Raw genomic sequence first — 72,089 nt, forward strand, 5'->3', positions numbered from 1 at the left:
TAGGTATAAATTACACCATATTTATGAATGAGAGGTTATGAGGTGTTTAAGAAACATCACTTTTTTCATCACTCTTAAGTCGTGCGATAGAGTTGAACTATAGATGATTTTCTTTCTAACTCATGTTCTTCATGTATGCCTCTACAAAGAGGTTACATGAAAACGAATTTGAATGAGAATAAAGATAAGAAGCACCAAACACCTCAAGCTTCAGTTGATCTATTGCCCAAGCTAGTCTCTCACACTAAATTTAGGGGCATTTTTCAAGTTCTTTCCAACCACTAGAGTATGACTTCACAAGAATGAACCATGCGTAATTTCATGGATCCATGTTAGATGAGGATCCACAAGAGTTCATTTAAATAATCCAGAAGATCATTGACATTAGAGGTATGACTCCGGTGGAGAAGGCATATTTGGTTGCTTATAAATTAAAGGGAGTTTCTCAAGTTTTGTTCAATCAGTGAAAGGAAGAAGGAGCTAGGGATACGGGTCTCTTGAATTTGGAAGAGTTCAAGTATTTTTTTTCTTGACCATTTTTTTCCCTAGAGTTGAAGGAGGCTAAGATCCAAGAGTTCATCAATTTGAAGCAAGGTAAATTGAGTGTAAGAGAATATACGTTGAATTTCACATAATTGTCCAAGTATGCTCAATTCATGGTTACCGACTCTTAAGCTCGCATAAGCAAGCTTGTTTCAAGTATTTTGGATTTGGTTGTGAAGGAATGTAAAACCACAATATTGATCAATGAGATACATATCTCGAGGTTGATGACTCATGCTGAATAAATCGAGGAGGAAATTCTTAAGGAGATGGCTAGATAGTAAAAGAGGGGGAGAACAAATAGTAATGACTTTTCACGTTTGAGGTCTGGTAATGGTGGTCGCATATAATTTCACCAAAAGTTCTTCAATCATAATTCTTCTAGTATTCTGCCTCTAAAAGTCAACTAGGATAGGGTATCGAGGGAGTGCTTTGAGTGGTTAGACTATCCCTGTATGTAGAAAGTGTGGGAAAAATCATCGAGGAGATTGTTTGGTGGGTTCTAATGTTTGTTATGGTTGTGATAAGATGGGTCATAAGATGAGATATTGTCCTTAAGGTACGAGTAGAAGTAGAGGTGGTCGACCTTAAACTACTACTTTAGGTCGTCTAGATCAGCAAGGTACATTATCAGGTTCTGGTGGTAGTCAGTAGAAAAACATATTCTATGTTCTTTAGACTCGACATGATTTGGAGGATTCTCCCAATATGGTCACTGGTATGTTACGATTCCTTTAGTTTGATGTTTATGTATTGTTAGATCTGTGAGAAAATCTTTATTTTATAACTCTTTATCTTGCTATGAAGTTTGATGTCAGTCTTGAAATCCCATTAGCACCCTTCTCAATCTATACTCATGCCGATGATTCAGTTTTGGATAAGCGGGTCTATAGAAATTATCCGATCTTAGTATTTCATAAAGTCAACTGAGTTGATCTTGTGGAGTTAGATATGACTGACTTCGATGTTATTCTTGGTATAGATTGGTTCATGCTTGTTATGCCTCTATTAATTATAGGACCTGAGTGATTAAGTTTCAATTTCTGAATAAACCAGTCTTAGAGTGGAAAGGTAGCAATTTCATGATTAAGGGTCAGTTTTTCTCTTGCCTTATTGAAAAATAATTTCCAAAGGTTGCATCTATCATCAAGTCCGTGTTAGAGATTAGAAATCTGAAACCCCTACTCTTGAATTAATTTATGTGGTGAAGGAGTTTTTAAAAGTATTTCTTGATGATCTTCCTCAAATTCCTCCTAAAGGAAAATAGACTTTGGTATTGATATCCCTCCCGATATGCAACCTATTTCTATCCCTCATTATTGAATGGCTCCAGCAGAACTTAAGGAGTTAAAGGATCAATTAAAGGATTTGTTGGAGAAGGGCTTCATTAGACCGAGTATCTCTCCACGGGGTGCTCCAGTTCTCTTTGTTTGAAAGAAGGATAGTTATCTTCATATGTGCATTAATTATCTTTGTTTGAAAGAAGGATAGTTATCTTCATATGTGCATTGATTATCTACAGTTGAACATGGTCATAATCAAGAATAAGTACCACATCCCAAGGATTGATGACTTGTTTGATCAGCTTCAAGGTGCAAGTTACTTCTCAAAGATTGATCTTTGATTGGGTTATCATCGACTTAGAGTGAGAGAATGTGATATTCTGAAGATGTCTTTCAAAACTCGGTATGGTCATTTTGAATTTTTGGTTATGTCTTTTTAGCTAACATATGCTCCTACAGCTTTTATCTATTTGATGAACAAGGTGTGCAAGAAATATTTAGATATGTTCGTCATTCCATTCATTGATGATATTTTGATATAATTTCGTGCAAGTTCTCAAATATTATCAGTTATTGCTAAGTTTAGCAAGTGTCAATTTTGGTTGAGATTGGTGGCGTACCTTGACCATATTGTATTCGGTGATAAGTTGATCCTAAAAAGACTGAGTTGGTTAAGAATTGTCCTAGACCTCTTTCTCCTTCAAATATTTGTAGTTTCTTGGGTCTAGCCAGTTATTATAGATGGTTTTTGGAAAGATTTGCCTCTATTGCTTCACCTTTAACTAGGTTGACCCAAAAAAGGTAAAATTCCAATTGTCTGAAGCATGTGAGAAGAGTTTCCAAGAGTTGAAATTTCAACTTACTTCACCCCAATTTTGACTTTATTGAAAGGATTCGATGGATTTGTTATGTATTGTGATGTCTCGAGAATTAGTATTGGTTATGTGTTAATGCAATAGTAAGGTGATAGCCTATGATTCTAGGCAGCATAATGTTCATGAAAAGAATTATCCAACTAATGACTTGAAGTTAGCAGTGGTGTTTTCTTCCTATTCATAGATGTGGCGCACTTCACATTGATGCACCAGACTCTACTTGATGTGATATGTTAGACTCCCTAGGACACTCTACACCTTGTACTCTGATACCAAGTTTGACACGACCCAAGCTAGGTCCTAGGCGTGATATGGTATTTGAAATCCTAAGAGTCCTCAACCAAGCCTCTTAGCATACATCAATTACATAAGGTAACTTAAAACATCAATGAAAATCATAAGAGGAAGGTAAGTCTTAATAAGAATATCTCAATAAAGAAGAAACAACATCAAATGATGCAACAACATAGACTCCTTGAACATTTAACATGCCTCTACTAGTCTAGATGGTTACATAAGATAAGATCCTAGCTCACCCATAACAACATATAAAGACATAACAACGATGAAAAGATCAAAGTCCTATCCTCAAAGCATGAGGACTCACCAAGTATAAGAAAGTAAAGTTCAACTCTAGCCAATAGTGGGAGATACACGATGATCGTCCTACCCTACATTATGATATACTATAGTCAAAAGTATGCGTTAGTACATGGAATGCACTATGTATGTGACAAATATGTATGAACAATAATAATATGATATAACTAATATGAACATGGGATGCATGACCAATATCCTTAATAGCATGAGTAAACTTGATGTACTCCCACATCGAGAAAGGAGTATGGGATAGGACCTTAATCGACACTTAAGACTATGCGAGCTATAATATAGAATTTGATGTACTCCCACATCGAGAAGGGAGAGGTTACTTGCCAAGGTAGACTCTGTGTTGGGACCTTTCTTTAACATTGGGCTATTTGTGGATAGATAAGCCATAAAAGCAAGCTACGGTGGCAATAAAAGCAACCTATAGGTTGCTACTAGGATTTTCTTGGGTAGCTACTTTGGCTACCGGATTGAACCCTACCTAAAAGTCCACTCGGTGCTTTGTCATTATCCCAACGAAATTCATATAAATAAAATTATCAACATTATTAAGAAAGGCTATTATAGATACCAATCCGACATTTATAAAATAATCATAAGAGTAGCTCATTCATCATTTTTAAAGTGAGTGTGTAAGGAAAATCCACCACAACCTGTATACTTAGCTTGAAACATCATTGAAACCATAGTTCAGGTCATGACTTGACCTAAGGCTTAGTCGTAATAAAGTAATTAGAATCCCAAAGGACCCCCAAATAGGACTCTTAGCATAACATACATAAGAATATATAAGGTAAATAAGTAATAAAGCTAAATCAAGATATGGAAGCAAAATTCAAATAGAACATAAGTCTCAAAACGAAAAATTGACAACATAGACTCTTACTATTGAACATGCCTCTACCAACTCGATGGGGGCATAAGACATGCTCCTAGCTCACCCAAATAGACAAAATAAGAGTAATGAAGTAAAAATTGTCAAATATGAAATAAGTGTCATGTCCTCGAACTGTGAGGACTCACCAATAGTAATCTAATGGCAAGCACTATCCACGAGCAGGAGGAGGATGAGCTTGATCGTCGGACCCTACATTATGATACAATATAGGAAAAAATATACGTTAGTACATAAAATGTACTAAGTATGTGAGAAGATGCATGAATAATAAACATAGAACATAATCAATATGAATCATGGGATGCTTTGAATTGGTTGAGGGAGAAGAAGACTCTTGTGAGGAAAGTTGGGAGAGAAAATTTTGGATTTTGAGGAATTATGTGAGAATAAGAGGGTTAGGGTACTTAGGTTAGCTAATAGGTAAAAATATAGTTCCAAAGATCATCCACATTCATTAATAAAATAAAGGGAAAAGACCATAAAACCATCTGCAAGCGCAGCACCACAATCACCACACACTACTCGACTTCGATTTACCGCTAGCGACTTCAATTTAGTTTGTTTCTAACGTCAAGCATATTTATGAAATTTTTCCACTTCCAGCCTCATTTAATACATTTAATATACCCCATAAAAACATCATAAACTTCAACTTGAAAGGTAAAGCCTTACCTTGTCCGAAACTCGCCAAAACTCACCTCGGAAGCTCTTCTAGCGCGACTGAAACTTCGTGGTTGTTTGTTGTCTGTTCAGGGCTGCTCAAAATCATAAATTCACATTAATAATACCTTATTACCTTCTTGGTATACCCCATATAATTAATTGACATAACGGAATCGGAGAACATACCATTTTTTCTTTCCAAAACCGTAGCTCTTACTTCTCTCTAGCTTAAGTTTCTCTTCTCTTCTTTTCTCTAGAATTTTTTTGACTTTTGGAGATAAGAATGAAACTTATAGGATAAAGATGACCGTAAAAGTCATAAATTATATATATATATATATATATATAAGCCACTTTAGGAGGTGACACATGTCAAGCCCCAAGTGGTGACATGTGTCAAGCCCTCATAGGGCCAACACACCCCTTTCCTCTATTCACAGGCTGCCATGTGGCATGTGGGGGGTCCACCACCCTTGCTCCAGCTACATCCACATGGAACTCTCTCATTCTGCCATGTGGCAAGATTTTTTCCCCCTCGTGGGTTCGTAATCTCGTCTTACTTTATGAACCTATATAATTCTTGCTACATAAGCTTGGTATGTACTCCAGTAGCTTAAGTATGTAAGATTTCCAAGTTGGTAGCTTATGTAAATAAGTCATGTCCTATGACTCATCATTCGTTCTCCAACTTCTTTCGGATTCTTATAACTGTATTTCCAATCTTCTTTACTATGGATTATCGCACTCTCCCTTCCTTAGAGTTGTTTTGTAGAGGTATAGATTATCCAGATCACATGGTAACTTTGAAGAAGCTCAAGAGCTTTAAGAAGCTCCAAGAAACTTAATAAGCTTATGTAACTTAGGAACCTTCCAAGGTACAAAAGTACGGGGTATAACATCCTTCCCCCTTTAGAACATTCGTCCTCGAATGTTAAATAAAACCTTCTTCAAAATCTTACACAGACTATAGGGAAAATTCCTCTCTATTGCAATAACACATAATTCCATCAACTTAAGAGTTTCAGAAGTTGGAATTACCTGTAGACATAGGGAATAGGTACGGATATTTGTGTTTCCTCTTCATCTTCCCAGGTCATTTCTTCGCGATTCTCATTTTGCCATAACACCTTGATGGAAGCTACATCCTTAATCCACAATCTTCTAATCTGCCGATCCAGGATCATCTACGGGATATACTTGGGATGGATCACCAATGTACTTGCAAAGCATTGATGCATGGAAGAATAGATATACTGCTTCCATATCTGTTGGTAAGTCTAGCTCATAGGCAACCTTGCCTATTCGGCGAAGGATCTAGTAAGGGCTAATATATCTCGGACCAAGCTTCCCTTTCTTACAAAACCTCATTACTCATTTCATGGGCGACACCTTCAAGAACACCCATCACTCACTTGAAATTCCAAAGGTCGACGTCAATTGTCTGCATATAGCTTCTATCAACTTTGGGCAGCTAATAATCTCTCCTGAATAAGCTTTACCTTCTCCAATTCCTATTGGACCATGTCTGGGCCTATTAGTCGTGTTTTGCTAACATCAGACTAATCAATGGCGACCTACACTTTCTGTCATACAAAGTCTTACACGAGGCCATCCGAAGACTAGAATAATACTTAATATCGTAAGTAATCTTGACAGGTTGTAGGCAATTATTTGAGCTACCTTTGGAGTCAACTATATAGGCCCGCAACATATCTTCTAGTGTTTAGCTAGTAATCTTAGTCTGTCCATCGGTCTGAGGTCACAATAGTGTACGAAGACCTGTTTGTGTTCCTAATCTCTTTATGGGCTGATCGTTATTAGTTGTATCTCAGGCTCCTTCATCTGATACAATAGTTATGGGAACTCCGTAGAGTCCCACTATTTTCTTGATCTAGAATTTCACACACTCTTGGCTGAATAGGTAGTCCTTGATCGAAGGAACATGGGCTGATATTGTTAATCTACGGATGACATTCCATATACCATCATCCGTCCATGGAGTGCAAACTGAGTCTTATAGCCAAGGTCGTGTTATGGAATCTTCAAATTCGTGTATTACTTCTTGCCTTCTTTAGATGATATCAACTGGTACCCTTACCTTTTGGGTTTTAATTTTTGTCCATCAGAGTTGGCTCTTGAGTGGTGCTAAAGTTCCCTGACACGATAACTTTCATAGCCGTTCTGTGCTTTGTCTATCATTACTGGTATAGTGTTGCAAAACTTTGGCATAATAGTCCGCCATTTGTTAGTAACCAGCTACTCCTGCTCATTTTGCTTAAGCCCTTTTACAACTTCCTCAACCCTACTTATAACACTTTAGGTAAATAATCTTGTGTCGTTGCTTCATCGTTAGTTCAGATTCTTCCATGGTCCTTTTTCTCAGATTTGGCTCTATTTTTTCTGTAACACGATACATTGCAATTCTTGCAATAATGTACGAAGGAACTCAACTTAGCCCAAGATTTACCTTAGCGTTGTCTTGCTAGTCTTCATATTCCGCCTTGCCCTTTCCTCTTTTATCTTATAACCGGTATCAGGGTAGATCTTTAGTTCAACCATGACCATGTCCTTTTTGGTCATTTGATTTAACTTCTCTTTGCATTTCTCTTTAACGTATCCAAAATATCATAACCTCTTTTTCCTCATGTACACCTCCACTTGGTCTTATGTTGTATATATATATATATTCATAGGTTGCACAACTATTTTTATACAACTGGTATGAGGTAGACGCAGTCTTTTTGTTTCCTGATCTATCTTGCTTTACATATCACCTTCACACTAGAACTTGCTCGCTCTAATGATATTTTGTCCTACCCCTTTCTTTTGTTCCTTTACATACTCCTTGGTCTCCTCATTTCCTATCGTAGGAGATTTTGTATTCTCCTTGCTACTTGTACGTCCCAATATCAGTGACCAATGACACTATTGCCATATCTTAATCTTTACTCAAACACAGCCCTACTACCCTTTTCGCAACCCTTAGTTTGCTCAGTCGTACTCTCTTATCTTATTCACCCTTTTTTGTAGGCACCTATGATTCTTCGCACGGTCTCATATACCGCAGCTTCTATCTATTTATTATTGGACTTGAGCTCTTACTAACTCGTGCCAGTATGGGATCTCACTTGAAATTTAAGCGGTCCTGTCAATATATGACAGTGTTAGTTGATTTCCTCTCACACTTGTATTTATCTTATCCCCTTCCTCCCTTTAGGGTATACCCATGTCATCCTCTGTTTATTTTCACTTGTTCATACGCATATGATTCTGTTCTAACCCATTTGACATACGACACTATATCTACACCTTCTATTAGATCACCTATACTTTAGGTTGCCTCTGTAAGAAACCTTAAAACAAACATGGGGTGCTTAGAATTCTCGATAACTAGTACCCAATCTAGTCCAAGTACTAGTACTTGATTCACATTCCTTTCTTACTTACCAGTGATTAGCTAGCGCCTCTAATTATTTCAACTTCTCCATTCAGAAGTACTTGTACTCCAGTGACCCGTGTTTCTAGCTCCATTATAACATTATCTTCATCCCAGTGGATACCACTTGTTTCTCTTAATGGACTTGCAACGCATCAATGGTTTTGCAGAGCTACCTCCCTTATCCTTGAGGGGTCTTTATATTTTCCACAGTGGAATCACATATCCACAATACTTCTTTATATCTCATAAGCTTTTATCCTTTTCAGGTACCTGAGGTTAACTTCCAATTCTTCTCAGTGTCATGTCAATTTTACTCTAATAATGGTCTTATCTTCTTACATTTTCATACTATACCTTTAGTTTGTAGCTATCTATTCTCTTTTTCATCCGATACTCGTACTTATTGATCATGTCTATCTTGAGTGCTCCCTGCAGTAGTCCTTCTATTCTTTCAGTCCATGGCCATTCTTGTGCCTGAGAAGTTTTATGTTACCCCCATATCCCTTGGGAAAATCATTCCTTGGTATCATCGACCCTTCTGAATCCTTCTAATATGTTATCCAATATATGAAGCACATGATTTTGGATAGCCCATAAGTTCATGTCTTCCAACCACAAGTTATTTTAGTCGCTTCATAACCAATAAAAGGTTACCATAATGCATCCTCTAACCACTACCAGAAGGAAATTAAGATCCAATAAGCACCACAACACTGTTTAGTGCCTAATTTGTATGGTTTCCCTCTAGGTTCATTCTTGAGTCGTGAACAACTTATCTAGTTCACCACTAATGGTTGAGGATTTTGTACTTTCCCACCAAAGTGGAACAAGATTGTTGCACACCTTGCCCTCTAATAGGAGTTTTCCTCCAACCTAAAACTTCCTAAGTAAATATGAGGGCCCCTTATCAACAACATGGAGGGTACCCCAACAACTTTAATTCATCATAATAGGGGTACTCGGTATCAACTTCCAATCCATATGATAAACTTATAGTTTATTCCCTTTTTTTTCTATAAAAGTTTGGCAGAGTTTCCTCTAAATTCCTTACTATCCCAAACCTGCACTCAAAAAATACCAATAATGCCATGCAAGTTCGACGTATATGTACATCCATATCATATCATATCATATCATATCATATCATAGCAACAATGCCTCATAAGGCCACTATATATATATTCATATCATCGTCACACAGGGTGCCTAATATCAACAACAGTATAAAATAATGGACTTAACTCGTATGTCCAATTCGAACTGCACCCGTTACACTTTTCTGTCTACTTTTCCCTTCAATTTTTGACTTCACATTTCAATCATATTTCAATCTTCTTACCTTATCCAGCATGCCTCCTTCACCTCTTTACTTACCTGTATACTAGGTAGCTTCCAATATCATCCATCATTAACTTCAATCGATGTCGTTCTTCAGCTGAAACTAGAGGTTAGAAAAAGGAATTTCATATCCTATGGATAGGCTCTATCGCACCATCTAAGACAAGAAAGGAAGATAATATCCTAAATATCTTATAGCCTCCTATTTGTAGATGTGATGCACAATACACCGATAAATAAAACTCTAATAGACACGCTCTATAGACATTCTGAGGACCAAATAGCTCTGATATAACTTTTGTCACAACCCAACCCCGTAGGCCATGATGGGTGCCCGAACTGGGCACTCGCGTATATCCCTCCTATCTGTAAGTAAATTTGTCCCCTGTTTAAGTTATAGCATATCAACAGGCAGGATAATATATAAGCCGGCGAGGCTTGTCATAGGAACCATGGTACATACATGCATATACAACCCATACACAACCCACATACATGTCCACAGACCTCTACGAGTAAGAATAGTAACATAAGGTAGGACAAGGCTCCCGCCGTACCCGTGAACAAATAAATATATACATCGAGGGTTAATACCAAAACTAGGCTCCAGCACAATGGAGTGCTTCTAAACTACTGAGTGTAACTCCTACGCTGATGGATCTCTAAAGTATGTATCTGTACCTATAGGCATGAATGCAGCCCCCCCCCCCCTCCCGAGAAAAGCGAGGTCAGTACGACATAGGTACTGAGTATGTAAAAAATAGACATCATAAGGAAATTACAATTGGCATAGGGATGCAGGGGGCACGTATAACATTTAACCATTTATTGTACTCGCATCGTATAAAAGAAAGTCATACATATTACCATCATGTATTGTGCCTGGCCTGTTAGGGGACTCGGTGTACCATCTACATCATTCTATCATCATAGGCATATAAATTATTAGTGTTGTAGAACATATAGCCCGATCCATGTATATAGTAAGTACATGTCGAGGAACGTATGGTCCGATCCGCATATCATATAATAATGCCGAGGAATAATGGCCTGATCCATATATCATATAGTAATGCCGAGGAACGTTTGATCCAATCCATGTATCATATAGTAATACCGAGGAATGTTCGGTCTAATCCACATATCATATGGTAATGTTGAGAAATGTTCGGTCCAATCCACATCATCATATTATATCATTGCATATATATACCATACCCGGCTCTTTATGGGACTCGGTGTCATCACATTATCATATACTGTACCCTGCCCTTTATGGGACTCGGTGTCATCATATCATCATATACCGTACCCGACCCTTTATGGGAGTCGATGTCATAATCATTATATACCGTACCCGGCCCTTTATGTTACTCGGTGTCATAATCATCATATACCATAACCATCCCTTTATGGGACTCGGTGAAAGTTGTATTACAGTATACACAAATAAAGTAGTGAGTAACCATATACAATCTAAATCATCATCAGAGACTCGACAATGTAAGAAGATTAAGCTATCGTCCGAGGTCCAGAATAGTAGTGTAGCCATCTCGAGTGCCTTCAAAATGCCATTGAGGCCTATATAACTTAGGACCTTGGGGAACCTAGACATGTACTAAAGTAATACTAATAGTTCATAGAATCAGAGATACCCATCATCACATAGTCCTTAGGACTAGGAGCTTGTGCATTCAGTACTTCTCAACCTATGGAGTTCAAGGAAAGTAGTTCACCTTACTATAAGAGTTTGACATTCAGAAGTGAATAAGAGATACGGATTACATTTAGGACTTAAAAGTGGAGTTACCCCAAAGCTCATATCACATTTTACTTACAATTAGGACATTCCAAAGGAAGAGAAAGAATAAGCTTTACCTAGTCTCTACTTTTCCTCAAGGAGTCATCATTACATATATCATACCTGGCCCATTATGGGCTCGGTATCATAACCTTATTATTAAATTACCTTACCATCATAGAACCACACTTATGTCAAAGACATATCAAGAGAAAAGAAGGGTAGCTCTATGTACTAATGCCAAAACATACCAAGAGAAAAGAGATAACTTCACATACGTACTACTCCTCATCATATAGAAGACTTGAGAGGCAATAACTCAACTAGTATAGGAATTCTACCATCGAGAAGTGAATAAGACTTATGAGTCATACTTGGGGTTACATGAATGGAATTATCCCCACATTTCGTATATCAATCACTTAAGGCTAAGACATGTCAAGAGAAAGCTTCACATACCTTTTTTGGGATTAATTGTAACCCAGATCGTCTCATTATCTCCTTGACCTATTTAATATGAAATTAATGATAAGATTAATAACCTTTCATTTTCCAATTTCCAACTCTACACCAAAGTAGTCATAGGAACCATTTCCTTATCCATTTCCCTCGACAAGCTTATTACTAGTTCTGAAGTTGCCAAAAATCGGGCAGCATCTACCCTATAACTTGCCCTATCCAACTGCTAATCTTAGAATCCATATTACCAAAAACAACCAGCAGTTATATATATAATCAAATCACCTCAACATTACTCAATACAATTCCAAACAACTAGCTCAAAACTACGATACCAAAATAGAGTTTTTAGCCTTTATTTCATAAAACCTTTAACAATATGAAACAGAGGGTCGTGTGGTTTCAACCAGAAGTAATCACACCCATTTTATAACACCTTCCATCACTGCAACACTCCATATAACCAGCTGCAACCGCAGCACCACAATCACCACACACTACTCGACTTCGATTTAACGCTAGCGACTTCAATTTAGTTTATTTCTAACTTCAAGCATCCTTATGAAATTTCTCCACTTCAAGACTCATTTAAGACATGTAATATACTCCATAAAAACATCATAAACTTCAACTTGAAAGGGAAAGACTTACCTTGTCCAAAACTCGCCAAAACTCGCCTCGGAAGCTCTTCTAGCGCGACTAAAACTTCGTGGCTGTTTGTTGTCCATTTGGGGCTGATAAAAACCATAAATTTACATTGATAACACCTTATTACCTTCTTGGTATACCCCATATAATTAATTCACAGAACAGAATCGGAGAACTTACTTTTTTCTCCTCCCAAAACCGAAGCTCTTTCTTCTCTCTAGCTTAAAATTCTCTTCTCTTCTTTTCCCTAGAATTTTCTTGACTTTTGGAGATAAGAATGAAACTTATAGGATAAAAATTACCATAAAATTCATAAATTATATATATATAGGTCACTTTAGAGGGTGACACATGTCAAGCCCTCATAGGGCCAACACACACCTTTTCTCTAATCACAGGCTGCCACGTGGCATGGGGGGGTCCACCACCCTTGCTCTAGATGCTTCCACGTGGCAATATTTCATGATTCTACGTGGCACTCTCTCATGCTGCCATGTGGCACTCTCATTTCCCCTCGTTGGTTCATAATCTCGTCTTACTTTACGAACCTATGTAATCCTTGATACGTAAGCTTGGTATGTACTCCAGTAGCTTAAGTATGTAAGATTTCTATATTGGTAACTTACGTAAATAAGTCGTGTCCTACTACTCATCATTTGGTCTCCAACTTCTTCTGGATTCTTATAACTGTATTTCCAATCTTCTCTACTATGGGGTATCGCATTCTCTTTTCCTTAGAGTTGTTTGGTAGCGTTATAGATTATCCGACTCATATGGTAACTTTTAAGAAGCTCAAGAGCTTTAAGAAGCTCCTAGAAACTTAAGAAGCTTAAGTAACTTAGGAACCTTCCAAGGTACAAAAGTACGGGATATAATATCCTTCCCCCTTTTAGAACATTCGTCCTCGAATGTTAAACAAAACCTTCTTCAAAATCTTACAGAGACTATAGGGAAAATTCCTCTCTATTGCAATAGCACATACTTCAATCAACTTAAGAGTTTCAAAAGTTGGAATTACCTGTAGACATAGGGAATAGGTACGAATATTTGTGTTTCACTTCCTCTTCAGCTTCCCAGGTCATTTTTTCATGATTTTCATTTCGCCATAACACCTTGACGGAAGCTACATCCTTAGTCCGCAATCTTCTAATCTGCCGATCCAAGATGGCGATAGGTTTCTTTTCATAGGATAACTCCTCTGTGACCTGGATATCATTTATGGGATATACTCGGAATGGATCACCAACGCACTTACGAAGCATTGGTATATGGAAGACTGGATGTACTGCTTCCAGATCCATTGGTAAGTCTAGCTAGTAGGCAACCTTGCCTATTCAGCGAAGGATCTGGTAAGGGCCAATATATCTCGGACCCAGCTTCCCTTTCTTGCAAAACCTCATTACTCCTTTCATGGAAGACACCTTCAGGTTCTGCCTTGATACCAGTTGTAAGATAAAAGAGGAAAGGGCAAGGTAGAACCTGAAGACTAGCAAGACAACGCTAAGGTAAATCTTGGGCTAAGTTGTGTTCCTTTACGTACTCCTTCGTCTCCTCATTTCCTATCGTAGGAGATTTTGTATTCTCCTTGCTACTTGTACGTCCTGATATCAGTGACCAATGACGTTATTGCCATATCTTAATCTTTACTCAAACACTACCCTACTACTCTTTTGCGGCCCTTAGTTTGCTCAGTCCTACTCTCTTATCGTATTCACCCCTTTATATAGGCACCTATGATTCTTCGCACGGTCTCATATACCGTGGCTTCTATATATTTATTATTGGACTTAAGCTCTTACTAACTTGTGCCAGTATTGGATCTCGCTTGTAATTTAAGCGGTCCTGTCAATAGATGACAGTGTTAGTTGATTTCCTCTCACAGTTGTATTTATCTTATCCCCTTCCCTCTTTTAGGGTGAACCTATATTATCCTCTATTTATTTTCAACTATTCATATGTAAATGATTTTGTTCCAACATATTTGACATACGACACCATATCTATACCTTCTGTTAGATCACCTATACTTTAGGTTGCCTCTGTAAGAAACCTTAATACAAATATGGGATGCTTAGAATTCTCAATAACTAGTACCAATCTAGTCCAAGTACTGGTACTCAAGTCATACAATTAATATAGTAGTTTATCCAGAGCCACATTTCTTTCTTCCCTACCAGCGATTAGCTAGCGCCCCTAATTGTTTCAACTTCTCCATTCGAAAGTACTTGTACTCCAGTGACCCATGTTTTTAGATCTTCTATAACACTATCTTCATCCTAGTGGATACCACTTGTTCCTCTTAATGGACTCTCAATGCATCAATGGTTTTGCATAGCTACCTCCCTCATCCTTGAAGGGTTTTATATTTTCCACGGCGGAATCACATATCCATAATACTTCTTTATATCTCATAAGCTTTTATCCTTGTCAGGTACCTGAGGTTAAATTCCAATTCTTCTTAGTCTCATGTCAATTTTACTCTAATAAGGGTCTTATCTTCTTGCCTTTTCGTACTATACCTTCAGTTCATAGCTATCTATTCCCTTTTTTGTCTGATACTCGTACTTATTGATCACGTCTATCTTAAGTGATCCCTGTAGTAGTCCTTCTATTCTTTCAGTCCATGGCCATTCTTATGCCCGAGGAGTTTCATGTTACCTCCATATCCCTTGGGAAAATCATTCCTTGGTATCACTGACCCATCTGAATCCTGTAGTATGTTATCCAATATATGAAGCACATGATTCTGGACAGCCCACAAGTTCATATATTCCGTCCACAAGTTATTTTAGTCGCTTCATAACCAATAAAAGGTTACCATAATGCATCCTCTCACCACTACCAGAAGGAAATTAAGATCTAATAAGCATCACAATACTGTTTAGTGCCTAATTTATATGGTTTCCCTCTAGGTTCATTCTTGAGTCATGAACTACTTATCTAGTTCACCACTAATGGTTGAGGCTTCTATACTTTTCTACCAAGTAGAACCCAATTGATGGACACCTTGCCCTCTAACAGGAGTTTTCCTCCGACCTAAAACTTCCTAATTAACCATAGGGACCCTTATCAACAACACGGAGGGTACCCCAATAGCCGTATGATAAACTTATAGTTTATTACTTTTTTTTCTAGAAAATTTTGATAGAGTTTCCTCTATATTCCTTACTATCCCAAACCTGCACTCAGGAAATACCAACAATGCCATGTAAGGTCGACGTATATATACATCCGCATCATATCATAGCAACAATGCCTCACAAGGCCACTATATATATATTCATATCACTGCCACATAGGGCGCCCAATATCAACAACAATATAAAATAATGGACTTACCTCATATGTCCAATTCGAACTGCACTCGTTACACTTTTCTGACTACTTTTCCCTTCAACTTTTGACTTCATATTTCAATCATATTCCAGTCTTCTTACCTTATCCAAAATGCCTCCTTCATACCCTTACTTACCTGTATACTTGATAGCTTCCAATATCATTCGTCATTTTCTTCTGTCGATGTCGTTCTTCAACTAAAACCAAAGGTTAGAGAAAGGAATTTCATATCATATGGATAGGCTCTATCACACGATCTAAGACAAGAAAGGAAGATAATATCCTAAATGTCTAGTAACCTCCTATTTATAGATGTGGTGCACAACACATTGATAAATAAGACTCTATTAGACACGGTCTGTAGACATTATGAAGACCAAATAGCTCTGATATAACTTTTATCACAACCCAACCCCGTAGGCCATGACGGGTGCCCGAACTGGGAACTCGCGTATATCTCTGTTATCTGTAAGTAAATGTGTCCCCTGTTTAAGTTATAGCACATCAACAGGCAGGATAACATATAAGCCAGCGACGCTTGTCATAGGTACCACGGTACATACATGTATATACAACCCATACACAATCCATATACATGTCCACAGATCTCTAAGAGTAAGTACAGTAACATAAGGCGGGACAGGGTCCCCGCCGTACCCGTGAACAAATAAATATATATACATTGAGGGTTAATACCAAAACTAAGCTCCGACACAATAGAGTACTTCTGAACTGCTAAGTGGAACTCCTACACTGATGGATCCCCAAAATGTGTATCTGTATCTACTGGCATAAATGTAGCCCCCCCCCCCCTCCGAGAAAGGGAGGTCAATTCAACATATGTACTGAGTATGTAAAGCATAGACATCATAAGGAAATTACAGTTAGAGTAGGGATGCGGGGGCAAGTATAACATTTAACCATTTATCGTACTTGTATCGTATATAAGAAAGTCATACATATTACCATCACGTACTATGACCGGCCTATTAGGGGACTTGGTTTACCATCTACATCATTCTTCCATCATAGGCACATATATATTATTAGCATTGTGGAACGTATAGCCCCATCTATGTATATAGTAAGTACATGACGAGGAACGTACGGCCTAATCCGCACATCATATAATAATGTCGATGAATGACATCCTGATCCATATATCATATAGTAATGCCGAGGAACATTCGGTAAGATCCATGTATCATATAGTAATGCCGAGGAACGTTCGGTCCGATCCACATATCATATAGTAATTTCGAGGAACGTTCGGTCTAATCCACATCATCATATATATCATTGCATAAATATACCATACCCGACCCTTTATGGGACTCGGTGTCATCACATTATCATATACCACAACCGGCCCTTAATGGGACTCGGTATCATCATATCATCATATACCGTACCTGCCTTTTATGGAAGTCGGTGTCATAATCTTCATATACCATACTCGGCCCTTTATGGGACTTGGTGTCATAATCATAATATACCATACTCGGCCCTTTATGGGACTCGGTGTCATAATCATCATATACTGTACTCGGCCCTTTATGGGACTCGGTGAAAGATGTATTATAGTATACATGAATAAAGTAGTAAGTAACTATATATAATCTAAATCATTATCAGAGACTCGACAATGTAAGAATATTAAGCTATCATCTGAGGACCAGAATAGTAGTGTAGCCATCTCGAGTGCCTTCTAAATGCCATTGAAGCTTATATAACTTTGGAACTCGGGGAAACTAGACATGTTCTAAAGTAATACTAATAATTCATAGAATCAGGGATACCCATCGTCACATAGTCCTTAGGACTAGGAGCTTGTGCATTCAGTACTTCTCAACCTATAGAGTTCAAGGAAAGTAGTTCAACTTACTACAAGAGTTTGACATTCAGAAGTGAATAAGAGATACAGATTATATTTAGGACTTAAAAGTGGAGTTATCCCATAGATCGTATCACATTTTACTTACAACTAGGACATGCCAAAGAAAGAGAAAGAATAAGCTCTACCTAGTGTCTACTTTTCCTCAAGGAGTCATCATTACATATATCATACCCGTCCCATCATGGGCTCTGTATCATAACCTTATTATTGTATTACCTTACCATCATAGCACCACACTTATGTGAAATACATATCAAGAGGAAATAAAGGTAGCTCTAGGTACTTATGCCAAAACATGCCAAGAGAAAGGAGATAACTTTGAACATTTACTACTCTCCATCATATAAAAGCCTTGAGAGGCAATAACTCAACTAGTATAGGAATTCTACCATCGAGAAGTGAATAAGATTTATGAGTAATACTTGGGGTTATATGAATGGATTTATACCCAAATTTCGTATATCAATCACTTAAGGTTAAGACATGCCAAGAGAAAGCTTCACATACCTTTTTTGGGATAAATTGTAACCCAGCTCACCTCGTTATCTCCTTGACCTATTTAACATGAAAGTAATGCTAAGTAATGTAATTTTTCCACTTCCAGCCTCATTTAATACATGTAATATACCGCATAACAACATCATAAACTTCAACTTGAAAGGGAAAGCCTTACCTTGTCCGAAACTCGCCAAAACTCACCTCAGAAGCTCTTCTAGCGCGACTGAAACTTCGTGGATGTTTGTTGCCCATTTGGGGCTACTACAAACCATACATTTACATTACCAACACCTTCATACCTTCATGGTATACCCCATATAATTAATTCATGAAATAGAATCGGAGAACTTACCTTTTTTTCCTCTCAAAACCGTAGCTCTTTCTTCTCTCTAGCTTAAGTTTCTCTTCTCTTCTTTTCTCTAGAATTTTCTTAACTTTTGGAGATAAGAATGAAACTTATAGGATAAATATGACCATAAAAGTCATAAATTATATATATAGAGGCTACTTTAGGAGGTGAAATATGTCAAGCCCTAAGTGGTGACACATGTCAAGCCCTCATAGGGCCAATACACCCTTTTCCTCTAATCACACGCTGCCACATGGCATGTGGGGGAGGGGGTCCACCACCCTTTCTCCAGCTATATCCACATGGAACTCTCTCATTCTGCCACGTGGCAAGCTTTTTTTTCCCCTCGTGGGTTCGTAATCTCGTCTTACTTTATGAACCTATGTAATCCTTGCTACGTAAGCTTGGTATGTACTCCAGTAGCTTAAGTATGTAAGATTTCCAAGTTGGTAGCTTACCTAAATAAGTCGTGTCCTACGACTCATCATTTGGTCTCCAACTTCTTCCGGATTCTTATAACTCTATTTTTAATCTTCTCTACTATGGGGTATCGCATTCTCCCTTCTTTAGAGTTATTGTTTAGCGTTATAGATTATCCGGCTCACATGTTAACTTTTAAGAAGCTCAAGAGCTTTAAGAATCTCCAAGAAACTTAAGAAGCTTAAGTAACTTAGGAACCTTCCAAGGTACAAAATTATGGGGTATAACAACCAAGTTCAACACTCCCAAAATAAACATGCTCATTTGGGCATGAGGATCGTCTACAAAGAAGGAGAGTACTTGGAAAACGTTGTAAACTTCAGGGAATACTCCCTCACACTCATGTTTCATTGCTTCAGGTTGATTAATTCCAACACCTTCATTTCCCTTAACTCAAATGGGAAGAAGTAGTCGAGAAATGCAACTTTGAAATTTTTCCAACCTATGGGACCCTCTTTAACCCTTTCGGCTTTCCATTGGTTGTACCATACTTGAGCGACATCTTTGAGTTGGTAGGCCTCCAAATCCGCCTTCTTCTTTGAAGACACTCCCATAATTTCAACAATTTTGTACAATTCATCAACAAAGCTTGGGGCTCCTCATCAATCTTAGATCCATGAAAATCGGGAGGAATCATCCTCATGAAGTCTCTAAGCCTTAAAGATGGAGTGGATACATTGGGAGGAACAACTACTCGTTGGTTCACTTGAGTAGTCATACTTGGGCTAGCATCTAAAAAGCGGCTCGGAACTCTGCATTAGTCACTTGTTCATTCAAATAGACAATATAAAAGTAATGAAGTAATTACTATCAAATATGAAATAAGTGTCATGTCCTCGAACTGTGAGGAATCACTAATAATAAGTTAATAGCAATCACTATCCATGAGCAAAATGAGGATGAGCATGATCATCAGACCTTACATTATGATACAATGTAGGAAAAAGTATGCATTAGTACATGAAATGCTCTAAGTATGTGAAAAATGCATGAATAATAAACATAGGACATAATCAATATGAATCATGGAATGGAAGACCAATATCTTTAAAACATGAATAAAGTCATAAAAATATTAAAATATTTAACTCATTAGTCAATGCATCAAAACCTCAGAATGATAAGAACTCATAACCTAACTAAAACTGGTACGGGATAGGACCATTAACAGACATATAAGATCAAGCAAGTTATTACATGGAATCTAATGACTCCTACATCAAGATAGGGGAATCTACCTTGCCAGGTCATACTCCATTAGTAACTCATCTAACTATGCTATGTGGATCCACTAGTTTTGCCATATTGTTACCTACAAGCCTACACGGACAATATAGTTTCAGAATAAAAGGCTTCTACTAGGATTCCTTTGGGTAGCTTCAACAGCATACCAGACCGAACCCAACCTAAAAGTCCTCTCGGTGCTTAGAAAATATCCTAACGGAACTCTCATAAAACATGATCATAAACATCATAGGAAAGATAATAATAGATATCAATCCATCTTTATAAAATAACATAAGAATAGCTCATGTATCATGTAACGCATGTAATATGGGCGTGGGCATTCGATCATTCCATATCTTTATTCATAAAACATAATTAGGGATTTAACTTACCATATCATTAACTTGCATAAAACATCATAGAATCATCATTCATAAACTTCTTGGCATAAATCATCTTTAAACTCATTCATAGATATGCTCAGTCCGGGTATATATATGTTATGACGTAAAATCCAAGAGAGTCGATGTATCCTTAATGCTCTCTTTAATAGGGTTGCCTCATATTTTCCTTAACCTAATTAATCATCCCTAGGGGAGAATGATGATGGAGATGTATTGCGGTCTTGTCCTATTCATCAACTTGAACCTCATTCTTTTGCAGTTGATGTTACGGATTAGCCTCACTCTTTTAAATAACTTTAAAATCATGATTATAACTCATAAATCATACTGGAAACTAGCATATAGCATGGTTTATTGAAATTCAACTTGAAATCATGCAATATGATGTGAATTATGCATAATTAGGCTAATAGCATTTGGTACATAACATAACTGAGAAGACCCAATGAAGATCATGAAACTAGGGCTTTTAATTAAAGAAATTATAAGAGAATTTGAGAAGAAATCTGTTAGATTCGATGGGTGAAAGGTACCCATGGATAAAGTCCCACATACCTTGACCTTGGTGAGCTCTAAAATTGAAGAGAATGGGTGCTTGACCTTGAATAAATCCTTTGAATTGCTTCAGGGAGAAAAAGATTCTTGAGAGGAAACTTGGGAGAGAGGATTTTGGATTTTGGGGAATTAAGTGAGAATGAGAGGAATAAGGGTACTTGAGTAAGTTAATAGGTAAGAATCTAGTCCCAAAAACCGTCCACATTAATTTATGAAATATAGAGAATGACCAAAATATCCCTTATTACAGTCTTGGTGATGGACTTCAAATTAAGTTAAAATGGTTTTGAAAGGGATGCCACTATGAGACCCAATACGGTCCATAAAGGGCAATATGTCCCATAGTGGTGTGGATGTGGTCCTTGACTTGGAGTAAAATCTGAGGTTCTCTAAGGGTCACCACGGCTCGTGGTGCTCACCACGTTTTATGGTAAATGTCGTGGACCTCTCCCTGTAGAGTTTGACACTTTGAACTTCCACCACAGAAGAATACCACAAACCATAGTAGGGAACACGGCCTGTGATGGTCTTCGTGATCATCACTTGGTGCCAAAAGTTAAATTTTCAAAAATTTTCTCTTTTGAATCTTATTTTTTGACTTTCCAACTTCCGAGATCTTATAATTCATCATCATTCATTGTTCATTTATATAAATCCTTCATACATCATGATCATAAATCTTTAAAAGCATACTTTGCAAAGCATGTAACATGGTTCAATGCAAAAATCATGAAAACTAGGGTTTAGAAGGAGAATTTATAAAAGAAATTTAAAGAAAACTTTTGGAACTTCTTGGATGGAAGGATACATGAATGAATTCCCACATACCTTCATCTATTAAGCCCTAGATGCAGTGATTATGGAGGCTTGAACTTAAAATTACTTGAACCCAAACTTATTTTGAAGATGAAACCCTCGAAAGAATATTTCAGAGAGAGAAATATCATAAGTAAGGATTGAGGAGTGAATGAGGGGAATTCAAAGGGTTTGGGTAGTTATAGCTTTAGTAATTAGGCTTAAAACGACATAGTCTGGGAATTAAATAAATCAAAATGGACAATAATACCCTTAAGGAAGATCTCTGATGTTCATGGGAAAAAATACCATTAAAGAATAACCTCAGGTGTTAATGGGAGAAGATCTATGATATAATTGGCGAGCTCGACGTATCTCACCTTCCTGGTCGATGAGTCTCTATCTTGATCCTCCCCTAGCCCAATTTCCTCCAACCCTATCAAATCCTCTGAACAAAAGGTCAAGGTTTTTAGCTGGCCAATCTGATTTAGGCGAGTCACCAACTTGACTTGTAACTCGCCAAAAATTCTTGAAACCTGAACCTTTCTCCCAACTCAATTTGGTGAGCTCATAGGTTAAATGGTGAGTCACCCAACCCACTTGGCGAGTCTCCAAGCACCATATTTGAGCTCTAGTCCCCCATTTTTCATTATTCCCCTTTTTAACTCAAAATTCTAACTTTTTAACTATTAGGGCCTCACAAAAGGTTTGATCTTGGTTCTTCAAGACTTGATCTATGGGACCTTCTATGGTCCGTAGAACCTTCTACGGATCATAGGGTCCCTTCGTCCTATACACTTGGAGGTTTTTAAGTTTCTGAGTCTCTTACGCGCCATAGAAGCCATACATTAAATAGGTTAAAGGAACTTAGATTTAACTAAGTCATGAAGTGAGATATGAGCTTCACCTATGACCCATATCTCAATCAATGGTCCTATAACACCCCAAAAAAAATTAAGCTAAGATCGAGCCATCCTTCATATGTGTATGGGGTTGTACCAGATGATTCATAATTGTGTGCATGTGTAGAGGTTAATTATTTTGTGTGATAATAGATTTGGAGATGAATTAAGGTCATAAGGATCCTCTAGCACAAAGTAAAAAATTTTACTTGGGTGAACTTCAAACGATTATATGTACTAGAATATAAAGAATTAGATGGTCCATAACCTATCAAATAAAAGTTCGTTCAGTCCTATTTCCAATTCTATCAAGTTTGCTAACTTTGAGTTCGGAGTAAAAAATTATGATCATTTTACTAGAGGCTGCCAGATTATAAATAGTTATGACTCAACTCTACGACCAACAGCATTTTTTACGAGTCGTAGAAGTAAAATTCTCAGAAATTCCTACATATCTTCTAGGGCTCTTTTGGTCCTTTCTTGAGCTTTTTGTCCCTATTCTAAGTCATTTTGTAGTATTTTAATTAAGTATATCGTCCAACTAACTAGTTTTCCTCTCATAATCATCAATCTAAACAATCTAGTCTCAAGAAAATCTCTCAAAACTAACCTAGGATTCCTCTTCTTCATCAAGATCCCTAAGGCTTTCAAGTCAAAAAAAATCAAGAATCAAAGAGAATCCCTTCACCCAAAGTTTTCCCATGGTCTTCCACTCAGAAACTTCATAAAAAAGTTTCTTTTCTCAAGATCAAGTGTTGAGGTTTCAAGATCAAAGGTTTCCTTCAAAAAAGCTATTATTTTTTGAGTTTCGATTGTAATATTAATCTTTCAGGTATGTAAGGCTAATCATAGATTTGGATTGAGTTCATCCACGTTCCCTACATCTAAATTCTATTGTTAAAGAGTTGAGTTGAGTATAGCCTAGTTTCTTAAATTCCAAATGAGTTAATTTTTCTTCTATTGAGTTTCATATATCTGATGATCATGACTTTTACATACATATTTTTTAGTAAAGATGATGAATTTTATGCATATATAAAGAAAACAATTTGAAATAATATTATATATATATATATATTATTGAGTCTAAATAAATATGAGGGTCAAGCATGTTTGATTGAAATTGAGAAAGAGTTTTCATGAGATGTGAATGATTTGGAAAGCATACTTTACTGAAAGAACATGATTATGCTGAGTCTTGATGGAGTATTAAGCACAAAATTGGATAAGAGTAAGTAATAATTTGAAGCCATAAAATACGTAGCCAGTGTAAGATGGAGGTTAAACCTCTTGGTCCAAAAAGAGGACTTGATTGATTGTGGATCCAATGATAGTGATTTTTCCCTTACCTTGGCAAAGTATTGGATGGATGTGGCAATGACATCGCTTCATTTTATATCACCATCTCATAAGTGATGGTTGTTGGTAAGAGAAACTCCCCAATAGGATATGATCGTTCATGATATGATTGGTTTGATTGAGACTGTTGAGGATTGAGTCAATTTGAAAAACATTGCTAAATTCTAATATGCATACCTATTGAGTTTATTATTGAGTCGAGTTGAGTATTGTTAACCTCTTTTCCTTTCAACTATATTACATACTCTATATTTCATGTACTAACTCCATTTGGCCTGCATCATTTCATGATGCAGATATAGGTGCTAGAGATCATCAACAGGTACTTTGTTGAGGATTTCCCTTCTTGATAGTGGTGAGACCTCCTTACTTTCAGAGGAATCAAATTTATTTCTATCATTACTTATGAGTAGTTTCTTTTGAGGTAGCTGGGCTTGTGTCGGCCCCATTTTCACTCGGTTGAAGGATTGCATAGATTGGAGTTGTTGACATCTAACTTGAGTCTATTTTGAAAACTATATTTTTATGAGATGATATTTACTTATATAAGATTTTTGTTTAAAATACTCTTTATTTTGAGTTATATTAAGTCTTCCACTATTGTGATTGGACCAAGTGGTTCACTTAGGGCTAGCAATAATCTTCGAGTGTCGGCCATACCTAGGGTACCCTCTCGAGGCTTGACAAGCTTGGTATCAGAGCATTGAGTTCAAGAGTCCTAGGGTGTCTGTGAAGTCATGTCAATAGAGTATTTCTTATGGGTGTATCGTGCACTGCACTTATAATAAGAAGGCTATAAGATATTAGGAATTATTTTACTTCTTTCATATTCTGAGGTCGTTCAATAGAGTTTAACTCTATAAAAGTCCCCTTCTAATTCGTGCATTGCTCAAATCCATCCAACTACCCCTTATACTCAAGGTGGTTGGAATAGTAAAGATCATATTTTTATTGATGAGTTACTTTCAGATAAAATATCCAGAGAGTATCAGGCTTAAGAGGAGATGATTAGTGTGCTTAAGTCTATTTATTCGAAAGAATGCACTCTTATTCACTTGAATCGTGCATTGAGACAAAGCAAGATATACTCCCATACTCTCTTTCTTAAATCTTTCTTCAGATATCATCTTTGAGAGGGAAGTTATATCCCAAATTGCTTAGTGTTACCGCCCGAGAGAATGTGATTTGAGGTATTATAAGCTATAATTGGTAGAACTATCCTATAGCTATAAAGATGGATTTAGAGTTGTAGAAACCAAATAGTGAGAAGGGTAGTTGATTGAGGCATGTAACTAGAGTTATGTATCTATAACGTAGGTGATGGGGTCATAAGTGAAGTCTCTTTTGATTTTGACTAAAGAGTAATAAGTATCATCTAACTTTCATGACAAAAGGTAGACGAAGAGTTGTTAGTTAGGATAAGTTAGAGTACACTCGAACCAAGAGAGGAGTTTATGTTAAGGGAGAAACAGTCATTATATGATTGATCTAAGCTAGGCTGATTTTGAAGAAAGAGCCCCATGTTATTTAGAGGGATATGAATATAACTAGGCAATGAGGTGTAATTAATGGGTAAATATTACTTAAGTTATGAAAGGAGACGAGGTGATAAATTATAATTAGACTGACAGTGAGACGAGGATCGATTACTTGTCATGAGGTCTTAGTAGGAAAATGTTTCTTAATTTCACCTAGTAGTCGTAAGTTGGCATAGTATGAGAGCAGTATGTGATAGTACTAGTTTTAATGTTTGATCTAGTAGGCCTGGCATGTCGTATGCAAGAGATTAAGATATTATCTCATGAGTAGTGTGTGTTACAAATATGGGGTATGTGACCCTTAGATGAAAATAGTGAATTGAGTCTAAGTTATTGGGAAAGAAGAGGACCAGAGAAACTATGTTCCACCATGAATGTTCTCAATTTATATTTTCTGAATGAATCGTGCATATGATTTGTGGGATGGTAGAGGTTTCAACCTTTAAAGGTCTAGTTATGGTAGCAATAGCAAAGGCCAAAGTGGTCAACGATTTGTGGGACAAGGTTCCACAAATACTCCTCCTCCCAAGTTCAACAAGAACAAAAGTCCCAACTCAATGGTCCCAAGAGATAACATTCGTACCCAATTTTTCCCCCATGTAGAAAGTGTGGGAAGACCCATAAAAGGGAGTGATTGGCGGGCTTAAACGCGTGTTTTAAATGCGGCAAGCTAGGTCATCATGTTTGGGATTGTAGAGGTAGTGGTGGTGGTAGGCCTCAAGGCCAAGTTTCTCATGGCCAACAAGCTCAAGGAGGTATCCAATGCACCAATCATTTCTGTGCACTGCATGGGAGGCAAGAGGTTGAGGAAGCACCAAATATTGTTATCGGTATGTTAAAGGTCTTTACTTTTGATGTATATGCATTATTGGATCCCGGTGCAAACTTGTCATTTGCTACTCCATTCTTATCAAATAGGTTTGATGTGTCACCTGAAATTTTATTAAAGCCTTATTTGGTGTCTACCCCTATTGGTGAGTCTGTTATTGCTAGAAAGGTCTATAGGGTTTGTCCCATGTCTATCTTGTATAAAGTTATTCCTTGTGATCTCATTGAGCTTGACATGGTAGATTTTGATGTTATGGATTTGTTACATGTATTTTATGCTTCCATAGGTTGTAGGACTTGTCAAGTCAAGTTCTAATTTCCAAATGAGTCCATTCTTGAATGGGAGGGCTGTGATTCGGTAGTCAAGGGTAAGTTTATTTCCTATCTTATGGCCCAAAAAATGATTTCTAAGGGTTGTATCTACCACATGGTGAGGTTTAGGGATGTCGACTCTAAAATTCCTCCTCTTGAGTCAGTTTCCAGAGTCAATGATTTCCCCAATGTCTTTCCCAATGACCTTACCGGTTTTTCTCCCAAAAGAGAAGTTGATCTTGGTATTGATCTCCTCCCTAATACCTAACCTATCCTTATTCCTCGAATGGCCCCAATAGAATTGAAAGAGTTAAAGGAACAATTATAAAAGACTTGTTAGAAAAGGGGTTCATAAGGCTAAGTATTTCTCCGTGGGGTGCTCCCGTGCTTCAAATGTGTATAGAATATCGGTAACTAAATAAGGTGACTATTAAGAATAAGTACTCGATCCCTAGAATAGATGACCTTTTTGATCAAATGTAAGGGACAAGTAACTTCTCCAAGATCGACCTTCAGTCCGGCTATCACCGACTAAGGGTGAGAGAGTGTAACATTCCCAAAATGGAATTCCAGATAAGGTATGGTCACTTTGAGTTTGTAGTGATGAGTTTCGAGTTGACAAATGCGCCAGCGGTGTTTATAGACCTAATTAATAGAGTGTTCAAGCCCTACCTTAATGCATTTGTTATAGTCTTCATTGATGATATTTTGATTTACTCTCGGGGTGAGGAAGAACATAAAAATCACTTGAGGATTGTACTTCAAATGCTGAGGGATAGGCAATTGGTTTTCAAATTTAGTAAGTATGAATTTGGGTTGCAGGAGGTGGCATTTCTTGGCCACGTAGTGTTCATCGATGGGATCAAGGTTGATTCTAAGAAAATGGAGTCCGTCAAGAGTTGGCCTCGACCATTGTCTCCTTCGTACATTAGGAGCTTCTTGGGTCTATTTGGGAACTATAGAAGGTTTGTCTAAGGGTTTTCTTCCATTTCCTATGACGAAATTGACCAAAAAAAAGCAAAATTCATATGAACAGATAAGTATGAAAAGAGTTTCCAAACCTTGAAAGATCAACTTAGATCCGCTCCTATTTTGACTCTACTAAAAGTATTAGAAGGGTTTTTGATTTATTGTGATGCATCAAAAATTGATTGCAAAATAGCAAGGTCATAGCCTACACTTCTAGGCAATTGAAGGTGCATGAGCATAACTACCCTACCCATGATCTTGAATTGGCAATCATTGTTTTTTCTTTGAAGATTTAGCGGCATTACCTCTAAGAGGTCCATGTGGATGTATATACCGATCATAAAAGTCTTCAATATGTGTTCACCCAAAAAGACCTTAATCTAAGGCAAAGGAGGTGACTAGAACTCCTTAAGGACTATGACATGAGTGTGCATTATCATCCGAGTAAAGCCAATGTGGTTCCCGATGCACTTAGTAGAGTGTCTATGGGGAGTGTGGCCCATGTTGATGAAGGGAAAAAGGATTTGGTAAAAGATGTTCAGTAGTTGGCTAGACTAGGGATGAAGTTGTGTGGTACCGATAATGGTGGTATGGTTGTTCAAAATGGGTCCGAATCCTCTTTGGTGGTGGATGTTAAGTCAAAGCAAGATCTTGACCCAATGTTTTTTGATTTAAAGAAGTTGGTGAAGGAAAAGAAGGTGGAGGTCTTTTCCCAAGAGAGAGATAGGGTGTTATACTACCAAGGTCGATTATGTGTTCCGTATGTGGATGGCCTAAGGAGTTTGATTTTTAGGGAGGCTCATAATTCTTCATACTCCATTCATCTCGGTTCGACAAAAATATACCGAGACTTAAAGGAGCTCTATTGGTAGAATGGCATGAAGAAGGACATATCAAGGTTCGTGTCTGAATGTCTGAATTGCCAACAAGTGAAGTCCGAATATCAAAGGCTGAGAGTTCTACATCAAGACATTGAAATCCCTACTTGGAAGTGGAAGATATGAATATGGATTTTGTAGTAGATTTGCCTCATACCCGGAAGTGTCATGATTCTATTTGGGTAGTTATTGATAAAGTGACTAAGTCGGCTCACTTCCTACTGGTTAAGACTTCCTATAGTGCCGATGACTATGCCAAGTTGTATATTCGATAGTTAGTGAGGTTGCATGGTATGCCGTTGTCCATAATTTTGGATCGTGGTACCTAATTTATTTTTCACTTTTGGAGATCATTTCAAAAGGGCCTCGGTACTAAGGTAAAGTTGAGCACCGCATTCCATCCTCAAACCGATGGGCAAGCCAAAAGGATAATTCAAACACTAAAGGATATGTTAAGGTCTTGTGCATTGGAGTTTAAAGGAAATTGGGATGATCATCTACAGCTCATCGAGTTTGCCTATAATAATAGTTACCACTCAAGTATTGAGATGGCGCCATTTGAGTCCTTGTATAGGAGACGATGTAGATCCTCGATTGGTTGGTTTGAAATAGGTGAGATAACCTTGTTGGGACCTGATTTGGTACTTCATGCTTTAGAGAAGGTGAAGATCATAAGAGAAAGGTTAAAGATGGCTCAAAGTTTTCAAAAGTCCTATTCCGATGTTAGAAGAAGGGATTTTAAGTTTAATATGGATGATTGGGTGTATTTGAAGGTTTTACCCATGAAGGATGTGGTTCGGTTTGGTAAGAAAGGGAAATTGAGCCCTAGGTATGTAGGACCTTATAGAGTCTTAAAGCAGGTTTGCAAAGTTTCTTATGAGTTGGAATTACCTTTAGATGGCCATGGCTCATCCGTGTTCCATGTGTCTATGTTGAGGAAATGTGTGGGAGATCCTAGTTCCATAGTGCCTTTGGAGGTAATGATTGTTGAAGATAACTTGACCTATGAAGAGATTTCAGTTGAGATTTTGGATCGGTAAGTCAAGAGATTAAGGAACAAAGAAGTTGCCTCCATTAAAGTCCTTTGGAGGAATCAACAAGACAAAAGTGCTACATGGGAAGCAGAAGTGGATATGATGAAACATTATCCCCATCTCTTTTATTCTACTCAAGTCTAAGGTAATAAGTCATTCATTTTCAAATGTTTAAGACTGTTATGTTTTAGTTTTCCTAAGCCCTCATATGCATGCATGTTCATGAAGTTGAATTTTAAAGTTATGTTTTATGTTTAAGTTTAAAGATTTCATATTTGATGCATTTCAAGTGTCATTGTATATATGTTGGGTTGGTAGTCCTTGTTCCATGTCCCTTTTTATGCTAGTGATTCTCATTAAGGGGGAGATATTGTAACACCTCAAAAATTTCTATGCCAAGACTCGAACCATTCTTCATAGGCTTGAACCCGAAGATTTCTAATTTTAAATATGAGTTAGGATAAATTCATAAGTATTTGAAGGTTATTAGATGTGGTTTATGGTCATAAGGGATCTCTAACACCAAGCTAAGCCCAAAGAATTTCTATCGGCTAAGTTTTTGAATGAGTCCGTATAAGAGTCAACTTCAAATGACCATATATACTATACTATAATGAATTGGGTGGCCCAAGACCTATTAAATTAAAGGTTTTTGAGTCTTCTTTCCAAATCCACCAAGTTTACCTCATTTGGAGTCGTAAAAGAAAGTTATGGTTATTTTAACAAAACACGTACGAATAGGACAATTCGACGAGCTCACCAGCCAATTCGGTGACTCGCCAAATAGTTCGGTGAACCATGAACTAGATCACCGAATAGTGCCCAAAATCCTTCAGAAACTGTTAGATTGGGCGAGCTAAAGCACCATTTGGCGACTCGCCGAATAGGTCAGCGAGGAGACCTCCAACTCGCCGATTTGGCCGACGGAACTCATTAAAATGTCATTTTTCTAAATCTTACAATAACAACATTCTTATACTCTCAAACTCCTCCTACAAAAAAAATCCTCTCAAACTTAAGAGATTCAAGGCTCATTATTGAAGACTAAACATCAAGATTTCTTCAATCTTTACTCTAAGGTATGTGGGTTTTCATCCATGGGTCCTTCCACCCATTGAGCCCAAATGTTTTCTCAACCTAGCATTTCAATTCAAAATAATGAAATCTTATGGGCTTTTACATGATGACTTTAAATGCATAGATTATGATATGTTTGAAGTTTCTTTACATATATTGATAGATATTGACTCTTGATTTCATGAAGTTATGATGTTATTAAAATGCCTATATGAAGGCTTGAAAAGAGTTTTAAGGCATATATGGTGGGTTGCTTTAAGAATGTTTATTTTATTCATTTTCATTACTCTCGTGCATGTAAGAATTCATTAGAGGCACTGAAGATTTTTTTTTTGAAATGAACCCACCTAGTTTCTTATGATAAAGCAAAGTGTAAATGAAGTTTGACTCCAAATGAACATTATGAAGTAAATACTTATGGAAGGGAATCTTTAGTAAATGATTGATTGATGAAGGGCTTCTTAGCCAAAGTAAGGTTTCAATGTGAAAGGACAATTCTCGCATTGAATCAAATGAAAGGTTTTAATGAGCTATTCCACCGATTGATGTTTTAATGTTAAAGATATATAATGCTTATGTTATATTAATGTTTAAATGTTATTATGTGGGACTTGACCTAGCAGCGAATGTAGCATGTAGATTGGGGCTCGACCGAAGAGTTTCTTAAGTAAAGTCTCATGTTGCATTAACTATGTGTCACCATAGGGGACCTTGTTGGCTATTTTAGGCTAGTGGATCCACAATTAGCCATTTAAGTTAAAGAATGTGTAAAGTTGAAGGAGTTCTACCCTGCAAGTAGTCTCCCCATGCTAATGTAGGTGGTTTTGTTGGATTCCATATAATAATTTGCATGGTCTTAAATGTCGGTTAAGGTCGTTTCCCACAAAATGAATGTTTTAGGGATTCATATGATGATTTTTCATGCATGCATTAACTTATGCATATTGCATATACATGTCTCTTTCTTATGTTCTTCATGTCATAGCACACTCACATACTTAGTAAATTGAAAGTACTAACACATACTTTTGCCTACATGATATCATGATGTAGGGACCGGGGTTGCTCCACTCTCTCCTCCCCATGGCTAAGTTGAGCGTTGAAAGCTACCACTTTGGTGAGTTTCCATGTTCCGGGAATGACACTCCTATCTTATATAGTTTATGTTATGTGTAGACAGTTGAATTTAGTATGGTATTTTTTACTTAATCTCGAGGGTGAGCTAGGGACATGTCTTAACCCCCACCAAGTCTTAATGTAGAAGCTATTGTTGGACATAGTAAAGGATGTTAAGTTGTCTTTGACTCTTATTAACGTAAAGCTCCTTAGTCCCTATATCCCTTATGTTTTTACCTGATTTGTTTATCATTACCAATGAAATACTTAATAAATGCTAAGAGGCTTGGGTGAGTTACTTTCGGGTGTCTCATTCGCCGTGTCACGTCTAGGCCCTAGGCTTGGGTCGTGACAAGACATTAGTAGCTAATATCCCAATTCTAAGGTTGTAGCTATAAGTGATGATATAATATTATTTTTCTTTGGTTGAAGATGGGTTCTTATAAATGATTACTCCTATGTTCTTATTTTTACTATTTTAATATTTGATTACCATTAGAATAAATTTGTTTTCTACTTTGAACTCCAGAGACGAAAAGGAGATAGAACACTAGAATATAGGAAACATGTTTGTTCTAGAATTGCCTAGAATAATTCGTGTATAGGATGCCCGCGATACATATCTATACAATATATTTAGTTACTAGACAAAATGATAGGATTAATGCATCTTTATTGGTTCATGCTTATCCCGCTCAACGATGTAGTTAGGCTGTCAACAAAGGTAGACAATTAGAGGTCGAAAGACCATAATTGTAAAATCAACCTAGTAAATCAGTAATTTAATAACCTATTGAAAATCAAAGTAAGAAATATTATGCTTGAACTCATGTTACGCTGCAACCCTGAGATTTTTCTCAATCATTGTAAGTATATTTTATTATTTACTTCTTGCATTTGTTAGCTTAGAATTATTAGTTTCACTCTTTTAGGCTGCTTAAATAAATAACTAGATTTAATATAATTTAGTAGAATAGTTAATCAACAATCCATGTGGATTCGACATCCGACTCGAAAGAGCCACTTTATTACTTGAACGGCCGCGTACACTTGCGTATGCGTTTGGACACAATAAGTTTTTGGCACCGCTGTTGGGGATTTAGAAATTAATTATTTTTATAGGTTATACTCTTTCTTTTTATTTATTTGAGTTGTTCGTAAGTTATTTTTTTATTTCTTTATTATTATTATTTTGTTTTTTTTTACATATTAATACTCTTCTTGAGATGAAATCTTAGCAAGAGAAAGTGTCGAGTGATGAATATTCCTATTGAATGAACTTTTTTCCTTATTGTAAAGGACCCTACTTTTGGTAACAATGTCAATATATTTCCAAGGGCGAGTTCTGTGAACCATCTCTATCTTGCGAATTTTGCGGTGATATGTGGTTCGGTTCTCACAAGTGTTGCTACCCTTCCCTGAAATCCTCTTATGATGATTCTAATAATTCTTATTCCTTTGATAGTATAGATTCTTGCAGGAAATTATTAGAGGATTATAGAGAGCGCTCAAGGGGAATCGAATATGCGATGGCACACTTTATAGAGAAATGAGTAGAGCTCTTGCAAGATATTGATGTGTTTTTCTTACATATTCACAACTTAAGTATTGAATTGAATGCAAAGGTTGTTGCGTTTGATGCACAACAATATAGTTATGAGTTGTGTGATACAGGAAAAATAATTATAAGTCAAATTGAGGAGCTAAAATAGGAGGAGATGTTATGCAATCATACTTTTATTGAAGAGGCTATTTTTTAGGAGTATAAACGTGAGCATGTTGCATTTGGTGTAAGTTTGAAAGAGGGACGTATTGGACACCATTCAAATTATTTTTTGACATTACATTTAGATGATGACATGTCTTTCAAGTCATCTGAACTAATGGAGGAGTGTGAGGATGAGGAACAAGAATCCTACATTCTTAAATTTGCACCCGAAAAGAGAAAAATAACATGCCTCATTTCAGAGCCAAGAAATCCTACATGCACAATCCATTACTTGATTCCACCATATTTATACCATCACCCTATGAAAGAAGCAAAAAAATGGAAGCAAAATTGGGGGTAAAATTCATATCTTCTAAGTGGAGAGAAAAATGATTGGTGATCTGAGTCGTGCTGCGATGTTAAATTAGGCGCTTGTTGGGAGGCAACCAAATTAGTAGTGTAGATTTTTATTTTTTTTATATTTGTTTAGTGTAATTTTTTGTGTTTGCAGATTTGGGGAAGTCTGAGTATACAAAAATTTAAAGCAAAGGAGCATGTTTGAGCTTAAATGTAGGATGTGTACGACCCTTGATGAACATTGAGAGAACGTGCTACTAGTTAGGCCTAGAGGCCTCACGAAGTTTTTTCTATCCCTTGTTTTAAATTTTAATTAATGCTTTGGGACATAGCATCTTTTCAAGTATGGGTGGAGATTCTTCCAATATATTATTTAGAGTGGAGTGTGCTTTAGGTTTATTTAATTTCATTTTTTTGGAAAAAAAATCTTTGTGTCAGGTCCGCGACGCGGACTCCACTGGAACGAAAAGATTTTGGTAAAAAAAAGAAAAAAATTAACTAATACTTTTTCTATTTCCTTTTTTTTCTTCTTCATTACTAAGCCCACTTTTTAAATATAAAAAAATATAAAAAATATAAAAAAAAAAGATTTTAATTTTGTTGTTTATTTTTTATTTTTTATTCTTTAAGTACAAGCACACTTAGCCCACCCTTTGATTTTTCTTTTCATTCTTTTTCGAGGGGGTCCCATTGAATCGATTATCTTTTATTATTTTTAGGATTAGATTTTGTTTTTACTTTTTGTTATTATAATTATTATTTTTTTGAGAGAAAAGAAAAGACAGTTTTATTTGATACTTGCTATTTAGGCCTAATTTTGAGTAGAACCTTCTTGTGAATGCTTGATTTAAAAAAATAGACTTTTTGATACCTAGGCTCATTATTGTGATTCTTTATATAGATTATTTTATTATGTAGTTTTTTATGAAGATGTCTAATTTAGAAGCAAAATTGATCCATCTTGATTGACATTTGTGCCATGTATAGTGAGAATTTATTTATTTCATATTTTGCATCTTAGTCTAGAACTTACCATGCATGTTATTGAAGCGCTATAAAAAATATTTCTCTATTTAGAAGGTGATAATAGGTTTTCTATGATTTGGCTTGTAAATTTTAGCCTTTTCAGATATTATACCACTAGTTAGCTCTTTTGAGCCTGTAGCCTTTTTTGGTAGCCATGTTTTTGCCTTGACTATTTTATTGAATCCCTAGTTTTTGCACCTTGCTTCCTTGAGCATTATAACATAGACTTATTATAAGTGTTAAATCTGGAAAAAGAAGGATGGTTGAGTATAAAAAGGCAATCAATAATAGCTACAAAGTGAAGTCCTCTTGTAAAGTATTTAAGTAAGTTTATTGGGATGGTTATAGAACTAGGCTTGAATGTGGTGTTGATGGCATGTGGATGAATTCATGATGCATTAGGTGCTTCTTGATTTGGACTCGAGGTTGGTTGAATGTAATGGAAAGGAGTAGTACTCTTGAGATGAGGTTCTATATAGAGGTATAGAATATGAAGCTTGTGGTCTAGATTAGCATAATTATATTATGTGTAGTACCCTATGACTTAGCATTAAGCTTGAACATAATAAGAGCATACGGTTATACTTGGAGTCCTAGGCCTTGGTGAAGGTAGTCATATGTATCCTTGTGGGAGTTATATGTTGTAGCCGAGAAAGAGTTGTATGTAGAAAAAAGAGTATTTGAGCTCGAAAGCTATCGATCATGTTGCTTAATTCATAGTGGGCGTACTCTTATATCAAGCTCATAATCCTCTTTCCCGAAGTTATGAGAAACTTTGATGAAAACTTTGGAGATTATAGCCCTCCTCTTATTTTACTTCAGTGACGATGTTGAAGGTAATGTTCCTATACCTATTTTTGAGATATTACCTTCTTGAATTTAAGTAATTGAGTGAGTTAGTCACTAGCCTAAGTATTTGAGTTATTGCATTGCATTTGTGCCTTTCAATGAAGATATTGATGGCAATATTCCTTTTTCCTATCTTAGAGTTGATGTCCATTCCGATTTTAAGTATATGATGAGTATTCTTGAGTTCGAGTAATGATGGGTTGATTATTTAATTATTTGAGTATCTGATTTCTTGATTTGTGCTCGTGCCTTGTGCAATTTCCTAGCTTGGTCATCATTCTAGGATGAAAAATCCCAAGGGAAAGATATTGTAACACCCCAAAGTTTTATAGCTAAGACCGAGCCATACTTCATATCTTTATGGGGTTGTACCACATGATTCATAATTGTGTGTATGTGTGGAGGTTAATTCTTTAGTGTGAGAATAAACTTGGAGATGAATTAAGGTCATTAGGACAATTTATCCCAAAGTCGAGTTGAAAGCTTACTAATCGATTGAGTTTCGAAAAAAGATTTTACTTGGGTCAATTTTAAATGATCATATATCCCAGAATATAAAGAATTAGGTGTCCCGTGATCTATAATTCAAGATCTTTGAGTTCTCTTTCCAACGCCACCAAATTTGCCTCATTCGAGTTCAGAGTAAACAGTTATGACTGTTTTACTAGATGCTGTAAGATCATAAATATTTACAACTCAACTATACGACCAGTAGAGTTTTCTACGTCTCGTAGAAGTTAAATTCTCAGAAAAATCCTGCACGTCTTCCAGCGCTATTTTGGTCCTTTCTCAAACTTTATACACCTATTCTATGTCATTTTTGAGTGTTTTAACTGAGTTATCATCCAACTAACTAGTTTTCCTCTCATAATTATCGATCTAAACAATCTAGTCTCAAGAAATTCTCTCAAAACTAACTTAGGGTTCCTCTTCTTTATCAAGAACCCTAAGGCTTTCAAGTCAAAAAAATAAAGAATCAAAGAGAAGCCCTTCACCCAAAGTTTTTCCAAGTTCTTCCACTCTAGAAACTTCATAAAAGAGTTTCTTTTCTCAAGATCAAGCATTGAGGTTCCAAGATCAAAGGTTTCCTCCAAGAAAGCTATTGGTTTTCAAGTTTCAATTGTAATATCAATCTTTCAGGTATGTAAGTCTAATCATAGCATTGGATTGAGTTCATCTACGCGCCATACATCTAAATTCTATCATTAAAGAGTTGAGTTCAGTCTAACCTAGTTTCTTGAATTCTGAATGAGTTAGTTCTTCTTCTATTGAGCTTCGTATAGTTATGCATTGAGATTATCGTCGTTTTCAATCTCTCAATTGATAATTATTGTTTATGGCTACTTTCCCATAAACCCTAATTGATTTGATGATCATGACTTTTACATGCATATTTTTTATTAAAGATGATGACTCTTATGTGTTTTTGTGTGTATATATATAAAGTATGAGGGTCAAGCATGAGTTTTAATGAGATGTGAATTATTTTGAAAGAATATTTTACTAAAAGAACTTGATTATTTTGAGTTTGAGTTTGAGAAGTGTTTAAAAGTATTATTATTTAAACCTAAGTATTTTTAGTATAAATGATTATTTTGAGATAGAGTTTTGATGGGATGCTAATGAGTCTAAAGCATGTTTTAAATGAAAGAGTGTAATGATTAAAGTGAGATTGACTTTTATTAGAGTCTAATGTGACTAAATGAGATGAATTGCATATATTGATTAATTTAACTTATGAAAAGGGAGGAGTATTGAGTACCGAATTGGGTAAGAGTAAGTAACAATTTGAGTCTCATAAACTATATAGCCAGCGTAGGATGGAGGTTAAAACTCTTGTGTCTCAAAAGAGGACTTGATTGATTGTGGATCCAATGATAGTGATTTTTCCCTTACCTTGACAAAGTATTGGATGGATGTGGCAACGACATCACTTCGTTGTACATCACCAGCTCATAGGTGATGGTTGTCGATTAGAGGATCTTCCAAATAGGATATGATCATGCATGATATGATTGGTTTGATTGAGATTGTAGATGATTGAGTCAATTTGAAAAACATTTCTAAATTCTAATTTACATACCTATTGAGTTGAGTCCTTGAGTTTATTGTTGAGTCGAGTTGAGTATTGTTGACCACTTCTCCTTTCAGCTCTATTACATACTCATATATTTTATGTACTGACGCTATTTGGCTTACATTATTTCATGATGCAGATATAGGTGTTAGAGATTATCAACAGGTGCTTCATTGAGGATCTTTCCCTTCTTTATAGTGGTGAGACCTCCTTTCTTTCAGAGGAATCGCATTTATTTTCGTCATTACTTATGAGTGGTTTCTTTTGAGGTAGTCATGGGCTTGTGTCGGCACCTTCTTCACTTAGTTGATAAAAGTTTTATAGACTTAGATTATGTAGATTGGAGTTGATGTCTCACTTGAGTCTGTTTTGAAAACTATAAGATGAGATTTACTTATTTAAGATTGTTGTTTAAAATACTCTTTCTTTCAAATTATATTAAGTCTTTCGCTGATGTAATTGAACGAGTGATTGGATCAAGTGATTCGCTTGGAACAACAATGGTCTTTGAGTGTCGACTACACCAAGGGTAACCTCTCGAGGTGTGATAGGTCTATAGGTGTTACTGGTGTTTCACATGCACAGTTCTGGAGACTTTTCTTACTCTCTCTCTTGGGCTCTTCTGGACTGATCTAAGTTAGAACATTTTGGGGTGCTAAAGTATAGGATAGCCCTCAGAATTTGTGGAAAGCCTTCGATGGCTTCCTTATGAAAACATGGGGTCAGCATGAGATGTCGGTTCTTGATTAACATCCTTTTGCCACTATCTTTCTTTCTGAAAAATGCAACCCTTAGTGGTTGGACATCATAAGCTCACATGGTGTATATCGGTTATAAGAAACTTCCCAGTTTATGTACTTTTATGATATGCTCTTCACGTATTCTAGTCATTCTTAAGTATGTTATGTTACGTATATGTTTATGCAAAATTTTCAAAATAGACTTATCTCTATATATGCTTTTTGAAAGAAGATTTTTATGCTTTTGGACGATAAGGACTCTAATTTATTTATAGAGTAGGTATGAATCTTAGACTTAATCTAAGAAAAACTTACCTCAGGTTTCTTTGATTCATCCTCTTCATTTGAGTCAGAACTTGCCATCATTGCCAATTTTTTATCTTTGGTCTCATTGTTTTCTTCATCTTCCTCTGGTTATAAGAATACCATAAGAGCCAGTACATCTTCATTATTTTCACATTTTATGGCCAATAGTGACGGATTGTCGTGTTCCTTATTTCTAAATCTCCCCCTAATGTATCACCCATTGCTACTATGACCTTCTTTACTACCAAATCTGCTTCCTGAGATGTCACTCTTCAGTATGAAGGGACACTAAAGTTTTTTTTAGTTTTCTTTGCATTTTCAGGATTATTTTTCTTGTTCTGGTTCACACATTTGACAATATTTTGTAAAATGATCTGGACTTCCTCATTTATATCTTACTTATTGTTCACAAGATATTTTCTCTAGAATCTTGGGAGCTTGACTCCTTTTCTGAAAGTTTTTACTTTTCTGAATATCTTTCGAAACCCTCTAGTTATGAAAATCATGTTTTCTTCCTTAAAGTTACTTTTCTTAGTCACTTTCAACATCGGGTTCTTGTCTTTCCTTTCACGAGTTACTTCATGCTCTTGATTCTTTTTAAGCTCATAGGAGATTAGGTTTCCAATCAAGTCTTGCAGGATTAAGATATATAGATCTCCTGCTTCATTAATTGCTTCCCATGAGCTTGGTAACACATTTAGAAGTTTGTGAATTGCTTTTCCTCTTGGAATTGCCTCACCAAAAGAGTGCATCTCATTGAGACTTGACGTGAACCTAGTGTGCATCTCTTAAATTGTCTCATCATCCTTCATCTTGAAAAGTTCATACAGTCTATTAAGTATATCAATCTTAGATTTCTTTATCTGGCAAGTTCTTTCATGAGCAGTCTGCAGAGTATTCCAAAATGCCTTAGTAGTTGAGCAGAACAATATTCGATTGTATTCTTCAGGACTAATTCAACATACTAGTATTTTCTTAGCCTTAACATTGTTTTGAACTTTGATCTTTTCATCTGAAGTGAGTTCCAATCGTCATTTGGGAACCCAAGTTATCCCATCAGCGCTAAGCTTGGTATGAATACTTGGACTGTCAAGTACAATGTTCCACAGATCGTGATCCTCACCAATGATGAAATCCATCATCATGTTCTTCTACCAGCCATAGTACTGGACATTGAAGAGAGGGGTTGTGTTTGTGAGGTGCCTTCCTGGATGTTGGTGGATAGTCATAGATCCTTTACAAGGTGTTATCCTTTGTTGAAAAGACCCTCTTTGATACCAATTGAAAGAACTATTTAGAACCTGGTTCTTAATATGCAGATAAAAAAAGAAGAAAATAATAAAACACTCACTTATCGTGTAAAACCCCTTGCTCAAAGGAGTAAAAAAACACGACATAACTTCACCATCTTCTAAAGAGAAATGTTTTAGATTAGAACTTAGAAATCTAAGGGACTAAATCTAGTATCTCAACCCAACAGTTCACTAAAACTGTTCTCACTACTCTCCAAGAAGTCAAACCCACTTCTTGATACAAACCTCATTATAATCAACTAATCACTACCTAACAACTATTCCAATACAGTAGCAGACCTATTTTAAGAACTACCTTTAAACCCAGCTATCCCTATGCTACCACATTTGATTGCTTATGATAAGTGCTTTCTCCTCCTTGACATTTTGATCTCTAAATCAGAATGTTCAAAAAGGGTGGGTTTCACCCTAGCCTTTTTTCCGAATATATGCCTCAACTTGCATGTCTTTCCTGTTTTTTCAATGTCTTTTTGTTTTAGTTAAACATGAAGTGATATGGAGTCCAACTCCTAGTCAACAACTGCTTCCATAACTAGTTACTTTCCTTCTTTGACATAGACACCCTAGATATGAATTCTTCTTGCCTTACATCTTTCTTTTTTCAATGATTTAATCAATTTCACCTGATATACAACAACAACAAACCTAATATAATCCCACCATGTGGGGTCTAGAGAAGGTACCGTGTATGCAGACCTAACTCTCATCTTAAAAGGTAGGGCGGCTATTTTCGAAAGACCCTCGACTCAAGAGAGGAAAACAAGATAAAAGGTCAGATAAGGACAAGCATATCGAAAATAAGATGAAAACAAGGAATAGCAAAAGTGAGAAAGTCATGGTAGAAATGGTACAGAAGGAAAAAGGCATTAACTACTATAAATAAATCAGATACTTAAAGTACAACGGCCCCACACCTAAAAACAGTAATACAATACAGAAATCAAATGGCAATAAATAATGAGAAGAACTACAACTACTATGGTGTAAGGATAAGTCACCTAGCCTTTTATCCTAATTTGAGTCCTCCACAAAACAAATTATAGTGCGCTAATGTGTCTACTACTAGGTAAGAATAACGAGACTATGTACTAGCCTTCTACCCTAATGTAGGTCCTCCACACCCTCCTATCTAAGGTCATGTCCTCAGTAAGCTGTAATTGCGCCATATCCTGTCTAATCACCTCTCCCTAATATTTTTTCGGCCTACCCCTACCTCTTCTGAAACCATCCATGGCCAATCTCTCACTCTTCCTCACTAGGGCATATGTGTCTCTCTTCTTTACATGCCCAAACCATCTCAGTCGCATCTCCTACATCTTGTCTTCCACCGAGGTCACTTTTACCTTGTCCTGAATAGCCTCATTTCTAATTCTGTCACTTTTGGTATGCCCATAAATCCATCTCAACATTCTCATCTCAGCTACTTTCATCTTTTGAATGTGAGAGACCTTAACTGGCCAACATTCTGCCCCATATAACATAGCCGGTCTAACCACCACTTTGTAGAACTTGCCCTTAAGTTGTGGTGTTACCTTCTTGTCATATAGTACACCGGAAGTGAGCCTCAATTTAATCCACCCTGCCCTAATACGATGTGTGACATCATCGTTAATCTCCCCGCTGCCTTACATGATAGACCCAAGGTACTTGAAACTACTTTTCTTTTGGATGGCCTGGTCACCAAGCCTAACTTCCGTGTCAACCTCCTGAGGTGTCTCACTGAACTTGCACTCTAGGTACTCTGTCTTGGTCCTACTCAACTTAAACCCTTTAGACTCTAATGTATGTCACCAATCATTTAGCTTAGCGTTAACTCCGCTATGAGTCTCATTGATCAGGATGATGTATTCCGCAAAAAACATACACCATGGCACCTTATCTTAAATTTGTCGCATCAATCCATCCATCACCACGGCAAAGAAAAATAGACTAAGGGTTGATCCTTGATGTAACCTCATCCCAATTGGAAAGTGCTCTAAATCCCCTCCTACTGTCCTTACTATAGTTTTAGCAACCTCATACATATCCTTGATCACCCTAATGTATGCCACAGGTACACTTTTAGCCTCCAAATATCTTCATAGTATCTCTCGTGAAACTTTATCGTAAGACTTTTCTAGATCGATGAATATCATATGCAAATTCCTCTTCCTCTCCTTATACTGCTCCACCAGTCTCCTGATAATATGGATGGCTTATGTAGTTGAGCATCCTGGCATAAATCTGAACTAGTTCTCTAAAATAGATACGCTTCTCCTAACCCTCATATCCACCACTCTTTCCCACACTTTCATAGTATGGCTTAGAAGTTTAATACCTCTATAGTTGTTGCAGCTTTGGATATCTTCATTTTTTTGTATAAAGGGATCATTATACTCGACCTCTATTCTTTGGGCATCGTTGTTGTCCTAAAGATGACATTAAATAACCTAGTCAGCCACTCCAAACCTATCGAGCTCGCGCTCTTCCAAAATTCCCTAGGAATCTCGTCAGGTCCGGTCCCTCTTCCCCAGCGTATCCTACGCACAGCACCCTTAACCTCTTCGACCGAAATACTCCTGCAATACCCAAAATACTGAAGCCTCCCTGTATATACCAAATCTCTCAACACAATCTCTCTATCCCCTTCTTCGTTCAAGAGTTTATGGAAGTACGATTGTCATCTTTATTTAATGAAGGTCTCCTCTACCAATACTTTTCCATGCTCGTTCTTAATGTACTTCACTTGATACACATGGTGTGCCATTCTCTCCCCCACCCTGGCTGGCTTAAATAATTTCTTATCCCCTCCTTTCTCTTCTAGTTTAGCATAAAGGCATTTAAAAGTTGTCGATTTGCCTTCAAAATCGCCGACTTTGCCTTCAAAATCGCCGACTTTGCCTCCTTCCTCTCTATCTTATAAAGTTCCCTATTCGTCCACTTCTCCACCTCATCCTTGCTTTCTATCAGCTTTGCGTACGCTATCTTCTTTGCTTCCACCTTCCCTTGCACTTCTCTATTCCACCACCAGTCCCCTCGATGCCGGCCACGACTACCTATCGAGACTCCCAACACTTCCTTTGCTACAACCCTAATACAACTAGCCTTTCTATCCCACATAGTGTTTGCATCCCTATTAGTATCTCAGGCCCGCATATCCTTTAATTTCTCTCCCATCTCTAGGGCATTAGCCGTGGTCAAACTCTCCCATCTGATCCTAAATCGGTCATCCCCGACCCTCTTCTTCCTCATCATCTTGATCCCTAAATTCATTACTTGGAGCTTATGTCGGGTTGTAAGGTTGTCTATCGAGATGACCTTATAGTCTTTACACAGACCTTTATTATCCTTCGTAAGGAGTAAAAAATCTATTTGAGTCTTAGCCACTGCACTCCAAAAGGTTACCAAGTGGTCCTCCTTTTTTGGGAAACTCGAATTGGCTATCACCAACCCAAAAGCTCTTGTAAAATCCAAAAGTGAGACTCCTCCTCCATTTCTGTCCCCGAAGCCAAATCCTCCATGCACATCATCATATCCTTCCAAACTAGACCCGATGTTCCCATTGAAATTCCCTCCCACGAAAAGCTTTTCAGTAGGCGCTATGCCTCATACTAACTCATATAAATCCTTCCAAAAGTGTCTCTTATCCTCCTCGTTTAAGCCTGCTTGCGGCGCATAAGTACTAATAATGTTCAACGTGATCCATTCAACGACCACCTTAATCGACAATATCCTATCAGTAACTCTTCTAACCTCCACCACCTGATCCCTTAAATTACTGTCTACTAAAATGCGTACCCCATTCCTATACTTTTATCTACCAGAGAACCACAGCTTATACCCATCTACCTCATTAGCTTTAGAACCTACCCATTTGGTCTCTTGTACACAAGCTATATTAATCTTCCTCTTATTTAGAATTTTAACTAGCTCTATGGATTTTCCCATCAATGTCTCAATGTTCTAAGAACCTACTCTCAGTCTAGACGCTCCTTTAACCCACTTACCCCTCCTAACCCTAGTCCCCATCCCCTTTCACATTCCTGAGCGAGAACATGACCCTAGTCTACCATTACTATGCAAAGCCATGAAAATGTGTATGAACTAATAAATTATTCAATGGTTTAAAGTCAGCAAAATGTAACTACAATTGTATGAGCAAGGAATAGATAGGGAAAGATATGGAAATCGGAGGTACCAACTCCAGTTGAAATGAACCTGGTTGCCGCCGAAAAATACTGGTCACTTTGTAGTTACTGTACACGCCAATTGGTGCTTGGTATCAATTTGGTGGATCTCAAAGTTGCCCAAAATTGTAAGATGCCAATATTAAATAATTATTGTTGCTTCATAATATTCATCAAGAACCCGGTTCATATGCCTATCATCAAAAGCATATTTCTACATTCTTTGGACTTTATACTGAAAGATGGACAAGGACTACTATGATGATGTATGACAGCCTGAAAATAGAGTGCTCACCATTGGATCAGAACTTGCTTGCACATGCTAAAAATGGGGTCTCTCAGAAATCTCTGGAAAACATTTGGCAATTAATAAAAGAAGAGAAAAACATAGTATCAATATAAGTCATTATGTACTAGTAGACATCATAGGCCGACTCTATTTAGAAGAATGCAACACATAATTCAAACAACATATAGATTAGACGTTCAGCACATAGAAAATAATTAACCAACAAACATACATAATCACAATAGGTTAGACCATACTAGATAACAAGTTACACAACCATCAAATATCTGAATGTACACTAATATATGCACACATGATAAGGTCTTATCTATGCTCAGCTATCCATGACTTACAGGCGACCAACTTTGTTCATGCACAATACCGACATGGTACCCGACCCTCCAAATATATGTAACCACTCATCTAGAAGCTCAAATCAGACAAGACTCACGCATCAATAGGAAGGTTATAATTACCTTACCCCTCACACATATAACTCAGTATACAATAATTATAAGCACACTCACAATACAAGTAACTCAATAAGTTCATCAATCAATAAATTATGCATTTTAAGTATCAACAACTACGTCATCAATTTCAAGCATGTTCAAAGACCAATCAATGAGTATTCAAAATAGGCATTTTCACACAAATAATGAGAAGATGACGACTGGTGGGTATCTAAGGTTGCGGTTGTTACTATTTGATGAGTAGCATGGTTATATGGAAAGTTGTAGAATGTATTGAGACACCGCTCTAATAGAATTAAAAGAAGCTAGAGTCATAGATGGAAAGAATTAGTAGGATGTAGTTTAGCCTTCAAAAGAAGGAGAGAACAATAATATTTACTCTAATTGCAAAGGTCAAAGATGTATCTTTAGAGAGAATAGAAAATTGGATTCAGAGACACGTGATCTCTTTTTTTTTTGCTTTGGTTAGTGTTACGTGTTATTATATGGGTTAAAAACTATTTGATAATGTCACGACCTCGACCCGCTGAGACTGGAACCCACAATACTTATTCCAGTTAGAGAACCATTTCTACAACCCAGCTTATCAACTTAAGAAATAAATATTAAAAACCTTGCAGAAGCAAGAATATTACAAAAAAATAATATTGAGTTCTCATAAACTCAGCCAACAATTTTAATAACTCCGAAAATGCAAAAGTCAATACATCATAGGAACTGGAAGTCATCCATACCAAAACTCTAACCAGCGTTAATGTAAGAAAAGGGGAAGCACTCCCTAAATAGAAGTCAAATACTAAAATAGTGTCTAAACATCTAAGTCTCGAAAGAAGGACTGAGATTAATGAAAAGGTTCATGGCAGCATGAGAGAATAGCTCACCCCTGGACTTTGAACAAACTTCTAATCTTCCAATCGAGGTCTCTCCGCAATGGGCTGAATATGCCCTGTACTCAACAAAAGGCAGAACAAGAGTAGTATCAGTACACAAAGACAATGGTGTACTGGTAGTATCACGCAGTTAGACTTGATTTTAAGTAATATTTTCTTATGGGTAATTTTAATTTTTACTTAATAGCATGAATCATGGTTAAACTAGTGATTATTGATCTATTTTGATACAACATAATTTTATATGTATGAACTGATGGTTTGCAAGTAATTTCTCTATTTATCTCTTTAAAGGTCCTTGAAATTCATCATGGGTTGTTTAAAGCATGATTTTTAATTAATGGATTTCAAACTATCTATGCATATTTATTTACATACATGTTTGCAAGTTGAAGTGATTTGAACTCACCTAGTTTTACTATATTTTCAATAAAGTTTGACTTGAAAGATTTGACTCTAAATAAATATTTATTAAAGCAATATCTATGATCAAAAGGGAGTCTTATCAAATGAAATGGTATGAATAATGGATTCTTTATGCAATAAGGATAATTTTTGCATATTTTAATTACCAAATGTTTTAATGAGCTATTCTACCAAATATGATGTTTGAATTCTCAAGCTATATGCTATGACTATTTTGAAGTATTAAACTATTCTGTGGAGTTGACTTTACACCGAATGGGTCATTGAGGTAGGATTCGGTAAGAGAATCCTAGTAGCAACCCCTTGCCTCATTAACTATGTGCCAACATAGGAGTCTTTGTAGGCTTTAGGCTAATGGATCCAAGAAAGCCCTTAAAGTTAAAGTTAAAGAAATGAATGAAATTGACGAAGTTCTACCTGGCAAGTAGTCTCCCTGGCCAACATAGGGGGTTATGTTGGATTCCATGTAATAGCTCGTATGGTCTTAAATATCTGTTATGGTCATTTTTCCACAAAATGAATATTTTAAAGGATACTTATATGATTTATTATGCATGCATTACATTATGTTCCATATTACATAAATGTTTTAATGTTTCCTCAATGTTCATGCATCCTTACATACTTAGTACATTCAAAGCACTAACGCATACTCTTTTGCCTATATGATATCACCATGTAGGGACTGATTCTCCTCCTCGTTGTCCTCCACGTGGCTAGTTAAGATTTTATTTGAAGACTACTTTTGGTGAGTTTCCATATTCCGGGAACAAGAATCCTTTATATTTCTAGCTTATGATATATTAAGATCTTTTACTATGGCATTTCTTCTATTATGATTGAGGGTGAGCTAGAGACTTGTCTTAGCCCCGTTAAATCTAAAAGTTAGAGGTATTGTTGGACATATATAAGTTGAAGATTTACTATTATGATTTTCGCTTGTTCATTTATCATCATTACCTATGAAAGGCTAAAATAATGCTAAGAGGCTTGTTTGAGGTACTTTTGGGTTCCTTATTCGCTATGTCACGTCTAGGTCTTAGGCTTGGGTCATAACATACATATACAGAATAACTCAACCAATCTCAAGTTCATCTATTATTCAGCAATATCACAACTCAATAACTTCTACATTCTATAACTTCATAATAGGGTCCTCTCAAGGGACCTACAAATAATCAACTTTGTATGAAAATATGACACCCAATCTAATTATGTGTCAGAACGTGATATCCGATCCAAATATGTGTCGGAATATGACACCCGATTCAAATTATATGTCGAAACGTGACACCCTATCCAAAGGTACCACAATCATAAATACATTCAATATTTACGGCATTTATATCACCAAGAACAAGTTCATCATACAAACAGGCCAGAAAGTGATCATTTCACATATAATCTAGCATGTTTCCCTATTCATATACATACATACATATCATAAAGGAATTTAACAAGTATATAAAACACATACGAAAAACTAGACCATCACATACCTCAAATTCAAGTTTCAATAACCTTACAATGCAAGAGTCTTCCCTTTTCTAGTTACTAACTAGGGAAAACAAGGCTAAAGTAAAGATATAGTAGTACCTGTTTCGTCGAATAGTTGAAAATACTTGTCTCACATGTCTTCCTCAGTCTCCCAAGTAGCTTTCTGTACCGAATGATGTTTTTATTGCACTTTCATTATGTTGATCTCCTTATTCCTCAATTTTCATATATCACGATCAAGAATTGCAATTGGCTCTTCTTCATACTGAAGTTCCTTGTCTAATAACATCGAGTCCCATTTAACATTGTAGTCCCCATCCCCATGGTATATTTTCAGCATAGACACATGGAACACCGAGTGTACTCCAGATAAGCTAGGTGGTAAAGCCAACATGTATGCCACTAGCCCTACACAATCAAGAATTTCAAAAGGGCCAATGTAACAAGGACTAAGTTTGCCCATCTTGCCAGATCTCATCACCCCATTAATGGGTGACACTTTTAGAATTACTTATTCACCAGCCTCGAATGTCATATCCCTTACTTTTCGGTCAGCATACTCCTTCTGATGACTTTGAGTCACTAGAAGCTTAGCTTGGATGCTTCTTACCTTATATTGAGCATCCCTCACTAATTCAACCCCCAATAGCTCCACTTTTCTAAATTCAAACCACCCTATGGATCACCTGCATCCCCTCCCATAAAGGGCTTTAAATGGTGCCATATCAATACTAGAGTGGTAGCTATTGTTGAAGGAGAACTCATATAAGGGCAAAAACTTGTCCTAATGTCCCCCAAAGTCTATAGCACACGCCCTCAACATATCTTCTAGCACCTGGATAGTCCTTTTCGACTGTCTATCTATCTGTGGGTGGAAAGTTGTGTTGAAAGTGAGTTGAGTACCTAACTCTTTATGTAACTTACCCTACAATTTGGAAGTAAACTACGTATCATGGTCTGAAATAGTAGAAAGGGTCACCCCGTGCAGTCTTACTATCTCCTGCACATAAATTCTTGGCAGTTGTTATGCATTGTAATCCACTCTAACCAGAATGAAGTGTGCTGACTTCGTTAACCTGTCCACCACCACCGAAATAAAGTCATGCTTTCCCAAAGTCTAAGGAAGTCCCACCACAAAATCCTTGACTATTATCTCCCACTTCCATTCAAGAATGGGTATTCTTTGTAGCAAACCTGCAGGTCTTTGGAGCTAATACTTCACCTATTGACAGTTCTGACACTTGGCTACATATTCATCTATGTCTTTCTTCATACCCGACCACCAATATAGCCGTTTCAAGTCTTGATACATCTTAGTCACTCCAGGGTGAATAGAGTATCGTGAACCATGAGATTCAAACATGATCTTTTGAATTAGTCCATCTACCCGAGGGACACAAATCCTTACCCTAAAAGGAAGCACCTCACCTGCATCTAGTGTTAAGTCTGGAGCCTTGCCAATCAATACCTTCTCTCTAATTTCATTTAATTATACATCCTCAAACTGCTTGGTCTTTATCTCTTCTATAAAAGTAGGCCTTAGATCAACTCCGGCCATTATCCCACCTTTCTCTAAGATACCTAGCCTCATGAACTTGGCCTACAAGGCCTAAATTTCTCTAGCTAGGGGTCATTTAAGGACCCCCAAACAATCTAAACTGCCCATGCTCACCGGCTTCCAACTCAATGCATCTTGTACCATATTAGCCTTGACATCATAGTCCTTAAGCAACTCCATCCACCTTCGTTGTCTCAAATTCAAGTCTTTCTGGGTGAACACATGTTGTAAGCTGAGGTGATCAGTAAAAACCTCACACTTGACACTGTATAAATAATGTCTCCAAATTTTTAGTGCAAAAACTACCGCTGCCAACTCTAAGTCATGAGTTGGGTAGTTTCTCTCATGCACCTTCAATTATCGTAAAGCATATGCTACAACATTCTTATCCTACACCAACACAATATCCAAACCAAAATGTGAAGCATCACAATAAATAATGAAATCTTTACCTTCGACCAACAGGTGCAAAATTTATGTTGTGGTCAGAAGAATTTTGAGCTTTTGGAAGCTCTCTTCACACTTGTCAGTCCACTCGAATGGTACTTCCTTTTTAGTCAACCTGGTTAAGTGAGTGGCAATAGAAGAAAATTTTTTCACAAACCGGCGATAGTAACTAGCCAATCCCACAAAACGTCTAACCTCTGTCACAGAACTGGGCCTAGCCCAATTCTTAACTGCCTCAATATTTTGTGGGTCCACCATTACCCCTTCCTTTTAAACAACATGACTCAAAAAGGCAGCCAAAATTCATACTTAGATAATTTCGCATACAATTTTTTTATTTTCCCAAAACACCCAACATAATTAGAAGATGATTTGCATGTTCTTGTTCACTCTTTGAATACACCAATATATCATATATAAACACTATCATGAAAGAATCTAGGAACAGTTTGAACATTCGATTAATCAAACTCATAAAAGTTGCAGGTGCAATAGTCAACCCAAAGGACATTACTAAAAAATCATACTACCTCTAACTGGTCCTAAAAGCTGTTTTTGGCACATCCTTAGGCCTAATTTTCAAATGATGATACCCAAACCTTAGATAAATCTTTGAGAAGACTGAAGCACCTTGTACATAGTCAAACTGGTCATATTTCTAATGGTTACCTTATTCAGTTGTCGATAGTCAATGCACATTCTCATACTACCATCTTTTTTCTTGACAAACAACATTTGAAAACTCCAAGGGGAAGCACTAGGATGAATGAACCCCTTGTCAAAAATCTCTTGAATCTAAGCCTTAAGCTCTCTCAAATCCATAGGAGCCATATGGTAGGGAGGAATGGAAGTTGTACGGGTACCCGGCTCTAAGTCAATGCAGAAATCTATGTCTCGGTCAGGAGGCATACCAAGCAAGTCTGAGAGAAAACTTTCAAAAACAAAACAATACTGAGATATGGGCCAAATAGGCCAAAAACCCTGCCCCACCATTCTTCTAGAATGCGTAGAGGATATGACCTTAGCTTACTTTGGCTTGTACACCCCTTCCCACTCTAACCTTTTCCCCTCTCTTCCCCCCTCCTCCCTCTAAGATCTCTAGAGCCACAGTCTTTGCATTGCAATTAAGTACCACAAAATAGGAGGATAACCAAGTCATGCCTAAGATCATATTGAACTCTGTCATATCTAGGATCACTAAGTCAACCCAAGTCTGGTATCCCATAATCACAATAGAACAAGAATGATACGCAGGGGTGACTATGACTGACTCTCCAACAGGGGTAAAAACATGAACATGGGCATCCAATATATCACACAATGCATCAAAACCCAAGGTATATCTTACAGACACATAGGAATAAGTGGAACCCGCATCAAATAAAATAGTAACCATCCGGTCACAGACAAAAATAGGACCTGTGATAACTACGTCAGATGTCTCTGCCACGGTTTTGCCTAGGAATGCATAAAATTGAGCCCAATCATCCTAACGGTCCACCTCCTTGCTTGTCTAGACTGCTCCTTGACCTGCACTACTACTGTCTCAGCCCTCACGGCCTCTTAGATTCCCTTCTTTCTCACTTTGTGGACGTCCTCTGGCACTGTTTCCTCCAGCACTTAGGACCACTACTTGGGCCTACTGGGGTGTTGAAACTGTCTCGCGAGGGTGAGGGCACACCCTATATATATGGCTCGGCTCTCCACAGTTTAAACAGTCATGATTAAAATATGGGTGGCTACCTGGAAATGATGCTCCCTAACCCTCACAGGCCTGATGTTGTTGTGGAGTACTTGAAAAACTGCTAGTGGAAGTGGCAGTGCTGACTGAATTGGCTGGGCAGTAATCACCGGCCTGCCTGACCCTCTAGAATAGGATCCTTGGAAGTTACATGCACTCTTGGGCATTTTAGCCAAAGCCTTGGCTTGCCCATCCTTCCTTCAAATTTCTTAACAAAGTTTGTAACTTTATTGAAACTCTTGCCAGTTGAATTTATATGAATAGAAAGTACCTGCAACTTGGGGTTCAACCCCTTTACGAATAATCTGACCTTCACTTAACTCTTCTGCCTCTCTCTCTGCCACGCCCTTAAATGACTGGCTCTTTTTCGAGCTCAACTTGAGCTACTGGCCTGACACCATTATAACGTATATTAACCATCTGCAAATAAGAGAGTGAAAGATATTAGATACCAATTTGGATCACCAGATACTAATTGGAATTAAGTTATAGCACGAAGGAAAGAAGACAGTGAAACTTTTCTTAAAATCTTGTAGCCTCTTGAAGTAAAATACAGACATCTCTGTACCATTTCACAAGAATTTACTAGACTCATTTTGGTACAACGAGATCAATAGACCTAGGCTCTGATACCAATTTTGTCACGACTCCAACTCATCATGATTGACACCCACAATACTTATTCCAGTTGGAGAACCATTTCAACTATTATTCAGCAATATCAAAACTTAATAACTTCCACATGCTATAATTTCACATCAGGGTCCTCTCAAGGGACCTACAAACAATCAACTTTGTGTTAGAATATGACACTCGATCCAATTATGTGTTGGAATATGACACTCGATCAAAATATATATCAGAACATGACACCCAATTCAAATTATGCATTGGAATGTGACACCCAATCCAAAGGTACCACAATAACAAATACATTCAGTATTTACAGCATTTATATCACCAAGAATATGTTCATCATACACATAGTCCAGGAAGTCATCATTTCACACATAATCTAGCATGTTTTCCTATTCATATATATACATGCATGTCATGACGCAATGTAACAAGTATATGAAATACATACGAGAAACTAGACCATGGCCTACCTCAAATTCAAGTTTCAATAATAATACAATGCAAGAGCCTTCCCTTTTCGAGTTTGTTCTTCTCGTTCTTCATCTAGAAAATAGTAAATACGCATAAAGGATTAACACAATGGCCCAACTATTAGAAAATATAACATAATTTCACACCCTAGGCCAATCCATGATCCTAACCTCACCCTAGGGATATTTTCCACTATAGGTTTTCCATTCAAACCCTCTCCCAATGATTACCCACCATACTTTCTAGGTTCTAGAAATCAAAGTATGAATTTAGGGAGTAAATCCTTACCTTAAGCATGAAAATTTGTAGAAACTTGATAAAATTTGCCTTAGGTAGCCTCTCAAAGTGTAAGAAACTAATTTTGCAGAAAAAGACCATTTATGGACTTTATCACGATTTAAGTCGCGGTTGTCCCGCTCTGGCGGGACCCATCCTGCTCTGGAGGGATATGCAAAAATAGTGAGCTCGGTTTTTGTGATCCAATCCCTCACTTCACAATACACCCCTTCCAAAAATATACTAAAATTATACCCTTCACGCCAAATTTAATTTTGAGAGTTTTACTTTCCCTAATGTGATTCCGCGGAGCATAAATACTCTATATCGTCTTGGATATCAGTCTATCTAATCAAATTATATATTTGACCTTTCATCATTCACATGATCTTCTTAGACTTCACCTGAGTCAAAATTCATCCAAGTCTGGCCTAGGCTCAAATTTTCTGAAGTTACTATCCGAAGTTTTCTGGCTCGAAATCCTTTTTCATTGGCCTATTCTAAATTACGGGGGGACAGGTCATTATAGATAAGATTTAAGAAAAAAGTCTACAGGCTTTTCGCTCAAGTGTGGTAATAAATTATTTTGTGGTTTTGAGTTTGGTAATTGGTACAATTGGATTTTAAATAAAGGATACAGTAAGGTCGATGGAGAGATAATCAATGATAAGCTAAGATACTTGAATTCATAAAGGTATTCAAGGTATAAGCTAGTGTTGTTAGATAAGGGGATTGGGTTACATAGGTGGAATTAGAAAGTGAAGTTGTTCATTGTAAATCTATATTGTGGCAGTTGATTTCGTCAAAATATAGATTGGTAAGATGAAAATTGATCGATCGCTTGGGGTATTGAGCAATTGAAAGGGCTTGTGTAGGGTTTGGATTATAGAGTTTGTTACTTTTGATCTTTAAAAGGCCCAAGGAAGTGCTTCACTTAAAATTTTGATATAAAAAATAAGGTAAAATGTCATGAGTTATTGGTCAAAGGATAAGATTGGTAAATGAGTTAGCAAAAGGAACAAGAATTTGGTATACTGAAGAGTTTAAGGTTTTTGGAATTTGTGTCATATGAAGAATCTAATAAATGAGAATAAATAAGACATCAGGCATAGATTCTTGGTTCTAAGTTGAAGTTGTATGTATTTTTTCCTTTGCGTTTAGATATGACCATGAATGTGAATTGGTTCGACACAGACTTACAAGGGGTTTATCAAGGACTTTTATGAAAATTGGATTTTAGTTCAAGAGATAAACAGTGATGTATAGAAGATGTTGCATTTTTGTGTTGGCTTGGATTATTTAAGTTATAGTAAAGGATATTGTTATACCCCATACATTTGTACATTGGAAGGTTCTTAAGCTTCTTAAGTTTCTTGAAAGGCTCTTAAGTTTCTTGAAAGGTTCTTAAGCTCCTTAGAAGTCACCATGTGAGCCGAATAATCTATAATTCTATCAAACAACTCTGAGAAAGGGAGAATGTGACACCCCATAGTAGGGAAGATTGGAAATATGGTTATAAGAATCCGAAAGAAGTTGGAGACCAAGTAATGAGTCATAGGAATCAACTTACTTACATAAGCTACCAACTTGAAAATCTTACATTCTTAAGCTACTTGAGTTCATACCAAGCTTACGTAGAAAGGATTACATAGGTTCATAAAAAAAGATGAGATTACAAACCCATGAGGAGGAAAAGAAAGTGACGCCTGGCAGCAAAAGAGAGTGCCACGTGGTAGCAGCCAGAAGTACCACGTGGTAGCAGCTGAAGCAAGGGGTGGACCCCACCTGCCACATGAGTGGAGGCTTGATGCATTGGCCCAATAAGGGCTTGACACGTGTCACCACTTAGGGGCTGACATGTGTCACCCCTAAAGTAGCCTATATATATATATATATATATATATATATATATATATTATGACTTTTAGTTCATCTTTATCCTATATTTTCATTCTTATCCAAGAAAATCCTAGAAAAAAAAGAGAAGAGAAATCCTTAAGCTAGAGAGAAAGAGAGCTATGGATTTGGGGAGGAAAAAAGGTAAGTTTCCCAATTTCGTTCTGTGAATTAATTATCTAGGGTATACCACGAGGGTATAATTTATTATTAATGTAAATTTATAGTTTGAAGCAGCACCAAAAGGATAACAAACAGCCACGAAGTTTCAGCCACGCTAGGAGAACTTGCGAGGTGAGTTTTTGCAAGTTTTGGCGAGTTTCGTACAAGGTAAGGTTTTTCCTTTCAAATTGGAGTTTATGATGTTGTTATGTAGTATATTAAATGTCTTAAATGAGGATGTAAGTGGAAACATTGTATAAGGATGCTTGACGTTAGAAATAAACTAAATTGAAGTCATTAGAGTTAAATCGAAGTCGAGTAGTGTGTTGTGATTGTGGTGTTGTGGTTAAATCTAGGTTGGTTATGTGTTGAAAGGCTGGAAAGTGTTATTAAAATGGTATGGGTTCTTCTGGTTGCAGCCACACGACCCTTCTTTTCGTATGGTTAAAGGTTTTATAAAACAAAGATTAAAAACTCTATTTTGGTATCGTAGTTTTGAGCGTGTTGGTTGGAGTTTGTAGTGTGTAATGTTGAAGTGATTTACTTGTATATATGTTGATGGTTGTTTTTTTGGTTGGATGTTGTAATTAAGGATGTAATTGGTAGTTTGGATAGGGCAAGTTATAGGGGAGATGCTGCCCGATTTCCTATAACTTCGGAACTAGTAATGAAATAGTCGAGGGAAATAGATAAGAAAATGATTCCTATGGATACTTGGTTGTAGAGTTGGAAATTGGAAAGTGAAAAGTTATTAAACTTAGTATTACTTTCATTTTAAATAGGTTCAAAAGACGATAAGGCGAATGTGGTTAAGGGCAATCCATAAGAGGTATGTGAAGCTACCTTCTTTCTCTTGGCATGTTTTTGGCATAAGTATGTAAAGCTACCCTTCTTTTCCCTTGATATGTCCTTGACATAAGTTATGATGTTATGATGAGATGTTTATGGTATCGAGTCCTTTTAGGGGCCGGGTATGGTATATGTTACTATCTAAGGATCAGATCGTATGTTCCTCGGCATATGTTACTATATAAGGATCGGGCCATACATTCCTCGGCACATATATATATATATATTGTGACTACATGAGGGGAAGTAGAGAGTATGTAAAATTGTCCCTTCTTTCTTTTGGCATGTGTTAGAATTAAGTAAGAATTAATATGAGCTTTGGGGGTAGTTATGCTTTGTATACTCAGTACATATGTCGTACTGACCCCCCTTTCTCGGGGGGCTGCATTTCATGCCCGCAGGTACAGGTACACACTTTAGGGATCCGCCAGCATAGAAGTCCCACTCAGCAATTCAAAAGCGCTCTATTGTGTCGGAGTCTAGAATTTAGTACCAACCCTTGATGTATATATTTATCTATTTATGGGTACGGCGGGGGCCCTATCCCGCTTTATGTTACTGTTCTTACTCTTAGAGGTCGATGGACATATATGTGGGTTGTGTATATGTGTATGTGGGTTGTATATGTATGTATGTGCAGTTGTGCCTATAAGACAAATGTTTTGGGATGTCCCATTTGTCATGGCTGCCTTATTGGCTTGCGTAGGTTTTATTATGGGACGACCCTATATGTTATGATGGCCTCGTCGACTTATATGTTATCATGCCTATTGATACATTATAACCCAAACAGGGGACAGGCTTACGTATAGTTAGCAGGGGTATATGCGAGTGTCCAGTTTGGGCACCTGTCACAGTCTACGGGATTGGGTCGTGACAAAAGTGGTATCAGAACGGTCCTTCCTTGGAATGTCCACAGATCATGTCTAGTAGAGTCTTGTTTATCGGTGTGTTGTGCAACACATCTATAAACAGGAGGCTACAGGACATTTATGATGTTATCTTTTTTTCTTGTCTTAGATCATGCGATAGAGGATGACCTTTCACTAACCTACCCTTATGCTTGCAGTAATGCCTCCAAGAAAAGCAACAACCACCCAAAAGGGCACGTCCGCAGTAGGGGAAACCAGTCAGGCCCTGAGAGTTACTAGGGCTTATGCCCAGCCTATGCCAAGGATTATGACTCAGTCGGTGAGTTCTACTATGCCTCCACCTCCAAAGAAGTTTAGGGCAGCAGTTGCAGGTCCTGAAGCTCTAGTATGGGAGCCTCCAGCCCACAGCAAGAGGCGGAGGATAGAGTTATGAGAGACGCAGTGCAGTTGCTGACCGGACTGATGACAGGACAGGCTCAAAGGTATGGCCTAGATGATTCAAACAGACAAGACAGCTTGAGGGTCCGAGACTTCCTAGCCTACAATCCCCCAGAATTTCATGGGTCAAGACCTACAGAGGATCCACAGGAGTTCACTCGGTAAATCCAGTGCACACTGTAAATCATTAGGGCCTCGGAGACTGAGTCCGTTGAATTGGCTTCATATCAGTTGCGTGATGTGGCTACTAACTGGTATGAGTCGTAGGAATTGTTGAGGGGCGAGGGTGCTTCTCCAGCTGAATGGGATGAGTTTGTGGAAGCCTTCTTTGCCATTTTCTACCTCCAGAAATGAAACGAGCTAGAGTTGATAAATTCTTATAGTTGAAACAGAATGGTAGGAGCATTAGAGATTATAGCCTTGAGTTTGACTCGTTGGCAAGAAATGCGCCCACTATTGTGGTTGATATAGCTGATAGGGTGCATCATTATGTGATGGGGCTAGATCATCACCTGATTAATAGTTGTATGGTCATGGCTTCTCAGCCAAGCATAGATATTAATTGGGTACAGGCGTATGCACAAGGAGTGGAAGATCGGCACAGAGGGCGTCAGCCCAAGAGAGATTCTGACAGAGGCCAACATAAGAGAACTAAATTAGCTAGTTATTATGGTGGCTTTCGAGGTGGGCAGCCTCAACAGCATGGTAGATATCCCTCCCAACCAGCTCGGAATTCACCCCTACAGTTTTCAGGAGAAAGATTTGAGAGCACTAGGTATTCGGGAGCGGGTCAAAGATATAGGGTTTTAGGTACATAGATGAACCGAGGTTCTCGACAATCAAGACCACCATTTCCCAGTGTCCCCATTGTGGTAGACCTCATTTTGGAGAATATCGTTGGAATATAGGTGCTTGTTTCTCTTGTGTCCGCCAAGAACATGTTGCGAGGGAATGTCCATTCAAGGGTACTCCAGGTGGTGTGGCTCAGCCAACTAGGTTAGTTGCGGGTTCTTCTTCTTTAGTAGTTATGCGCCCTATAAGGCGGGGGGAGCTTCTAGTTTTATCGGTCCTTCTAACCGCATATATGCCTTAGCTAGCAGACAGGATCAAGAAGTGTCACCCAATATGGTTATAGGTATATTATCAATCTTTTCCCGATATCCAGGCTCTACTTTATCATATATATCCCTCTTTATTGCTAGTAAAATTGGAATAAATCCTGAGTTAAGGAGTCATTTGAGGTGGCCACACCGATGGGAGACTCGGTTATAGTAAACCAAATATATAGAAATTATTTGGTAAATGTATACGATCGTCATACCTTGGCTGACTTGATAGAGTTAGATATGATGGAATTTGATGTTATTATAGGTATGGACTAGTTGGCTTCTTGTCATGCCAATATAGATTGTAGAAAAAAGGTGGTTTGATACCAGTTCCTAGGTGAACCAATTGTCAAGTGGTTAGGGAACACAGCATCGCCGAAGGGTAAATTCATTGCATACCTCAAGGCAAGGAAAATGATTAGAAATGGGTATATCTATCATCTAGTCCATGTGCATAACCTGGAAGCGGAGGTTCCAACTCTCCAATCTATGCCCATGGTCAATGAATATCTACATGTGTTCCTAGATGAACTCCCAAGTCTCCCTCTTGAATGGAATATAGAGTTCACTATAGACGTACTACCAGATACTCAGCCCATCTTTATCCCTCCATATAGAATATTACCTGTGGAGTTAAAGGAGCTAAAAGAGCACCTGAAAGACTTGCTAGAAAAGGGCTTTATTAGGTCCAGCACATTGCCATAGGGAGCATCGGTACTGTTCGTAAAAAAAAAGATGGGTCTTTGCGAATGTGCATCGACTACAAGCAGCTGAATAAGGTAACAATTAAGAAAAGATATCCTCTCCCCAGGATTGATAATTTGTTTGACCAACTACAGGGTACTAAGTGCTTTTCAAAGATAGACCTGTGATTGGTCTATCATCAGGTGCGGGTAAGGGAAGTAGATATCCCAAAGACCGTGTTCAAAACCCAATACAGACATTATGAGTTTAGAGTGATGTCTTTTGGGCTGAAAAATGCTCCAGCGGTGTTTATGGATCTGATGAACCAAGTGTTCAAACCATTTCTAAATTTGTTTGTGATTGTATTTATTAATGATATTCTGGTTTATTCACGATCAGAAAAGGATCACGCAGATCATTTGCGGGTGGTACTAGGAGTACTCCAAGACTAGAAATAGTATGTTAAGTTCTCTAAATGTGAATTTTGGCTGACTTCAGTGGCATTCTTGGGGCACATTATTGGGGCCAATGGTATTCGCGTAGACACGAAGAAGATTAAGGCCATGAAGGCCTGGCCAAGACCTACAACCCCTATGGAGGTACGTAGTTTTTTGGGGCTAGCAGGATACTACAAGAGGTTCATAGAAAAGTTTCCTTCCATTTCGGGCCTTTAACCAAACTAACTCAAAAGGCGGCTAAGTTCCAGTGGACTGATGTTTGTGAGCAAAGCTTCCAGTTGCTAAAGGATAAATTGACTACATCTCCTGTTCTAACTTTTCCTAAAGGACCAAACAGCTATGTTATTTATTGTGATGCTTCTGGTGTTGGGCTGGGATGTGTATTAATACAACATGGTAGAGTTATATCTTATGCCTCCTGACAGCTCAGGAAGCACGAAAGGAATTACCCAACTTATGATTTGGAATTAGCAGCGGTGATTCATGCTTTAAAAATATGGAGACACTACCTATATGGCGTATATGTTGATATCTATATAGACCACCAAAGCCTCCAAGACATTTTTAAACAGAAAGAGTTGAATATACGGCAGAGAAGGTGGCTAGAATTGTTAAAGAACTACGATGTCGACATTCTATATCACCTAGGGAAAGCAATTGTGGTGGCAGACGCACTCAGCCATAAATCAATGGGTAGCTTGGCAAGTGTACAACCAGAATGAATGTAGATAGCCCGTGAGATTTGCCAATTAGCTAGCCTTGGAGTCTGCTTAGCTGATTCGGATGATGGTGGGGTTTCTGTTCGAGGAGTTGTTGAATCCTCAATCATGGAAGAGTTAAAGCAATGTCAATACAAGGACCCTATTTTGACACAGTATAGGGACGTAGATCTCCAGAAGGAAAATACGCCATTCAAGATCACACCTGGTGGGGTATTATGATATAGGGGCAGAGTCTGTGTGCCAGAAGTTGCAAGGCTACGGCAGCAAGTACTGGGAGAGGCACACCATGCCTGTTATTCTGTTCATCCGGGGTCAACCAAGATGTATCATGACCTCAGATATTTATATTGGTGGAATGGTATGAAGAAGGATATAGTAAAGTTCGTAGCCCAATGCCCGAACTGCCAACGGGTTAAAATTAAACATCAGAAACCGGGTGGGTTACTACAGGAGATGGAGATCCCAACTTGGAAATGGGAATCGATTAACATGGACTTCATTACGGGCTTACCTCGCACTTTCCGAAAATAGGATTCCATATGGGTTATTATGGATAGGTTGACAAAATCAACCCACTTCCTTCTAGTCAGGACCACATACTCAGCGGAGGACTATATGAAGTTATATATCAAGGAGATAGTAAGACTGCATGGAGTTCCCACATCTATTATCTCATATAGGGGAGCTTAGTTCATAGCCAACTTTTAGAGATCATTCCAAGAAGGCTTGGGAACGCAAGTGAATCTTAGTATAGCATTTCATCCTCAGATTAATGGACAGGCCGAGCGTACTATTCAAACGCTAGAAGATATGTTGCATTCCTATATTATTGACTTCAAAGGTAGCTGGGATGATCATTTACCACTTATTGAGTTTGCCTACAGTAACAGCTATCACTCTAGTATCCAGATGGCGCCGTATGAGGCTTTATATAGCAAGAAGTGTAGATCTCCTATTGATTAGTTTAGTGTTGGCAAAACTCAACTAATAGGCCTTAACATGGTCCAATAAGCTGTGAAGAAGGTGAAGCTCATTTAGGAAAGATTATTAGCTGCCCGAAGTCAGAAAAAGTCATATACAGATAATCGACATCGACCTTTGGAATTTTAAGTGAGTGACTGGGTGTTCTTGAAGGTGTCGCCTATGAAAGGAGTAATGAGGTTTGGCAAGAAAGGAAAGCTATGTCCGAGATATATTGAACCTTACCAGATCCTTTGCCTATTAGGAAAGGTTGCCTATGAGCTAGACTTACTAGCGGATCTGGAAGTAGTACATCTAGTCTTCCATGTATCAATGCTTCATAAGTGCGTAGGTGATCTATCCCGAGTATATCCCATAGATAATATCCAGGTCACAGAGGAGTTATCCTATGAAAAGCAACCTATCGCCATCCTATATCGACAGATTAGAAGATTGTGGACTAAGGATATATCTTCCATCAAGGTGATGTGGCAAAATAAGAATCGCGAAGAAATAACCTGGGAAGCTGAAGAGGAAATAAAACATAAGTATCCGTACCTATTTCTTACATTCACAGGTAATCCCAACTTCTGAACTTTTATATTGGTTACGTGATGAAAGTATGTGTTATTGCAATAGAAAGAAATTTCCCTGTAATCTGTATAAGATCTTGAGGAAGGTTTTTAGTTCACATTTGAGGAAGAATGTTCTAAAGAGGGGAAGGATGTTATACCCCGTACATCTATACCTTAGAAGATTCTTAAGCTTCTTAAGTTTCTTGAAAGTCTCTTAAGTTTCTTGAAAGGTTCTTAAGCTCCTTAGAAGGCACCATGTGAGCTAGATAATCTATAACGCTATCAAACAACTCTGAGGAAGAGAGAATGTGATACCCCATAATAGGGAAAATTGGAAATTGGTTATAAGAATCTGGAAGAAGTTGGAGGCCAAGTAATGAATCATAGGACTCAACTTACTTACATAAGGTACCAATTTGAAAATCTTACATTCTTAAGCTACTTGAGTTTATACCAAGCTTACATAGCAAGGATTACATAGGTTCGTAAAGTAAGACAAGATTGCAAACCCATGAGGAGGAAAAGAAAGTGACACATGGAAACAAGAGAGAGTGCCATGTGGCAGCAGTCAGAAGTGCCATGTGGCAGCAGCTGAAGTAAGGGTATGGACCCCCACCTTCCATGTAGTAGCCCATGAGTGGAGGCTTGATGCATTGGCCCAATAAGGGCTTGACATGTGTCACCACTTAGGGGATGACATATGTCACCCCTAAATTAGCCTATATATATATATATATATATGTTTTATCCAAGAAAATCCTAGAAAAAAAAGAGAAGAGAAATCCTTAAGTTAGAGAGAAAGAGAGCTACGGATTTGGGAAGGAAAAAAGGTGAGTTCTCCGATTTTGTTTCGTGAATTAATTATCTAGGGTATAACACAAGGGTATGAAGGTGTTAGTAATATAAATTTATGGTTTCAAGCAGCACCAAAAGGATAATAAACAACCACGAAGTTTCAGCCGCGCTAGGAGAACTTCCGAGGCGAGTTTTGGCAAGTTTTGGTGAGTTTTGGGCAAGGTAAGTTTTACCCTTTCAAATTGGAGTTTATGATGTTGTTATGCAGTATATTACATGTCTTAAATGAGGCTGGAAGTAGAAAAATTGTATAAGGATACTTTACATTAGAAACAAACTAAATTGAAGTCGTTAGAGTTAAATCGAAGTCGAGTAGTGTGTTGTGATTGTGGTGTTGTGGTTAAATCTAGGTTGGTTATGTGTTGAAAGGCTGGAAAGTGTTCTGAAAATGGTATGGGTTCTTCTGGTTGCAGCCACACGACCCTTCTTTTCGTATGGTTAAAGGTTTTATAAAACAAAGATTAAAAACTCTATTTTGGTATCGTAGTTTTGAGCGTGTTGGTTGGAGTTTGTAGTGTGTAATGTTGAAGTGATTTACTTGTATATATGTTGATGGTTGTTTTTTTGGTTGGATGTTGTAATTAAGGATGTAATTGGTAGTTTGGATAGGGCAAGTTATAGGGGAGATGCTGCCCGATTTCCTATAACTTCGGAACTAGTAATGAAATAGTCGAGGGAAATAGATAAGGAAATGATTTCTATGGATACTTGGTTGTAGAGTTGGAAATTGGAAAGTGAAAAGGTATTAAACTTAGTATTACTTTCATTTTAAATAGGTTCAAAAGACGACAAGGCGAATGTGGTTAAGGGTAATCCATAAGAGGTATGTGAAGCTACCTTCTTTCTCTTGGCATGTTTTTGGCATAAGTATGTAAAGCTACCCTTCTTTTCCCTTGATATGTCCTTGACATAAGTTATGATGTTATGATGAGATATTTATGGTATCGAGTCCTTTTAGGGGCCGGGTATGGTATATGTTACTATCTAAGGATCGGATCGTATGTTCCTCGGCATATGTTACTATATAAGGATCGGGCCATACATTCCTCGGCACATATATATATATTGTGACTACATGAGGGGAAGTAGAGAGTATGTAAAGTTGTCCCTTCTTTCTTTTGGCATGTGTTAGAATTAAGTAAGGATGAATATGATCTTTGGGGGTAATTCCATTCATAAGTCTCGAGAGTGATTCATGATTCCTGTTCTTAGAGAATCTCTGATAGTTAATGTCCTTGGATTTTATACGTTACTTTGTATCATCTTGATTCATGCCTACGATTTCTAAGGCTCTTTTGATATGATCAATAGTGATATTTGAGGGGTGATTGATATGATTATCGTCCTAATTTTCAAATGACAATTCATCTTTATTACTTCACTGAGACTTTGACAATATTTTAAATTGCATATGGTTACTTACTACTCTACTTGTGTATACTGTAACCCCTCCCAGGACAGGTACGTAATCGTGCGTAGTACATTGCATTAATCACCGAGTCCCTCATTAAAGGGCCGGGTAGGCTATACGAGGACATGATAATGCAATGACATAAATAACTCACTGAGTCCCCCGCTAAAGGGTCGGATATGCTATATAAGGAAATGATAATGCAATGACATGAACAACTCACCGAGTCCCTCTTTAGAGGGCCAGGTATGTATGTATATATATGTATAATGATATGATGTGATAAGGTGGTAATAGCGTCGGACCCTATGATGGTCCTATAGTTATGATTCACCGAGTCTTTGAAAGGGCCGACTATATTGTATAATATGAGCATGCATGTTTTCATGCTCCACAAGGTATAGGTACAATGTTTTCTTAAGTAACGTGTTTGTCCCCTAACTCTCTCTATTTAAGATATGCTTCCAGTTATGCTTTGTATACTCAGTACATATGTTGTACTGACCCCCCTTTCTTGGAGGGGGGGAGGAGGGCTGCATTTCATGCCCGCAGGTACAGGTACACACTTTGGGGATCCGCCAGCGTAAGAGTTCTACTCAGCAATTAAGAAGTGCTCCATTATGTCAGATCCTAGATTTTGATACCAACCCTCGATGTATATATTTATCTATTTATGGGTATGGCGAGGATTCTATCCCGCCTTATGTTACTGTTCTTATTCTTAGAGGTCGGTGGATATGAATATGGGTTGTGTATATATGTATGTGGGTTGTATATGTATGTATGTGCAGTTGTGCCTATAAGACGGATGTTTTGGGATGTCCCCTTTGTCATGGTAGCCTTGTCGGCTTGCGCGGGTTTTATTATGGGATGACCCTATATGTTATGATGGCCTCATCGGCTTATATGTTATCATTCCTGTTGATACATTATAACCCAAACAGGGGACAGGCTTACTTATAATTAGTAGGGGTATATGCAAGTGTCCAATTCGGGCACCCGTCATGGCCTATGGGATTGGGTCGTGACACTTATGGGGGCATTACGGTATGGACCTATAGTTCTACATGGTTATTGAAGATTTTGAAAGGATTGAAACTAATTTGTTGATGGGACTACACAGACGGTTGTGATGCATTACATAAACACTTGATGGTAAATAGAAGTTACGTGCTCCTAGTATCCATAATTCTTAGGGTGACCAAGAATCTCCCTAAGTTTTGGCATGAGGTATATGATGGTTTGAATGGTAGTTGAAACCTTGTATGTGAAAGATTGTGTGGAATTGACATTAGGTGTGATTCAATAGCCTTACATCGATAGGAAAGTACTATAAGATTTTAAATTAGTGATATCAGTCTTTGGTATGACCTGTATCCATCATGAAATACTTAAATGGAAAGAGATGGAGTCATAGTTCAAAATATTTGGAGGGGACAATGTGTTTCTAAGAGGACTCAGATACTAGTGACTGTTTGAGAGTAAGGTAAATGACTGGTGTGACTATGACGTTTTGTTAGTATTAAGAGTGTTGGATTTAGTGGAATACTGTGAGGAGTATGTAGAGTTTGATCAATGAAGTATGTGTACGATTGCAATGGAGAATAGACTGGTTGATTATGGATAGCTAGAAATAAAAGAGATGGAGTCAGATGAATGAAAATGTTTGATATAAGCACTATGGAAGGAGTATATTATGTTATTCGATCTTGGTTTTGTACATTCTTATGTGACCAGTTCCTTCGTTCTAGACATGGTCTGTAGTATGATTCACTGCATATGGTCAGGAGTGTTCCCACTTTCATGGATGAATTCCTAATAGTGGATTGGGTGTACTGATCCTGCAATGACCTTTTGGTAGGGTAGGATGCTTGTACAGACTTGGTCAGTTCAAATGTGATGTATTTGGTGTTGCCTTGGGGTAGTTGAAGTGTTCTAGTGGTTTTACAAGTGTCACCTTGCTTATGAGAATTTATGGAAGAGCTACCATAGTTATTTATATTGATCGACAGTTTTGTTATACACCTCATCATCAAATTCACGTTTCAGCTATGTATATTTGAATGCGGGGGCCATTAGTATTATTAAAGGTTTTGTATGCTTGAGTGTATCGCTCTCTAGGAAGTTACCTGATCATTTCCTATTTTGGATTAGATAAAGTTTATTCTCCCATGATGAGTCCCCGATGTCTAAAGATCAGATTTGTATAGCTTAAGCTCGTTGAAAGATTTGATTATGAGAATGGGATCTTGACAAGATTTGTGATGGTCTGTGTATTATGAGTGTGATAGTTGGTTCAGGTTTACTTCTGATTGTAGCTAGTATTGTTTTAGAATTCTCTCATGGATATGTGATGAAAGATTAGCATCATGGTTATGTCGTGGTTTAGAGGATTTCGATTCAGGTTTGGTCCATGTATTAGTTTGTGACTTGAAAATTATGCCTGATTTGTAGATTTGTCAAAGTTTGATAAAGTTTAGTTCCTAGTAGTTGATTTTGATGGAATGGTATTAAGTAGGAGCTCACTTAGAGAGATGAACACCGACTCTGATATCATCGGTTATTCTTTCTTTTCCTTCTTTTCCTTTTCCTTTTTTATGTTCGAGGACGAACACGATTTTTAATGGTGGATAATGTAATGACTCATTAGGTTATTTCGAGAATGATTTCTCCCCCTTTCATAAAAGACCCCTTCCACAAATTTTAGATAGGAATTTTGAATATTTGATTTGATTACGATTATTTAATTGATGGATAATTTAAAATAATCAGTTTATTTGATGACTAATGGACTAAGTCCATAATTTATTTAACATCCTATATTACTTGATCTGTGTATTGAAATAAGTTCTTTGAGGTTTGATAAGTTTTGAATCACAACACAAGGGTTGTGGCGGACACAAAAACGAAGACGAGCTTCAGGTTTTACAAAGCTTGATATGCTCTTTTCTTTTTAATATTATTTTTAATTTCCTTTTAACCAATCAAGTGATGAAAAAATGGATCGTAATTAGTAGTAGCCATTAGTGTATTTGATTTCTTAAAAAGAATGAATTACATCTGATTGAAGATATTGTATCCTTTTTTTACACGATCTGTTTGAGGCTTGGAGCCTACTGTTTCACTATTACTAAGAAAATTCTTTAACATTCATGCTCATAGCTTGGGTATTGCACATATTATTAGATATATAAGTAATGATTATCCGTGATTGGAGGTAGTAATATGCCAATGATTAGGGGTAAGAAATTAATGTGGCAATTACAATTAAGCATCTTACAAAAAAAATTACGAAATCTTTTAGCGACAGTGTTGGATTGTTGGTTAATCAAGTCATGTCTTCTTTTTTGTTCTCAAGTTAAATTTTTAGTTAATTAAAGGGTTGGCTAATTAATTGATAGAAAAATTGAACTTATATGTAAGTTTGAATTCTACTTATCTGTCTATTGATTTTAATAAAATTTTAGTTTAACTTTGTGAATTCGGATTCAAGTTTTTATATATTGAGATATGTAATTAAATATTTGTTGTATTGTACTATATGATATCATTAGATTTATGATTTATAGGTATTGATACTTAACCCTATGCTTCAAATTTGAAAAATATGAGAGTTGACAAACCAATTGACATCGAAAATTAAGAATTTGATTATAGATTCGGGTGAGTTTTTGAGTCTAGGCTAGAGATATAGTAATATGTGTGTTTTTAGTTTTGAAATTTTATTTTGGTTATTTATTTGATTATATTACATTGATTTGGGACCCCAATGAATATTGCATTGATATGGGACCCCAATGAAAGGGAAAGGCTCAAGTTCCGAAGTAATTGTTCGAGTATTTGAGGTAAGTAGATTTCTCGACCCTTGTTAAGTGTATAAAATCATTTATTTCCTTGTCGTTTGTGTTGTGGAGTAATGGGACTTGTGATGGGTTGACTTGTTCATATTGAATAGTCTTAATGATGAAAAAGGGAAAATAAAAGGCAAGTTGCTTATATATTGATGTGTGATGAGTTGAGAAAGGTTTGGAAGGTCTATTGCTTCATTGTTGATGTTGTATCACAGTTGTATTGTTGTGAATTGTGCATTATTATGAAAATGGTAATCTCCTCATTATTTGTGTGAACATGCCTATTTGCATTGGTTCCGAGACAAGGTTGTGATAAGTGTTATGTGAACTGGGGGAGAATACGAAATAGAAGAGGATGTACTATTTCGAGGGACGTGCTACACGTTGTGATAGATATTATATGATATTCGAGGGACGTGCCACACGCTGTGGTAGATACTATATGTTATTCGAGGGACGTGCCACACGTCGTGATAGATAATATTATATATTTGAGGGACATGCCACACGTCGTGGTATATGCAAGGATAGACATGTCCCCCATGGGTCTCGACTAAGAGACATAGTGTATCGCTAGGTCAGACATGCATCACTATAATTGACATTGCATCACATTATATTGCATATATATATCATTTGTAGACTTTGTGAAATTTGTGATTGATGAACTTGATTGTGTGTTGTTGATCGGTAATTGTTGGAGTGTTGTTATTGTGTTATATGCCATGTAAATTGTGAACTGTTATATTGGGATGGTTTTATGCAAGTTGTAGTAGTGGAGGTTCGGTTGGAGTGATAGAATTATCGGTATTTTATATTACTTGACTTTGTGTTTTGGAGTTTTCTTGTTGAGTACCATGTTGTTTGGTACTCATATCTTGCTTCTACATTAGTGTAGGTTACGAACCTGGATCTCAGTAATACTCTCTCTTCTCTTCTTGCCTGAGGCTTCCTGTGGAGATTTGTGTGGTAGTTGTTCATCATCTCAGTGGCCCTCCTACTCTTATTTATGATCTTGTTTTACTTTAGAGACAATGTCATTTGAGACTTGTGGTTTTTCTTTCAAATCTATTGTAATACATTAGAGGATTGTGCACGTGACAACCATGTTTGGGGGGTTTAATTAAGTTGAATTTGTTATCCATATTTTTATTTTACTTCCGCATTTTGTCGTAATATTTGAGTTTTAGGTTGACTTATTTTGATGGGATAAGACGAGTGTCATCATACCCGATTTTGAATCATGACACAAGAATGCTTCAATATCAATACAAAACTATAAAAATTTTACACCACAAGATAAAGATGATCAGAATAAAGAAAACAATATGACAATAATCCTGAATTACCTGAAATAAGCTTAGAACATGGATTTTAAGAAGTTAATCATGATCAACTAGGTAACCATTCCAAATTCACAATAAATCAATATACATTTACATGTTCAAGATCAATCTAAGGGATAAGAAGCCATAGCCTATCTTTAGACCGATTATCACGCTTTAAATCATGTTTTCGAAGATTTTCCCTTTTGTAAGGCCTCTGAACGTTGTCACGCTATCAAATATAGGATCACAACGTCAATATAGTCGTTTAGAAAATAAATTCACTTAAAATGGAGACAGAACAATTTTGGAGTCTAAAATAAGAATGTGATCCGCATAGGAACTTCCGGGATACTCTTTCAAAAGATCTAAATTATCTCCCCAACTTATGTCCAAAAATGAAACATAATTCGAGCCTCGAAACAGCCCAAATGAGCATCATGCATAAAAACACCATTAACACACAGACAGAAGAGAGCTGGCAACCCTTTTAAAGCCAAAATTACATCAAACAAAGGTCCCCACACAATTCTCGAACACTCCGACAAGTTCCCACGATCTCTGTGAACACACTAAACTTTGAACCATCAAAATTGAATCTAAAACAAGAAAGATATCACACTTTGAATATTTAGAAAATAGATGAATTGCGTCTCTGATCTTAATTAAAAGACCAGAGAAATGGCCTTTGTGAACGCGAAGCTTGGACCGCGAACGCAGTGGGTCAACTCATTGACCTTTGTAAACGTGGCTTATCTCCCACGAACATGGTAGCTGACCAAGATGGCCTCCATGAACGCGGCCTTGTGACCGGAAAGAACAATTGGGGCATGCACCAACTGAGGTGCATTTATTGGTTTTGGCCAATGCCCAATTCTCTGACGAGGTGTTCGAGATTCGTTCGGAACCTCATGCGCGCAAATGAACTATGCTATCCGACTAAATTTGACATTTCAAACTCAACATCAAAGTCAAAATTTCCAACATAGGTTGTCTTAACAAAAAATAGGCTCCATACCCAGTTGTTGTTGTTAGTCAATTTCCATAAGGAGGCTTGGGATTATATCAGAAACCTTGAGAAGAGCACAAAGGATCGTTCTAGACCAAACTCGATATTTCAGAGCTAACCGTGCTGACTAAATTCTTGTTCGAGTATGTTTACCAAGAATGTTGACTAAGGTCAAACTTAGGCCATAGTTTAAAAGCTAAAACACCTAATGTCACAAACTCGCACAAAACCTCAGTATTTGTGCCAATAATGCCACTAGCCTAAAATGATCATTCTAGAGCTGATGAAATCGTTAGAATTCCATTTTGAGATCGTTTACCTGAAGTTTTGACGGAAGTCAATTATTTAAATTTTAAAACCTCCAAAAAATAGAAACGGGCATAAAAAACAAACGAACAATAAAGCAACCGAATAGTTAGTGTTACTAAGTCATAAATGACCTGGAGTTGCTATAGGAACGCTCTAAACGACGAAATGAAGGCATTTTCACAGAAACAACCTGGAGGGTCATTACAAAATATAGTCGTGATAAGATTAATTCTATTTTTTTCTTACTTTTTTCTTTTTTCATTCACTTTTCTTTTTATATTTTTACACTAAAAATGAAAGAAAATATTAAATAAGAATGAGAAACTCAAATAATGATAAGCAAAAAATCATGTATGAAAAAGATCAAATATAATTTAAACTTTGCTAGAAAGATCATATATACTCCTATATGAATTTTTCTACAATGAAAAATTAACAAATAAATTTAAATGTAATGTTTTCACAATCACTAGATAAAAAAGGTGTATGTGGGCCACTTTTATAACAATGGGTACAAATGAGCCACTTTTATAATGGTAAAGATATATGCAAGTTACTTTTGAAATGATGGTATATCAACTCTAAGTCGCAAAGTTGAGATATTTCAGGCCCTTTTCCCTACTTGCATTACTAATACAGATATGATTCTAATTATCTATCAAACAACCCCTAAGGACCCCCTTCATTCTTTCAAAATTTGTTTTTGAATTACGGGTCAAAAATACATCTAAACTATCATAATATTTTGAGATATATACTTGAACTTTTGAAAGTGTGAGTTTTCTACTTAAAATATCACCCAATAGTTAGTGAAACACGCCTCGATTAATTTTTGATGATGTGTGTACACTCTCTTTTGTTTAAATTTTTTGTCACATGACACTCCATGTGAAAAACTAATTTCATTGTGGCGAATCTAAGTAAATTATTATTTTGATTAAAAGTCAATGTTAAAGATTAAAAATATCAATGTATTGATTGATTTATTCCAATCGTGACATCCACAACTTTCTTCTTCTCCACCTTCTTAGTCGTGGTCTCGTTTCTGCCATGACATCGATATCTCCAACTTGAAAGGGGAGGGTTTACGATTTTAAAGAACTCAATTAAAAATATATTTAAAAAATTAATGTATCACCGAATAGAGTCATTATATATGTCATGTGGACGAAGATTTTATGGACAAACGCGCATAAAAGCATTTCTAGACAAACATCTGGTCTAGTCAAAGTCTAGTTGTATCTC

This window comes from Solanum dulcamara, chromosome 5, assembly GCF_947179165.1.
Source record: "Solanum dulcamara chromosome 5, daSolDulc1.2, whole genome shotgun sequence".
Taxonomy (NCBI): Eukaryota; Viridiplantae; Streptophyta; class Magnoliopsida; order Solanales; family Solanaceae; genus Solanum; species Solanum dulcamara.